This window comes from Hippichthys cyanospilos, chromosome 7 (assembly GCF_059441005.1).
Source record: "Hippichthys cyanospilos isolate Australia breed blue-spotted pipefish chromosome 7, RoL_Hcya_1.0, whole genome shotgun sequence".
NCBI classification, from domain to species: Eukaryota; Metazoa; Chordata; class Actinopteri; order Syngnathiformes; family Syngnathidae; genus Hippichthys; species Hippichthys cyanospilos.
Window position 1 is genome coordinate 5,567,949 of NC_142375.1, and position 70,972 is coordinate 5,638,920.

General features: G+C 38.6%; 6 protein-coding genes across 10 annotated transcripts in view; 1 reads left to right on the forward strand and 5 right to left on the reverse strand.

Annotated features, from left to right (window-relative positions):
- LOC148420772 (regulating synaptic membrane exocytosis protein 1-like) overlaps positions 1–92 on the reverse strand; it is a 72,829-nt gene extending 72,737 nt beyond the window's left edge. For both annotated transcript variants that reach the window (XM_088418811.1, XM_088418810.1), the window contains exon 1: positions 1–92. This exon is cut by the window's left edge and continues 486 nt beyond it. The gene's annotated coding sequence lies outside the window, so the exon portion shown is untranslated.
- A 2,587-nt stretch (positions 93–2,679) lies between these two features.
- Positions 2,680–6,727, reverse strand: krt97 (keratin 97). 2 transcript variants are annotated; one of them, XM_088419344.1, is made up of 8 exons: positions 6,260–6,726; positions 6,093–6,175; positions 5,441–5,597; positions 3,935–4,099; positions 3,694–3,819; positions 3,379–3,599; positions 3,253–3,281; positions 2,680–3,002 (listed from the first exon to the last, which is right to left on the reverse strand). In XM_088419344.1, exons 1-8 carry the CDS (start codon positions 6,647–6,649, stop codon positions 2,896–2,898), a joined length of 1,278 nt encoding a protein of 425 aa, XP_088275470.1. In that variant the 5' UTR covers positions 6,650–6,726; the 3' UTR covers positions 2,680–2,895. The 2 variants fall into 2 exon arrangements, with proteins under 2 accessions (XP_088275470.1, XP_088275471.1); XM_088419345.1 differs by lacking the exons at positions 2,680–3,002; positions 3,253–3,281 and having other exon boundaries at positions 3,375–3,599; positions 6,260–6,727.
- Positions 6,728–17,786: 11,059 nt separating this feature from the next.
- Positions 17,787–37,831, forward strand: krt222 (keratin 222). 2 transcript variants are annotated; one of them, XM_088420261.1, is made up of 11 exons: positions 17,787–17,917; positions 18,006–18,042; positions 18,135–18,352; positions 21,966–22,048; positions 22,999–23,152; positions 25,389–25,688; positions 27,895–28,020; positions 29,711–29,931; positions 31,845–32,068; positions 32,128–32,230; positions 35,175–37,831. In XM_088420261.1, exons 3-11 carry the CDS (start codon positions 18,155–18,157, stop codon positions 35,386–35,388), a joined length of 1,623 nt encoding a protein of 540 aa, XP_088276387.1. In that variant the 5' UTR covers positions 17,787–17,917; positions 18,006–18,042; positions 18,135–18,154; the 3' UTR covers positions 35,389–37,831. The 2 variants fall into 2 exon arrangements, with proteins under 2 accessions (XP_088276387.1, XP_088276388.1); XM_088420262.1 differs by having other exon boundaries at positions 17,881–17,917; positions 17,992–18,042.
- On the reverse strand, positions 36,700–50,722 carry LOC148420776 (tensin-4-like). The gene is made up of 12 exons (XM_088420260.1): positions 50,470–50,722; positions 49,274–49,550; positions 47,554–47,828; positions 47,376–47,471; positions 47,087–47,215; positions 46,440–46,535; positions 44,581–44,658; positions 42,101–42,157; positions 40,628–40,799; positions 40,474–40,542; positions 39,089–39,118; positions 36,700–38,933 (listed from the first exon to the last, which is right to left on the reverse strand). The coding sequence occupies exons 1-12, from the start codon at positions 50,720–50,722 to the stop codon at positions 38,801–38,803; spliced, it is 1,665 nt and encodes a 554-aa protein (XP_088276386.1). The 3' UTR covers positions 36,700–38,800.
- A 2,665-nt stretch (positions 50,723–53,387) lies between these two features.
- Positions 53,388–59,898, reverse strand: ccr7 (chemokine (C-C motif) receptor 7). The gene is made up of 3 exons (XM_088419802.1): positions 59,805–59,898; positions 58,618–58,667; positions 53,388–54,998 (listed from the first exon to the last, which is right to left on the reverse strand). The coding sequence occupies exons 1-3, from the start codon at positions 59,818–59,820 to the stop codon at positions 53,937–53,939; spliced, it is 1,128 nt and encodes a 375-aa protein (XP_088275928.1). The 5' UTR covers positions 59,821–59,898; the 3' UTR covers positions 53,388–53,936.
- A 3,781-nt stretch (positions 59,899–63,679) lies between these two features.
- The window catches only part of smarce1 (SWI/SNF related BAF chromatin remodeling complex subunit E1), an 8,598-nt gene continuing 1,305 nt past the window's right edge, over positions 63,680–70,972 (reverse strand). The window contains exons 4-11 of one of the 2 annotated variants that reach the window (XM_088419917.1): positions 70,807–70,911; positions 70,093–70,173; positions 69,631–69,762; positions 67,172–67,343; positions 66,034–66,206; positions 65,847–65,948; positions 65,336–65,582; positions 63,680–65,257 (exon numbers count right to left, since the gene is read on the reverse strand). In XM_088419917.1, coding sequence (XP_088276043.1) covers positions 65,046–65,257; positions 65,336–65,582; positions 65,847–65,948; positions 66,034–66,206; positions 67,172–67,343; positions 69,631–69,762; positions 70,093–70,173; positions 70,807–70,911 — 1,224 coding nt within the window. In that variant the 3' untranslated portion in view covers positions 63,680–65,045. The remainder of the gene's footprint in view (positions 65,258–65,335; positions 65,583–65,846; positions 65,949–66,033; positions 66,207–67,171; positions 67,344–69,630; positions 69,763–70,092; positions 70,174–70,806; positions 70,912–70,972) is intronic. The other variant, XM_088419918.1, reaches the window with a different exon arrangement.

Genomic DNA, 70,972 nt, shown 5'->3' on the forward strand with positions numbered 1-70,972 from the left:
GAGAAGCTTGGTCTGCCTCCGCCGTCTTTTCTCATCTGGAGCTTCTGGATGATAGTGGTAAAGGTGGAGTCCTCTCTCGCTTTCTCGCTCTCGCTCTCTCTCTCTCTCTCTCTCTCTCTCTCTCTCTCTCTCTCTGTCTCTCTCTCTGTCTCTCTCTCGTCTCATCTGAGACTGGGGCCCTCACCGTCATCTTTTGACGTGACTACTTTCCACCCAACGCCTACGAGCGCGGTCCCACCCTCACGATCAATCACAAACGCTCGCCAAAAACTCCTACAGCACCAAGGACAGCAACATTCTCAACATGAGCACGTTTCCCGGATTTCTGTTGGAGATCCGTGAATTGGCAACCCGGCGACCCAATTGTCAAAATTAATTTAGAGATAGAAACACATTCATTCATTTATTCCTGGGAAGAGGTCATATAATAAACCGAAGCTCTTTCGTTTGATGGCTGTGCCATCAAGTCCGTAAATTGACGTCACCAAAGAGGGGGCTGTGCGCGATGACGTAAACTTCCCGTGGTGCAATATTTTGTCATCATATAGGTCGTGACAAAGTAAGATCAGTTAAAGGGAGCAGTATGTTACAGCAACCCATCAGATTTGAAATACTGTATAGATTTAACCTCATCGCTAACAGTGTTGTGCCGTTTGCACTTTAGATTTGAACCAACATCACGCATTATTTGGGATGAACGCCTTATTTTTTTCACAAAACAGATTGATTTAAATTCTATTTAAATATTCGCAAAAGTGGAAGGATTTTTCATTTAATTAAGCAGTTTGATTTGGAAAAAGGTGAACTCCAAGATTTAAATTCCGAAATAATAGAATACGGCTGAAATCTACATGCCCCACATTGTTAATCATATACCACAAAGAGTTCTAAAAAATGAACTTGCCACACGATGGCACTAAATCTATCCTTTTGATTTCTCAAGAGCTGGCGCGTGTTACGCAGCCCTGTGTTTAAAATACGTCATGGTAAATTCAGAACCAAAAATTGGTCATCAAATAGGTCTAATGTATTAAGAATTAACGAGTGTCATTAAATGCTAAGAACAAAGGTGGAGAAATAGAATATTTAGCGTCTCCATTTATTAGAAGGAGGCGTGTAATTTGAAACTTTTATTTTCTGATCTTCAGTATAGCTGAAAAGTAACAAATACACTTGTCAAAATGAATATGTTACTGAATGTAAATAAAAATCTTAATGATTTGTGTTTTGTTTTGTTTCCGCAAACATTTGTAATGGGGGTCCCTCGAAAAATAATGCTGTCTATAAGAGGTCCTTGACTCCAAAAAGTTTGGGAAACCTGCACAAGATGATGAGAAGTCTTTTTCATGTTTTTAATATAAACATGTAATCCGTCCGGCCCTCGGTTTGTATTTGTCCATTTGACTTTGACACCCTCGGACTAGTCGATCAAACTATGCATGTCACATGCTGGCTAGAAGCAACACTCATCGCAAAAAAAAAAAAAAAAAAACTTAAAGAGCATACATATTGAGGGCATGTCTAAAGGCTTGGTAACCATCACAGATGATTAATGCAGAGCTTTATCTATGGTGACAGGTCACTTGGTACAGCAGAAGCCCCTAGGCTGCATTAATGTGTGCACAGCTTTGATTGAGTCCTTGGACAGGTCCTCGGCAGAGGTGAAGGTTTCTGACTTGAGACGGGCACATGTCGAAAGTGAAACCTGCACCGATGGGTCAAAGTGGAGGTCACCCATGGGTCCGAAGAGATAGCGGCTTAGTAACTGCAGAGCGGAAAGGTAACCATCTGCGTGCCCCAAGGCGCTATAGACCGTGTAGGAATGTAGGGCAGGACATTTAAACCGGGACTGACCGGAAGACATGTAGGCAGAAGGGTGAAAGTCCCCGGAAGGTGCGAAGCTGGGGGTCATAAAGCATAAGTGCTGTGGAGGTTGAAAATGCTAAGAAGCAGTGGGGCACCTGATAGAGCAAGGGTGGTGAAATAACAGAAATATGCGGTTAATTAATATCATTAGCCGATGTGAAAGCACATTGTGAATCAAATTGAATTGAGTCAATAAAAGTACAGCAGAATGATTTATGGTAGTCCGTAAAGTCTTACGTTCTCATAAAAAGAAAGAAACCTCTTTTGTATGTTAGATTCACATCCATCCATTTATTATGATATGAAGGGTTTAAATCGGGTTGGAATGTCTCCCAAGGGATTTTTTTAGGGTGAGAGCAAAGGCAAATTTTGTCACAAGGTAAGCCAAGTAGCTGCTGGGCGCCTCTGGCTTGGGCTCCTTCTCGTGGCATATGACAATATAGTTTTGATTGCATTTTGAAAATCTATTCAAAATATTAACCTACAAATTATACAGTGTAATGAAGACGACCAATTCATCCTGAAGAAAAGAAGACAAACATTAACAGTCATGGCTGCACAAACTCCCATTTACTGTAGCCTCCCATTGATCTGTTGTAAATGTTTTTGTACCGTGTCAGCTCGGAAAGCTGGGGTAACAGAGGAGGATTCACACAAACAAGGTGACATTGAAATCAGACAGAAGCGCTCAAGACAACTGCCAAATATTTTCTTGTGCTTGAGGCAACATTGTAAACTCAATTTTCTGATACGATGCTGCGCAACATCTATCAATCCAGGCAAAAATCAAAATAGAGCAAAGAGACAATGACATACGTTTTCTGAACCACAAATTCTTTATTGGCATTTGACAGTGGTATGTGTTAAATTTCAAATCTGCTGGAAATTGCAGCGCCTGTTACTATTTTTTGAATTGAAATTTGTAGATGACACACCAGCTTGTGTCATAAGTAAATCGACCAATAGGAATGACATTGCTTTTTTGAATGTATTACTTGACATCGATCTGTTTGTCGGGATCCAGACTTTCTAATTCTTGCGGACATCCACATCCACATCTTCCGTGCGGGAAACAACTTGCCCATTGACCATATCCTCAATCACGACTCTCCTTCTCTGGGTTATGACTGGTTGAGCTAAAGAGAGATTGGGCATAAAGATTAAAATAATTTGAATATATACTGTATTTGTGCATGTATAAAGATAGGTGGATAGGTAGATAGCTAGCTAGGTAGGTAGGTAGCTAGCTAGCTAGCGAGATAGATAGATAGATAGATAGATAGATAGATAGATAGATAGATAGATAGATAGATAGATAGATAGATAGATAGATAGATAGATAGATAGATAGATAGATAGATAGATAGATAGTGGTCTATCACTTACGTTTTATTTCTTTGACGACTTGTATGGTCCTGAAAGAAAGGGAAAGGGAAAATAGCAAATGTTTGGAGATGACGTTGCTCTTTCATTGTAAAAACAAAGCTAAGAAAAATGATGCGTTTCTCTTACTTGATATCTTCTCCATCCAGCAACCTTCTATATTCAGCGATCTCCATCTCCAGCCTGCACTTGATGTCAAGCAACACCTGGTATTCTCTGGACTGCCTCTCAATGTCCGACCTCACCTGGCTAAGCTCATTCTCCAGGCCGTTGACGATGGCCTGGAGCTGGCTCAGCTGCAGGGCGTAACGAGCCTCTGTTTCTGTCAACTGACTCTCCACAGCAGATTTCTGTCAAGAGAAAGAAAGAAAGTATATATTTTCAAAATACTTTGTGGTCATGTCTTGATTTTACATTAAGAATAAATGTGTTTTCTGGCATTACCAAGCTAATTTGGGACTGGAGTTCAATCTGCAGAGCTTGCAATGTTCTCTGGAGCTCGTTAATTTCTGTCCGGGAAGTCTCAAGGATCTGCGTGTTTTTGGCAACTTGCTTGTTCAACTCATCAAACTGCAGGATGTGAATGGATCGCAAAGTTACTCCAGCTTTCGGAAGACATTTTCTTGGTACATGAATATGCATTGTATTCATTCGAGCGTTGGGTGTTTTATCATGCCCTCCTGACCTTGGCCTTGTACCAGTTGTCCATATCACGCCGGTTCTTCTCAGTGATAGCCTCATACTGTTTTCTGATCTCCTCAATGGTTCTGGACATGTCCTCCTGAGGTCTGGCATCCACTTCTACATTCACAGTGCAGGAACTCACTTGGTTCCGCAATGCTGCCATTTCCTGCGGAAAAAAATTGGTGTAAAAAATCAGGAAATCAACACTCTGGTTTTACAGGTGTCTGGTTTCAATGTAAACAGCTTTTTCATTTGGAAAAAACACTGTTGTTAATTTGAATCATGTCATATTCATTTTAAAAGTTTACCTTATTATTTGGACTATGAGCCACAACTTTTTTCTCATGGTTTGAGCCCTACAGTTTATAGTCCAGTTATAATTATAGTTTTGGTTTTGGTTCATTTTTTTGCTAGCCACGAGGAGGCAATCCACTGTCTCTGTGAAAAAAATCTAGCATGAAAATATAAAAATTATGTATAAATTGAATAATTTTTATAAAGGTTTGTGATGTGTAAATTTGATCTATGTCTGATTGGATATATGTGTGTGTGAGATTGAAAATATGATTTATGTGCAATGTGTTTATATGTTCTCTAAAAAAAAAAAAATCAATCAATGAAACAAAGGGAGACAGAAGACAATGCTATCGAAATATTGAGTTTGAACTGCTATTGAACATTGCAGTATTCTGTCGGTGTTATGTTTAAAATATCCTTCCATTCATTTTCTATAAATACTGTATGTTGATGCTTAACGTGCAGACATTTTCAGTCTATTGAAGACAGGATGTTGCTTCTAGCAGGCAAAAAAATTTTAAAAAACGTTTGAAAACAAAAATAATTACCATCTTTATGTGTAAATATCTGATGCTATGACCTGGGGCTTAATAGTCCAGTGTAGCTTTTTATTTTTTATTTTTACTGCTGCGGCTTATATACCAGTGCAGTTTATAGTCCTTAAAATACAGTAGTTATTAACTGGAAGCACCAAAAAGACAGTAAATATCAGCTAGATGCCCCAAGGGTTTCATTTAAATTTTTACTGTGTTTAAAAAAGATTCTATTTGCATCACATTTGCTAATTCCGTCCATGTGTAAATATGCAAATTTTTGCTTCAGGTGTTTCTAATGTTGCTAGAAGACAGTGAAATGTCATTACATGTTAAACAAATAGATCACTACTTTGCTACTGACAATCGACATGCGTGACAGCATACTATATCCAAGTCTGCTTGTGTACAATTATGAACACACTAGTCAGTCCTCAGGACTTGTTAGTTTAGGATAAGTGTCTTCGAAAGGTTCTAATGCAAATAATGTGTTATTAGCTGACTCACTCTCATGTGAGCTCTCAGCAGTTATATGACCATTAAAAACAGGATCACTTCAAACTAGCTGTAGAAAAAAACCTCTAGAGTCAACTTCGCAGCAATACAGTGTGTTCTAGCCAAATGGGTCTATAACGCAGTAAGGAAACGTTTGGTCTTTCAGTGAGTCAACGTTTTACCTCGGCATGGTTCTTCTTCAGGTAGACCAGCTCTTCCTTCAGACCCTCCACTTGCATCTCCAGGTCTGTGCGAGTCACTGTCAGGTCATCCACCACTTTGCGCAATCCGGCGATGTCCGCCTCCACCGACATGCGAACAGCCAGCTCATTCTCATACCTGTTAGTCATTAAACCCAGAGATGTTCATGTTGGGGCATCAGCTGAATTGGTATTACTACCAACAAAAGACAAGATGAATTGCCACCGAAACCAGTTTTCCCAGTTTTACCAAACCTTTAACGTATGTGTGACTTAACTACTTCCCTAAATAAATACAAACTCCAACCGCTTCATTTAGCACAACTCAAATACTGTATTTAATCATATTTTCTGGTCATTTTTTTTAAACAAGTTGTATTGACAGTTTTGACTTTATAAGGTTAGCATGGTGTATCAAGCTATAAGAAATAGTAACACATCAATCTCTTAGTCTGTGCACAGTAGTTACAGTATACTGCGTTCAGACTTCGCACTTAACATTGGTGAACTCCGTTTCAAAATTTCAGATATAACCATTTGGTGAAGGAAGTCCAATGCGAATGTGATTTGTGCATGTGTAAGGTAGTGGTTCATGAACTATCATTATTTGGATTACAATGATGCATCCACTCACTTGATCCTGAAGTCCTCTCCTGCCAGTCTTGCATTGTCAATCTGCAGCATCAACCTGGCATTGATCTGAGCAGCATCACTGATCTAAAATGGTATTAAAAAAAAAAAAAAAACATGGTCAGTAAGTAAGTCCACTGTAATGCGGATTTGCCTTGTAGAACCACTCACCTTCTTGCGCAGATCAGCGATGATTGCCTCATACTTGCTGTAATCTCTCAATATCGGCGTCTGCTTGTCATACCACTCACGGATTTGACGCTCCAATTTGGCATTGGCACTCTCCAGGGAGCGCACCTTGTCCAGGTAGTTGGCCAGACGGTCATTGAGGTTCTGCATGGTGAATTTCTCGCTGCCGGTAATGGCAAAGCTGCTGCTGCCATTCATGACCCCCGAGCCCAGATTCCAGGCCAAGTCCATGCCTGAAGTGAGCCCGGTGCCCTGGGACATCCGCACGGTTTTACTGGAACCAGAGTACAGGCTGGCTGCCCGCCGAGGGGCCGACACGGGCATCGAGGACAAGGACAATGATGATAGTCCCTGGCGGATCGAAGTTGTCATTCTGACTGTTAGATTTGGGCTGCACACGTCCCTGAAAATTGTCAAACCCGAAGCAAGGCAAGGAGGAGACGGTTTTGAGCCGGGCCGGAGGATGGATTTTATATGCGCTAAAGGGGGCGGGCCATCAGGTGGCTTGAACCGGAAGACCAATAGGATACTTCTTTGCTCCTGAACCTACTGGGTGTGTCTCGGCACATATCACTCAAGACAAGTTTAGGCGTGTGAAACACCCACTTACTTTTGATTAAACCTGTCTCAATCCCAGTCTGGGATACCGCTGTGAAATAAAATCTTAACCTTGATATATTTTCTTGAGGACGGGGCTCAAATTGTTGATGAAATCCTTTTCGTTTTTATCGATAATTAGTCATTCCTTCTTTTTCTAGAATATAAAATATCAACGGATGTGTCTGGGGTGAAAATTCCCCGCAATGACATGCTGACTATACTGTAGAGCAGAATTGATCAAAATAGAATAAAGTTCAATTTCTTAATCTCGCTGCATATTAAAAAACATTTTCTAAGATTAACCATGAACTGTTTTTATCAGTATGAAGGAAGTTAACTAAGGTGGATAGCACATTTTGAACAATACCAGCCAAAAGAATAAACTGCCGGCTATTGTTTTTCATGTAATTAAAATTAATTCAACATTCCACGCATAGCCCAGCAAGTCATGGCTCAATGGTTCACATGGGAGAGGCTCATTTATACTTAATAGTGGCTATTTTAAAAGGTGAAAGTGACCGTTGATTATTTTTGTTGAGGGTATTTATTGCATCATGACATTTCCGAAAAATTGTGTTGAAAATGAAATATTGAAAACCTCTCATAACATATTGAACTCAGAATTTATTTATAACTACTGAATCTATTTGATGTCTTTTTTATTTCGGCATTGACATAGAAAATAAAATACTATAAATGAAACAGAAGTGAAGCAGCAGAACCCTTTAACACATACTCCCTTCAAGATATTAATCTAAATTTATGACTAATGAACAAATTACTGTACATGTCAAATAAATAAATAAATAAATAAATCGTACAACCACGACCTAGGGAGTATGTGTCATTTTTCGCATGCTATAGCAGCTATATGGGGCATTACGGTAAATGCAGGAATAAACACTCCTCCTGCTGCCGTCCATAAGTATAAATGACATGGCGACCTCCGGAAGAGTGCCACCCCCCACGTAATATCATCTAATGATAACTATACCTGCGGTTATATTTAAAACATACTGTCGATCATTAAGAACACATTCATTTGCAAGTTTTGAAAATTATAATCATTTAGCCTAAATCTTACACAGTATCACTTTAATGAACAGAATACTGTACCGCACCTTTAAAAAAAGTTTTGTGGGATCCCATCCCTTAAAACAACATCCCTGACATATTTACAAATTCATTATGAAATTTCCATAGCAACAATAGTTTCTGGTTCAGCGACAAAACATGTTAGGGCTGTGCACTTGTGTCCTAACTGTCTGCAGATAACAGGATGTCCATTATCTGATGGGTGACGACGCCCATGATTGTTCCTTAGCTGGATAAACTGGTGGAATAAGTTATTCTGTCTCGCCCTTTCTTTGGGGCCAGTCAGTTAAGTTCTCTTTGAATTTGAGTTAACTGCACTTCACACTCATTATAAAATGTCAAAATCACACACCCAGCTTCAGTGGCCTTTGCCACATTAGTGGCAATGCATGATAGTTAAATATTTGCTTCCTTTTGCTGGGAGTTTTTGCCCACATGTGTTTTTTCTGAGTCAAACATGTGTACCCAACACCTGTGCGTATGTCCAATTAAGTTCCTACCAACTACTTCCAATAGAAAAAAATTGTTATACTACTTTATCTTTCATCATGTGTGTTTGCTTTTTTGTTTGATTTTTTTTTTTTTAATTTGCTATTGTGTTTTTTGTAGTGTGTTTTTTTTGGGCGATTTTCAATTTGCTATTGTGTGTTTTACAATGCTGTAATGTTTTAATAGTTGTTATGATTCATTTTCTTTAGTTTGTTTTATTTGTCATTTTTTATTTTGCTCCTGTGGGAATGTATTTGTATTTTATGATTATTTTTGTTTGATTTAAATGTTTTTTTTCTTTGTTTTTGTGAGTTTTGCTTTTATATTTCATTTTTGTAATGTGTTTTTTTTTGTTTGCATTTGAAAAATGTTTTTCTTGTGAGTTTTGCTGTTAAGTGTCCTTTTTTGTGTTGTTTTTGATTGCGATGACCTTTTTTGTAAGTGTACTTTGTGTGTTTTGTAATTTTCGCTTCAGGACCAGACATCTGTCATAATTTTAAGTTCTTGCAGTTTTTAACTACTTTATGACACATATATTCCCCATTGCAGAAACACATTTTGTCATGAAAATGTATGTGAACCTTTGGCAAAGTTCTGTTACGAAATGACACGTGTTTTGTCATTGAACGTACCTTCTTTGTATTGGTGATTTTTCTAAGGTAATTCAATGTCACCAAAGTAATGGTGAAGAGTAAACATCACAAGCCCTTCTGCGAATGCTGATACTTGTTTAACTAACTTGGTCCTGACTTGTTTGGCTGAAAACCTGTTTGCATGTTCTACATTCAACACTCAATGGCAGCGAGACAGTGGCACTCCTAGTTTAATTGTTTTGTGAGCTTATAAAGCTCTTATGCACTTAGAAAAATATCAAAGAGAACAAGGACAACAGTTTTTGTCCAGCCACTAAACTGTTTGGAAGGAGATGATATACTGATAATGAAAAATACGCACAAGTACAATCTCTCCTTGATGAAAATGGATGACCGTTTTATTTCTTAAAGCATTATCCTTACAATTATTAGTATTATTAATATTATCATTGGAGGCGGCTCGGAAGACAGTGGTTAGCACGTCTGCCTTGCAGTTCAGAATCCTGAGTTCAAATCCAGTCTTCCTTCAAACTCAGTCTTCTTATGGGGAGTTTGCATGTTCTCCCCAAGCCCACTCTAAATTGTCCTTAAGTGTGATTGGGTGCGTGAACGGTTGTTCGTTACTCTGTGCCCTGCGATTGGCTGGCAACCAGTTCAGGGTGTCTACTACCTGTAGACAGCTAGGATAGGCTCCAGCAAGTATGCGACCCTTGTTATTATTATTATTATTATTATTATTATTATTATTGTGGAGCTATATTCACACTCTTTTAATACTCTTAGTATTTAGCATAGTTTTCCCGCTTTTAGCATTAGTATCATAAAAATGTAACTATCCTGACAAAGAGAACCCCAAAAATCTGTGAAAAGTACATGCCACTACTATTTTTAATTATGATCTAACTGTGGCTAATCCCTTTGTTTTTTCTTGTTGTTGTTGTTTTTTTTTTTTACCAAAGATTAGTTCATTTTCAGTAACCACACCCGATCTGATTACCTCCAGACAAGTTCAATCAAGGAATCACTGAGGTGGAATCTCTATGGCAAAATGAAGTCTGCCAAAAGATCTCGGAAAATTACAACACAATTTCATGATCAAAAGATATCGAAGGAAGTACAGGTGAGGAATAAAGTGAATGATGTTTGTTCATCTGGATAGTTTTACAAATTGCCAGGCGGGCAAACAGATTCTATCCACAGGCCATTCGGATTCTGAACAAGTCCTTCATGCACTAATCTGCTTGATCTGTAGTGTGGGAGCCATTTAACAGCATTGGAATAATTTATTGTTATGATCCTGTGAACAACATTAATTCAAATTTCTGTTGTTGTATGGTCAAAAGATGGACAGTTATTTGTTTGTTGGTTGTTTTCACTGCCTAATGTAAATGTATGTTATTGCCCCTTTAAGGGAAGGCGAGAGGTGCATGACACTGGCCCTTTAAGAGCCATGGGGATTGCATCACAGAGGGCAGTTGAGACTGATAACAGACTAAAGCCAAAACGGTTTCTTTAATGAAATGTTTGTCTTTTATTGAAGTATTTTTGTTTGAAGAGATTAGGAACTACTTTGGTAATTCATTTATTGATTTATTTAGGCAAAGATAAGCCTGTGGAATTTTGTTTAATTTTATTTTTGAGCCAGAATTCGAGTAAGCCAACCACTAGAAATCTCAACTCGCACTAGTCACTTTACTGCATGCACACATGCACCTTAAAAATCCTGCACAGTGCAGGAAAGCTGTTAAATACATAACATTTTGCACTCGAGGATATTTTGCGCTATCATCCTCATATCTATACAGTTTCTTCCACTCCATCTACTCCATAATATGCTCAGAATGTAAGTCTATTCATTTATTAGAGGTTCATTATTACTGCCCTTTTTACAGTATTACTGTTTTTTTTTATTTTTGTTTTATTGCCGACTTCACTATTTGCTCGATTGTGGAATGTGGTCTGCTCTGGGAAGTGAGCAGAATAAGAATCTCATTGTGTAGTCTTACTTTGCATATAAAAATAAAACTCTTGAATCTTGAAAGCCATTTCCAAACAATTAGGATCCAGCAAACTACAATGAGTCATTATGCACAAAATAAAATTAAAAAAAAAAAACATAAAAGAGTTTGTGACCCCATACTGAGGTGCACATGGTGTTTTTCTTGAACATTTACATTTGCTTCCTGATTTTAAACATTACAAATTAGGAAATTATGTGGGAAAAAAAACTATGACAATTTGAGTGAAAATACTACTTCATTGCAATTCTTCTCACTTTGGTATACTTATTTAACAACTCATTGCATTGACATTTACTTGATTTGTCAGTTCTGAGTTGAATGACAACAGTTGTAATACTTATTGAAGTTAATTACATATTATTGTTTAATTACTGTGTAATTACTGTCTTTGTGGTACAAGCGCTTCATTAGTCAGGCAGTAACTCACTACTGGGTTCATGCGTATGTGTTGTTATGAGAATTGGACCACTCCCTATAGCTTTTTCAGGAACTGCATTTCCTTATCTCCTCCACTGACTGATAATACGTAAAGAATGAAGTCGAGTAACAAAAACTTTTTTTCCCCCATCTCTCCCATTGGTATGATCTGCACTCCAGTCTAAGGTGTGGTTTGTTTTTGGGAAACTGTGAAAGTTTTTGTTTGCTTATTTTAAGAACTTCCTGGTTGTGTGTGTGTATATGTATGTATACTAGTGCTGGGCAATAATATTGACTTATCGATATATTGCGATACAAAGTGATGCATAGGCGTATTGCAATTCCACCTTCTTTTTCTTTTTTAAATCTATCTCTCGAGTCATGATTTTTGCCATATTAGAATCATGTTTTACATGTAAATCTTTCCAAGCTCTTCAGAAACACTGCATTAAATGTTACAATACATTACCTTTCGAGTGGGGTGATTTTCCAAATCAAAAGTGGTGGCAGACGAGGAGGACAAACAGCAGAAAAAGAAAACCTTTCTATTATTATTGTTATTATTATTCTATTCTATTTCCTTCATTGCAGGAATTGTAGTCATATCTCAGGCTTCCTTCTCCTGTTCAGGTTGTCCGTAATAAGCCCCTGTATGTGATCCCAAGAAGCGCGATAATATCCGTCTTCTACTACTGCTCAATGAGCAGCCATATTAACGAGCATGTTGTATTTAAATCAAATGGGAATTTTGAGATTTCAAGTTTTGCTTTGTTTTCTTTTGTTTTTTTTCTTTTATAAGATAAGTAATTTTCATTATATGAAGAAAAAAAACTGTACAGAAGTGACCGTATCTCAAGGTTTCACTGTATTTGATGAATTATAACAATAGATTTCTTCTTGGTTTTTGTCGTCTTTTTCTTCACCAATGCAGAGATGTCACAAATCTTTTTGTTTAGGGTTGAAGAGCAAAAATGGCAAGAAAAGCAGAGCATGAAGCGGTGCCCAATAAGAGGCACGTGCTATCTCTGTAATTCTGCCACATCAGTGCTCTCTGAAAGAGTATTCACAACTGCTGGGGACATATTGACAAAGATAAGGCCTTGCTTGAAAAAATAAAAATAAAAATATGGACATGATTTTTTTTTTTTAAAAAGAATAATTAATGTGTGCTCAGAGATGCCAATATGTGAGTTCCGAAAAGAATAAATAGAATGTGTCTATTTTAATAATTTCCTTCTCTTTTTTTTCAATCATTGTTAATAAATAACATAGATGTTTTTTTTACAAACATTTTCCCAGTATATCAAAATACGTATCGCAACGTGCCTTTGCTGGATTGCAATATATTTGTTATATACCGTAACATATACATTATATCACGAGATTAGAAAGACACAAGAGACAAAAGACACAAGATCCCATGCTGTGTACTGCAGAAGATCTATTTTCTTTTGTTTGTTCTAGAAATGGGGTACACAAGCGAATGCACTCACCTGATTGCTCTGCATGACAGTAGTACACTGCCAAACGTGGTGAGAACTTCAAAACTGTACCATATCATATAAGAACACAAATGTATATTTTTCTTTTGAAGTTGTTACCGAAAGCGCGCAGCGATGGCTAACTTGACTCATATCCTGTTGCCCCTGGAGTTGCAAGTCAACACAATTTTATTTGGAAATCATGTTCAATCATGTTTAATTCAGGGCGCAATAAAAGGACTTAATTACTCTGACGATATATTGTTCGGCGCCTGTTGCCAAGCATTTATCACAGCATCTTGCAAAAATTAGCTGCAAGCTAACAGTGTTGGAGTCCTTCATATTATCTGGCGAGAGAAGGCTGATTACTTTTCCGAGGCAAGTTAATAGATGCGAATTACTCACTTTGATGCTGACAGCTGCTGTTTGTACTGATCACTTTTGAAAAAACAATCTGACTCAAAAGTGTCCTAATTACTTTTCAAGAGTTTTATTGTCATATACATAGTAATACTACACAATGAAATTCTTATTCCGTTCACTTCCCCAAGCAGACCGCATTCCATAATTGAGCACATAATAAATTAGGCAATAAAAAAAAAACAGTAATAGAGCAATAAGGGCAAAAATAATGAATTTTGAGTAATTACTTTTAAATAAACATGTTGGGGCTTTGCTTGCTGATTATCCGAGCATTTGCTATGTCGGCCAAAAACTCAGGGATTTTTTTTTTAAGCGGAGAACTCCCCTAAACGGAGAACTCCCCCTAAGTTTCTACTCTCTTTTATATTCAGCAATATAGCGACACCCCCATCTCTCTTCCCATGACTTGGTGGGAGTTAGCCAAGGGACACATTTTTCTATTGAAAATTATTGTACATATGTTGCTAACAAAGTCAAAATCTTACAATGTCAAAAGCTAATGTAGACATCTGTACTTGTGCTCACTTCAACCTCTAAAAGTATCACAATCATTTGCCTTTCTGACTGGAAAACATTAGCATTTACAGTTATAGCTGCACAGTGGAGTCTACCTTCTGTCACCAAAGTGTCAGGTGCTCCGAGGGCATGCCTGCTAAATCCGCTAGAACTAGTGATATGATGTGCAAGAATAAGCCAAGTCTACTGAATGTTTTTTTCAATATATAAGGTGGAACCCGAATCTTTATAAAATATACAGCTGTAAAACCTGCAGAATATGTGTTACTATGAGTCTTGTGAGACCCACACATACAGAGCAAAGTGGCAAATGGATGCAAGGATGAATGATAAAATCAGAAATGTTAAAAAGAACACATCAATACAGCATACAGCAAAAATTTAGAGGTGGGGCCTTTTTCCCTTCCAGGCAGCATCCATTTCAACAACTCCTTCTGCTGGTTCAGCAATGCAACTCACAAACCATTTGTTAACTTTTACCTCATTCTCATTTCTGTAATTTCCCTAAGCAAAGATTCATCTACATCGCATCTTTGTAGAGGTTGACACTTGACACCTGCAAACAGGCTTGGTGGCATTCCATGTTTACAGAATTTATTTTCCAGAGACTTTCATAACAAAACTGCCAGCAGTCACACAGTAGGAGCTTTCTCAGAGAGAGTGAGAGAGAGAGAAAGAGGGGGGGGGGGGGGGGGGGGGGAGACAGAGAGAGAGAGAGAGAGAGAGAGAGAAAGGGAGAGAACAAATAATGGCTTAATCACCTTCATCATCATTACTGTGTTCTGGCCAACAGGAGGATACCATCTGTTGAGTGTGACAGTCAGGTTTCCAAAATTTTCAGTTAAAACCTCTTGATTTTATGATCATGATGCAAGGTGATTGTATTATTGTTATAGTTGTAATTACTGTACTTTTCCATCCATCCATTTCCATTTTCATCCATTATCCTCGATGTCCTTGATGTCCAAGGGGAGCAGGCAGGGCACACCCTGAGCTGGTTGCCAGCCAATAACAGGGTACCCAGGGAACCAGTTAGGCACCCAATCACACCTACGGGCAATATAGTATGTTCAATACACCTGCCATGCATGTTTTTTAAATGTGGCAGGAAATGTGTCCGGCGAGAACCCACACAGGCACAGGAAGAACATGCAAACTCCACACAGGTAGGCCTGAACGAGCTGGAATTGAACTCAGACTCTAACCACGCTAACCACTCTTCCACTGTGCCGCCCAATTACTTGCATATGAAATATATTAATTTTTAAAACTAATATTAGCCCAATGATTGCATTTGTTATAAAATGAAGTATTGTTGTATGTACCTGAAATCCCTATCCTGTGGGGGGGCGGGGGGGGGGGGGGGGGGGTATCCCATGGAAAAGGCTTCCTTTTTGTTATATTATGTGTGATTGCAATAAAATGAGAATGTTCTTTTTTTTTTTTTAAGTTTCAGGCACTTTAATGGACTATATACATGCTTTTTTAAAATAATGAGCAGTTGTTGAAAGTTGATTGATATTGATTTTTCTCTTTTGACAATGTTTAAAATGATACAGGTTTGGGTATACTTATACATTTTTTCATTCATATTAATCTTATTTATAGCGTGTCAAGTGAGGGGTGGGGGGGGGGGGGGGGCATTTTCTCTTTCCTGGGTGGGCTTGGCAAAATATAATTGAGAAGCACTGGTTTAAGCCTAAAAACAGTACAAATCATTTAATCTGTATTGTATTGTAAACATTTGTTAATCCCTTTATTTATTAGCTTCACAGCATAGTGAATGCATTGTTTCTGCTTTAGGCAGAAACAGTTCATTCATAAATTGGGCTAGGTTAGGGGCAGACATTTCAAAAATAAATGGTTTCGGTGGGGCTGATGTTAGAAGCTAGCCCACATCATCTTTATTGTGTTTAACGTACTGTTTAACATAAGTTTTTGTATGCTTCATCTTGATACACGCTGACCACAGTTCCGACAGGGATCTCGCTGGAAAAGTTTCAAAATGCTGGCGAATCTACTGTTGAAAGTGGCAGCATATCTTCTACGTTTGACATACTCAACCACGAGTCTCCTAACCTCTTGAGGTCAGAGTAACGTCCCTGAGCGAGAGAACGATAATTTTGCCTGCTTTGTTTTCTCCCGTAATACTTTGAAAAGATATATATATGCACAAAATGTGCATGTCGTGCTTCTCCCGTAAGTTCGTCATACACAATGATACAGTACTCCCTCACGCCTTTGCGCTTCATCTTTCGCTGCTGCACGTGTGTTCTGGCCACTAGCTTCAGGGAAATAGAAATTTGTCTGGCAGTCCACTGATCTCCGGGTGGCCACAGACCTCACTTTGAGAACTTATTCATTAAAGAATGCTTCTATGCATTTACTGCACAGTGTTACAACATCCCTGATTTACGTTATTTTCATGTTGCAATGTGAAATACTGATTTTTTTCATCCCCTCTTGACATTTTCTTTATGCAAACCATTTGACATGACATTTTCCTGGTCATGTGACCAAAACAACTGTCATGACCCTAGGGCCTTGGCTGTATTTGTGTTGTTTTGCCTCCATCTGCTGGCATTTTTAGGTAATTGCACATATTTACTATTGCCGTCTCACTGCTTCCATGCAACGCGTCACTACAATGCTGGTCTGCTATTGCCCGGCGTATCCTCACGGAGATGCTGTTCTGCTATTTATAATTAACCGTATTTATAATGCATTTTACTGCTTAATCCAAACTTGAATGGGTTAGCCATTGGTCCCAAGATTGCTGGTGATGTTAAAGAGAAAGAGAAAGCAGTGACGGCAACAGAAAATAAGTGCATTTACCTAAAAACGCCTGCAGATTGACACAAAACAACACAAATACAGCCAACCGGGGAAAATACCATAAAGGGGGGCTGAAAAAACTCAGTATACCACATCTTGATATAAAAATAATTTAAGCCAGGGATGCTATAACCTGGAGCTCCACTGTGTATATATGAACACTAGTGTCGCTGGGTTGCTGGTGCCTATCCCAGCTGGATTCAGGCAGTAGGCAGGGGACACCCTGAACTGGTTGCTAGCCAGTTTTCTGTTAAAATACACCCAGAATTCAAAAAATCTTGCTTGTGCCCTGGTACATTAAGGCAGGCCTACAAATACATACTTGGCTAGGTTTGGTACACATTTTTGCTTTTGCTTTGCTTTCTAGCAATTTCAATTCCGTGAGATGTAATGGCCATTTGGCTCCCTTTCCTCAACTATATTACAGCTCAGTAGTTTTGAGATGTTGTTTTTTTTTTCTTCAATCAGAACAATAAAATCATCTCACTGGATGAATTTGAGAAACATCTATTTGCGTTAGCAAAATTAAGATATTAACAGGGAAATAAAACCATGGCAGTTAGACCCAACATGCTCTCTCAGTGCCATTCATCAACAGCAATTCTGAGATAAAAAAAAAAAAATGTGCATTACATATTTAAGAGCAGTGTATGTGAACTTAATGAAATGTATACATAAACAACACACAAATACACAAGTTCCACTGACTGCTCAATGTCATGTCATTGGGTCTCCCTGAACATTGTGTTGCAGTGTGTTTGAAAGGATCGAAGTAATCCCGGATCAGCATGGACAAAGGGCCCCAGAGTGCTGCTTGCGATGGAAACACTTTGTGTGACCCCCACAGCTCTCCTCTTGCCTATGTACGTTTGTGACAATAGAGAGTTGCTGCTGTAGTTGACCATGGAGACTAAATAGCGGCAGATCACATGTTCTAAGGGCATGCTGATCACAGCCCATTGGCTGCGTCTCGGGGGCCAGCTGACGTTGACTCCACACGCTGTGGGATGAAGAAAGTTTTGACCAGTCCTCTGGAGAGGAATTTGCTAAGCGGCGAGGGTAGGGGAGCCTTTTTGAATTCTTGCGAGCCACTAAAACAGACTCGGAGAATTTTGTTTCCTTCTTTCGACTGCTTTTTGTTTTTATGCTGCGAAAGCTACACTAGCACACGTGAGTATCACTGGGTAAACATTTACTTAGTTCACGCCTCTGAAATTGTGTCCTAAAACAAGTGTGACTGTTAGCCCTTTACCTGCAGGTGTCCAAATTATCACGTCTGCTGGGAACGAAGCACAGTGAGTATATGTGCAGTATTTCTTCTACAATGGCAAACAATAACATGACCAATAATGTCTGACCTTTGACTCAAATTGTCTGCGCCTTCTAGTGCATACGACTATATAGAGCATGGACTCGCTGCAGAACTCTGGTCAAATCATGTGGGGGCTGAACACTCGTTTGAAGGGCTTCCTCGAGCAGGTGAACAAGCTGCAGGAGACCAACCGACAATTAGAAGCCCAGATAGCTGAAAGGGGCATGAGAAACATGTCTTGCTCTCAGGATTGGTCCAAGCAGGAAAAAGTTGTGAAAGAACTTCGTGCTCAGGTGGGACGAATGAATAATTAATCAAGAGTGTGCCATTTTGTGGGATCCTCTTGACACAGTTTGCGAGCAAAATAAGAGTCGCGGTCATAATAGGATATTATGAACCTAAAGAACATTTACGCAAGACTAACAATTCTGATACTGATGCCGCGCGACTGTTTAAAATTTGTTGCTGTCATTCAGAGACTCATCACTTGTGAGCAGGCAGGCGGGTTGTTTGAGCTAACAGGATATACCTGTAGGTGACAGGCAAACTTTTTCTAAATGACACTTTACACGAGCAGTCGACTCAAAAGGCCAAGGCCATATTACACATTTCTACTGTTGTCCGGGTAACAATCAGCCATTGAGAAGCACCGTGTGAATAACTTTTCTTCTCTGGCCATGATGTTGTCGGAATGTTATGGTAAAATTTGGAGTGCTAGCCAAATGGAAACCTTAGAGCAAAAAAATGTAAAACTATATTTAAAGTGTGAATTTCTCATTTAAAGTGGGTCCTAGTTGGTAACAAGTGTATTTTACTAGTGTGTCATCCACAATGTATACATTTCTAGCATAGAAACAAACCCAGGCAAGCCGTAGCTGATGAAAGCAATTACATTTATGGAATCATTGTCTTTGTGGTATTAACTAATAATGTCATGATTGTCTATACATCTCTGTTGATTTACTTTAAAGAGACAGTGTGTAAGATTTAGACTGTTATTCGTTACAGCCGGCTCCGGAGAAGTGCCACCCCCCATGGAATATCATTTAATGATAACTAGATCTACAATTATATTTAAAACAAACAAACACATTCATTTGTGAGTTTTTGAAATGTATAAATATTTAATTAAACCTTTTTCATGAAACACAGTCTAAATCTTACACACTGTCCCTTTAACAGTGCTCCGAAAAAAAACCCGAAAGTTTCAACATACTTACATATATACTCTGTCGGTAACGCAAAGTTTCTCTCGTGTCTTTGCAAGCACAGCATATTTAACTGCTTGCACATTTTTTGGGCCTTTCATATAAAAGCATAAGATTGGTTTGCTTTCGGTTTTATTTGGAGAACATTATGTTATCCTAAATATCTGCTTGGACATTAACCCTTTTGTGGCGTATTTTTCTTGCTCAGCTAATCATCATGATTCTGGTGGACCCGCAATAATTCATATAAAATCATATAATTTTCTGTCAAAATATTCAACCAGCAACCCTAGTGTTGATAAGGGGCTACAAAGAAATGGGTAGATGGATGGATGTTCATCCCAACGACTATTGTATGTAATCATGTACAAGTTGACCCTGTGCATAAGTCAACCCCCCCACCCCTTTGTTCACTTCAGTTTGGGTGAATTTTACAAAAACACATATATAAATCTACCCCTGACTTTAGAAATACATAACTGTCCAATTAAAACACATGGTGTGTGTTATTAAAATGGCAAAATTACGGTAGTTTTAGATGCATTTCTTCATCGTATATTGAATAACATACTATTGCGGTTTTGGTGGGGAGGGAGTGGGGCGAAAATGAAACAAGTGCACTGCAATGTGGACCCAAATGCTGAAACTATCGTTGCAAGCATAAAACGATTTGAAGTGTCAATGCTTTTTATTTATTTTTTGACATAGTTGAATGTGAATTTGTCAAAAAGCCCTCAAAGTCATCATCACTATCTGCCACACCAAACATTCCCTCTCATTTAAATCCTGAACGTCCTCTTGTTCCTGCTTGTCATTTGCGCAAACATCATTATTACTCCTCCATGGGTAGTCAACTTCGGATCTGTCAAATTTGTTTGAAATGGAGGTCTCCATAAATGCTTTACATACTGAAGACTTCTTTACCCATGGAGAGCCACTGCTCTCAAATTTTTGTCTTGAACGCAACAAGTGAAGCCATATTTTTCTTTTCATAATGGGTCAAAGTCCATTGGAAAAATGATTCACGCAACCTCATTGTTGACAACAGAGGCAATAAGGCGGCACTTGACGAAAGTGCATTTGAAAGTGCAAATTTAAACGGATGCATACTATATCGAATCAGGTGTACAGATAATCATTTTAAGCCTTGTAAATGACATATTACTTATTTCGCAATCAAACACAGATATGTGGAGAAAATTGGTCTGTTTTTGAGTTATGTGGATATAGGTCGACCCCTAGAATATGGGAGTTGGAAATAAGGCAGAAAAAAACCTCGACTTGTACACGGAGAAATACGGTAGTTATTTGAATTGCAAACATGGCTTTATATGAAAACTGGAAACAAGCCCCACAAACTTGAACGCTGTACAAGGGCTAAGTAGTTTTAGATCCACTGATCTCACTGGGGCTTACGAAGGCTTAGTAGTATTGAGCATATTGAAACCCACACATAATGTGCATTGTACTCTGAATACTATAAACTGGTTTGCATACAGTATGCCTTTTTTGCAGACTCTGATCTGTACTGATGCTAAACAAAAGTGAAAGTGTTCTCTTGCTTGACAGTTGATTTTTGTGATAAAGTTCAGCGTTGGTTGCTTAGTTGACATGCATGACTCGTCCTCGTGACCCCAGCTTTTATTGTTATCACATCACTTACCTAACAACAACACACTGCCATAAAAATAGAATCATATTCAATTGCTGATGGATGAAGGATGGTAAGAAACTGCTAGTCAAGCATGCTTTCTTGACCCCTGCCTTAGCGCTAGCTGTTAACATGAATTCATGGGCCCTTTCAAACACAAAAAAACATCAATTAACTCAACTTTATTTAAAACTTTAAAACATGCTTTTTTTTAAGTCCCATGCTGATAAAGTGATACATTGGGTGTATCAAATCCGATCAAACTGTAATTCAATGAAGTTTACAGACAAGTGAATACTATTAGACAATGATGAGTGATTGGAAGCTTACACTACCTAACCTCGGGCAATGACACGTTAGCTTGACGCTACCTAGTACTACTACATACTAACAGCAAACAAGCTGTTGAAGCAGGACACTTACCTGTGAGCGAGTGAGGGGCCTTGTCACATACTTTTTTTTTTCCTTTTTTGTTTTTTTGGCACTTGATTCTTAGTGCCGTTATGGACCCATGGCATCCATAATCTGTACCCAACAGTATATTTTGCACAATTATTTGCATAAGGAGCGTGAAAATATCACTGGATAAACCAGGGGTGGGCAAACTTTTTGACTTCTAAAATTCGACAAAAGTGCCAGACCGGGAGCAGATGGGTGGAGTGTTTTAATAATCCACCTCATAAGAGAAAAACAAATGTGGGATATCTCGAAAACATGAGCTTTAATGTCAATAGGAAACACACAAAAGCATCACAACAGTGTTGTTCAAGTCCCTCGTATTTTACTTTTAATTGAAATGACTCTTGCAACAGTTGAAAATTAAATGAACAAAATACAGTTATTGCAAACAATTGCCATTTTAAAGCACGGTTAGTTCCGCTATCCTTTAGGATAGTAACATGATCATTCTCCGCCTGAATAATTTCTTCAAATTCGGCATGGTAGATTAATGATGATTTATAATGATTAGGATGGATGGATGGAACAGTGTATTGGAATTGTTGTTGCATTTGTTTTTTTGTTTTGTTTTGTTTTTTGCTTTGCTAGGTTGGCAAACTACTAATGGAGAATGCCCTGTTGGCATTGCAGTCTGAAAGCATGAAGTCCAGAGCTGCTGCCATCCAAGCCAGGTCAGCTGTTTGTGCCTGTATCTTTCCTGAAAGTTCTCAGCCAACCTCTAGTCTTTTCTCTAGAATAGAGACAGGCAACTTTATTGCTGGATAATGTGTCAAAAATGTGCCCTTCTGAGGCCAGATTAGCATGACCGCACATCATAATGGGCAAATATTAACTGCATACAATATTATGCATTTTTTGTGTATACTGCACAGTATAAGAATAATTGATATGCATTAACTGCACAGTATAAGAATAATTGATATGCATTATATGTAGTTTTCATTCACAAGTGTATCATGGTTCTATTCATTGTTTTCTTGAATGAACACAGACAAAATGTCTACATGAAAGGGCCTTTATTTTTATTTTTTTATGATACTACTCCATGTCATTTGATAGCAAGTGACATTGGTAGTGCAATGGAAATGTCCTGTATTTACTTATTGTAGTATATTGTAATGCTGGGGAGATGAAGCTTGAAAATGTTTCATGAATCATCAGTTGTTGCTTTTTTTTAGTCCTTTAGATGGCACACTTTCGAGATACAGCTGAAAGCTAGTGATGGGAAAATGAAGCTTCAAAAACCACTTGTGATCATTTTTTGCTCTTTAGATGACACTTGCTTACTGTAATTTACAATGACTGTAACATATGTTTCATTACACTAGTCTTTCTCTTTTAACAAAGCACATCAACCAAAATATATTTTATCAATATATATCCATGAGAACCATGAGTATATTAATTTTACTCATGGTTCAGGTGAAACCACTCCGTCTTGCCATTTCTCAAACTTCTTTCTTCAGACCAAAAGTCCCATTGACAGGAGTGAAAAGAAATAAATTGAAGCTTCATATTCCCATGGCTAATGCGGTATACTGTGTTGAAGCTAGGACCAAGTATTTTCCAAGTGTTTGTAAAAGGCTGTTCTGATTAATAATCTTCTTCTCACGTGTTACAGGTGTGACATGGAAGAGCGTAACACCTTGTGCTTGGAGCAACAGGTTGCTGTGCTAAGGGAGTCAAAGAATAAGACTGAGCAGAACAACATGATTCTGCAGGCAGACATTGATCACTCCATGACAGAGCTTCAGGATATCAACCAAGAGTATCAGGTCATTATATTTCTCAACATTTATATACACAGAGCAGGGGGGTGCAAAAGTAGGTATACATGAGAATCACATTGGTGAATATTGTGACATATGATGAATTGAGGTAAAGTGTCATAATATTTGATCGTTTAGACATGATGAAGCATACTGTATTTGATTGTAATTAATAGTCTTGCCTTCATATGCAAAACCTCTATCTTGCAATTTCCTGGCCAAGAGCCAATCAGAGAAACAATTTTAATTTGTTCTACATTCACTGGTTACTTGAAACGCTTCCCAGAATGCCTTTATCAGAATGAAACCTGAAACCAGGACTAAGAAAGGAAGCAACTACAAATAAGTCTCCATTAAAGTCAGATATGTATAACTGTGATTGACAAGCAATTAATTAGACTAACACAATTTTTTCACTCATCTGGGCATATTTCTACACTTTCTGGTGGTACTGTAAAGTGCTTATTATCGTGTTGACTGCTGATTGAATGCAGTTTATTTCATATAATTGCCACAATATAACAGCTAATGGTAAATAGACTTGGTGAATAGACTTTCACTTACAGTATATAGCGCTTATCTACCCTTGGGTACTCAAAGAGCTTTACGCTAATTAGTCATTAACCTACTGGTGACACAGCATCAGGAGCAACTAGGACCTCTTGCTCAAGGACACTTCAACATGGTCACGATGGTGTTGGGGGATCGAGCCTGGTGATGGGCTACTGACACTCAAAGAAAGCAATTGTATCGAATCATTGCTCCGAGGCGTGGTTTGATCACGTTATTTATTACGCTGGATGCACTTTAATGACGGTTTAAGTGCTTCGAATCATCAGATTGGTTTGTTTAATTTCGAATCACTTGATGGCCTTGAATGTTCACTGGGATTGTCGTCCTTATATATTTATATATAATTTAATGACTACTAGGTGTCCTCCTTAGACTGTTTCATAGAGGGTCCGAGCAATGAACCAAAGTTCGTGAAAAGATTCCAACAAAGCTCCACCAAAGCCTCAGTTGGCCAACCCACAGCCTCTCAGCTGGGAGACGACCACATTTGATGTAAAATCTATTCCGAAGATTACAACGAAAGATGAAAACTGCAATTCTGACATTTTTAAATCGTCTTTTTTTTTTTTTTAGCATTCCAGTCATTCCTCCGTCAAAACAGGCATCCGTCTGCAGCATATCCCATTAGTGTGACATCTTTGACTAGAAGTAATTTAATGACCTCTGTCATGAGTTACACCATCAAATCGCAAAGTACTTTGTCGAACATAGATGGAGAAAGTGTATTACTCTCACAGTTAGCAGCTAACTAATAACTCTAGTTAATATAATCACATTGATTCTAAAATGCTTCCATTTAGGGGAAGCATGCTCATTGCATGAGACAGTTCTCAACGAGTGACTCACATTTTCCTTGCAGACAATCAAGCAAGAACGGCCAATATTGACACAGAGCCAAATGTTTTCTTTGAAGTGCCAAAAATTGTATCCTCACCTTTAAATATCACCAAAAGGTGAAAAAATATCCATGCTACAAGTTTTATACAATTTCCATGATGGCTAGCTACAGTGATTAGGTTACATATAAATGAGCTAACTGAACTAAATGGAGACGTCCATGGAGCTGCTTGTAGGATGTTAAAAAGTATCAGAAGTCAAGTATTTGTTGATACTGAAACCACAATCAATTTGGGGGATTTTTTTCTTAATCATCTGTCCCTGGCTATTGATCCAGCCTCAGCGTTGATACAGTCCTGCCTGATTGCCTGCAATGAGAGAAGAAATTGCTCATCGTGGATTTGATCATGCATTTGCATGCATGCTCAACATGAAAGTGTCTTTTAATTTATATTATCACCTACAAAGTTCAATAGACATTATTAGTGTGTCTACACAAAAACAGTTGAAAATATCCATCTCCACTTTTGTGTCTGGAAATATATTGTGTGCTTGCACGCATGTGTGTGGTTTGACATTATGACTTTAGTTGATTTATGTGTGATTATAACATTTAGGGCAAAAGCATGCAAAATTTGAATGTACAGTTGATCTTAAACACACACACACACACACATGCACCCACACGCACACACACACGCAGGCACACACGCAGGCACACACACTTATCTTCCTGTTTTGTTGCTGTATGCAGTGTAACAGCTATTGCATCTCCTCTGCTGCGTCCCACTCGCTTCCTTATGCCCCCTCCCCTCTTGTTGGCTGGTTGCAGGCAGCCCGAGCTCTGCAGTTGCAGCGAATCCCCTCATGTGATGCTCTGTTAGCAGCCACCGCTGTAGCAGGTAAACAGGAAGAGGATGGCACAGGGATGGAGCTCACTAAACTCCTTGACCAAATCAGAGCTCAGTACAACCTGGACAGACTTCCCAACCAGATTGAGAGAAACCTCGCTTCGGGTACAGGCTCACATTCACGTTACAGCTATCCCGGGCCGAGCCGGTCTGAAGCTGGAGCGACACCTACATCGACAACAACAGAATCAACAACAATACACAGTGGAGCCCTCAATGAGGTACCCATCATTTCCTGTATCCTCTCATCGTTTGTTTGTTTGTTTTTTTTGCTGTGCCATTTTGGCATTTGGCCAGTAGAATCAGGGCTAGCTCATATTAGATGATAACCAGTGTTTGGCAAGTTACTTAAAAATTGTAATGCATTATTTATTACTTATCACGACAATTTCAAAGTCGTATGTTACATTACAATGTTACTATATTTGAAATGTAAGGCATGACACTACTATTGCATTACTTTGATATTCCGCTCACCAATATGACTGGAAATATGGATTTGCCATTTAAATGTATCTTATTATTATTATCTTATCTCATTACACATCCAGTGAAAGGTTGGCTTAGGCCTAAAAACAATACAAATCATTAAATCTGTAATGCATTTTAAACCTTTAAAGACATTACCAAATACAAAATCTTTTTTTTTCAATCAATCAATCAAATTTTATTTGTATAGCCCTAAATCACCGAAGTCTCAAAGGTTTTTTGTTTTGCATTTTATCCCTTCATTAATTATCTTCACAGCATAGTGATGCATTGTTTATGCTTTAGGCCAGTGGTCCCCAACCACCGGTTCGATCGTTGTTGTTTTGGCACAGCTTCTGGCCGCTGTTGATATTACATACATAGTGAGAAGGATGATGTGGTTTGTAGAGCAGCCAGCAGCAACCCCCCCACCGCAGTATGAATCTAAGGCGTTGACCAGTCCACGGTGATAAAAAGGTTGAGGACCGCTGCTTTAGGAACGGTGCATTCCACAAGTTCAATGTTAATATTTAAATTCAAGTTCAGTCGGCGAGCTTAGGGACAAACGTTTCAAAAATAGATTGATTCGGTGGGGCTAATGTTAGCAAGCTAGCCTACATCATCGTTATTGCGTTTAACATACTGTTTAACATGAGTTTTTGTATGTGTCACTTTATACACATTGACCACAACTAGTTAGAGACTATAGCAATAATACAGTGAAGATTTATGTTAGCTTACCTTGTCATTATTGCTAGTTGCAACAGGGATCTCGATGGAAAAGTTTTCAAAATGCTGACGAATCCACTGTGGAAAGTGGCAGCATATCTTCTACGTCCAACATGCTCCACCACAAGTCTCCTAACCTCTTGAGGTCAAAGTGTCATCCCTGAGCAAGAGAAAATAATTTTGCTTGCTTTGCACTCTCATTCCTCCATGTTTTTTTCATTTTGTTAACACGTTACTATTGCACCGCTCGAAATGGTTTGTCAAACTACTGGTGGTATTTTACAAAGTTGTCATGCACAAACTGCACCCAACTATAATATTCTTTTTGTCTTTATCTCTGAGGAACTGAAAGTAATGGGTGTGTTGGTCTTGTGGTGTTTTTGGCGAATTTTGAGGGAAAAAAATACCACTTTAAGGTTAATAATGCATTGTGTTATTCTCATTTGTACCAAGTAAAATATGACTACTTTTTTGTGTGATGCATGCACTACCGCATTACAGCAAAAAGTAATGCATTACAGTAATTACATTACTTTTGTAATTACAGTAATTACATTACTTTTGTAATGCATTACTCCCAACACTGATGACAACACTGAAAAAATTTGAGTTTGAGGACTTACAATGTCTTCGTCTGCTATGAAACAGCCTATTTATGTCTTTACCTTAAGCTCGCTTTGTCACAATTTACAATTCCTCACTAGAACTTTGTAAATCAACCAATCATTGTGAATGCTGTTTCCTTTTGATCTGTGCAGTATCATTGTGTGTTTCAAATGGAGTAAATATTAACTTTATTTAAATGACACAGAACGCTGAAAGTCTCACTGAAGATGGATTAAAAAAAAAAAAAAGATTTTTGAATGTGTCAATATTGTTATAGCTGAGACACCGCATGACTGCTTCAATAGATCTAGTCGGGTGTGGATGGGTGTGAAACACCCGACAGCTGCCAGTGTGTCAACACACCTGGCACAACTGTGTGTGAATACAAACTCAAAGGTCGCCACTGCTGCCTGTTCCTACAACATACAATTCAACAATCAAGAGCATGCAACCTTTCTTAGTTTCCTTTTGGCTCTGTGCCATTTGGGTTTGTGCAAGCTATCTGGAATTCTTCCCCATTGTGCTTTTTTTTTCAGTCTTTTTATGCGAATTTGTTCAAAGAATCCACTCCAGACACGATTAATCCAACATTGTATGTAACTTCTTTGCTTTTATCTTACCCAGGAGGAAGTAGTATGGACTCAGGTTATCAACAGCAGCAATGTGCTAAGGGACGCTCGGGCAGAGTTAGCTGAGGCCCGGAAGCAGTGGCACTCCCTTCAGGTGGAGATTGACACCCTGCGCTCCTTGGTAAGGAAAACATAAACATCCATACGACCAGTGCCAGCATTAGCACATGGCATGATAACTTTGCAGGTGTGATCACACATGTAACAATCACACATGTACTCATCATCGTTCTCATTTCATCCGGTTGGTATGCCAAAAGCTCTGTAGGCATGTAGTACATATATATATATATATATATATATATATATATATATATATATATATATATATATATATATATATATATATATATATATATATATATATATATATATATATATATATATATATATATATATATATATTCTTGAAGACATGGCTTATCCTTAGAAAAATATTCAGTTCAAATACAGTAAGGGAAAGAGTGTCAAATGGTTAAAAATATTTTTTAAGGAAAAATGAACATAAGATTGAAAAACAGTATGTCAAAAAAGGACTGATCCATTGCGAGGGTTTAATTTACCCTACTTTCTTTGCACAAAACATTTTAAAATAAAAATGGGCTCAAATTTATTCTAAACATCCCCAAAAATGGGGTTTAACTGTTGCCGTTGGATGGAGTTGTTCCAAGTAGTGGATATGTACATTTTTGGCGCAAATGTGGTTATTTTTTTACATCTATGGCTCACTTTGAGTCTTCTAATACACTCTCAGAACGAAAAGTTAAACATCATAAACAAAAATAAGGTCAAACTTGCTGTAATTTGAATATTTCGGATTATTTGTTTCTTCTAAAATGTTATGTGACAGAATAACCGAGTAAAACAACTCAAAAGGTTTTTTTTGGTTTGTTTTTTATTGTTTCGTTACATGGTTTATTTATTTGACCTATCTTTTTGAGTTATTCATTTCACCTTTAAAGTTGTATAACATTCATTTCACTGAAAACGTTTTGTGACTTGAGAATTCCAAGAATTAAAAAGCAATCAATAAATAAAAAAGTTGGCTTGTTTTGTGAGTTTTTCATTCGACCTGACTTTTTGTCACGTGGGGGCTGGAACAGACAAGAAAGCTAACAAGCTAAACGCATACAAGGCAGCACTATATAACATGCTGAAGATAAGAATTAATATTAGCTAGCATGTTATCCACAGTCACAAGCTGGATCAACAAACTAATTTAGGGAATATTATTATAAAAATTACAGCATTCTTACAAAGAAAGTAAAATTTACACACTCGTGGGTCAGATTTCTCAGAGAAACAGAACAACGTGTGAGTCATCGACTGACTGCTCTTCATTTGAAACTAGAGCATCCTACCTTACTACAAAATGTAATATCCAAAGCGGCCAGAGGCGGCGCCATAAACCAAAGATTGAGCCAAACAAAGCACAAACGAATGAACTGTTAAAGAATAAACTAAATCAGTTTCAAAACATCATTATTTTGGGTGCGGCCCATGCGACCCTGTAACAGTACATCCATGGACCGGTAACGGGTCGCGGACCTGTGGTTGAGGAACACTGGTTTAACAAACCGCTGAACCAGACTTCAAAACAGCAAAAGGCAGTTCGCACAAAACAGCCCAGACTCTTCTTCTGAGACAGTTAACCAAGTGTTGTACCATGCAGCCCATGTACAGTAGCTATGAAGGACAACATTCCAGTTATTTACCGTATTCTTCAGACAAATCAGGTCACTAGCAACAACTAAAATAAGACCTTTTTTGAACACCGCAAATAATGGCTTTGCCTGTTGTTGGTTCTCCAGGAGAAAGGCTTGGAGAACTCCTTACACAACACCCAGCAGCTGTATTCCAGTCAGCTGCAGGAACTTTCCCAGGTAATTGCTGGGTTGGAGGGTGAGCTGGAGCAAGTGAGGAATGGACTGGCAACGCAGCGTCAGCGCCACAGTCAGATGCTCAACACAAAGATACGACTGGAGCGAGAGATCTCCACTTATAGGCGACTGCTGGAACGGGAGGAGGGCAGGTGAGGGATGAGAGGTATAGAGGGTGGTTGAAACATTGTAAGAACTCCCTGTACCTGTATGTGACCTGAGTTTACCATCAAGGGTAATCAAGCACAGTCACGTCTTACGCACTGTAAAACCAACACGATTTATTTGATTCAGACAGGCAACACATCCTGTCTGAGCTTATATTCACTGCTTGCAATGACCTGTTTTATTGGGGGATTTTTTTTTCTTCGTATGTATTCTTGGGAAGCTTAGGAACAATAGTTGTATGTCAAACAGACTTGAGAGAAGGCCTGTGCAATATTCCAAGGTGTTTTCTGGTTTCGTAATGTCCCTGCCTGACATGCCACAGCAGGCATAATTAATAAAGAACGATAGTTATCACGTCATTTGTACTAGTGAATTTTCAAACGGGGAGATGATTCTGTTGCTTTGCTGGATACATTCTGTTCAGTAAGTGCTTCAATTGAGGGCAAGTGGGTGGTCTGGGAATCACAGCTTTGACTGAATACATAAATCCTGGCATACAGCACTGAGTTGATTTGTGGAAGGTGACATCATACAAGAACGCACACCTTTGTTTTCTAACACGTTACAAAGGCTTGTTTGAACTTGCTTTGATCATTGCAGTAGTCTTTTGAAATTAATACCTGGATTAAGTTCCTTTTTTCAAGTCTTCACTAACGATGTCACCGGTCGCAGTCACATTCCCCAGTTAGCAGGCGTGTCACTCGTTTTCATGACCAGGTCACGTCGTAATTATGTTTTTTTTTTTTTATTCATACCTGAACATAACTATTTATGTGCACTTTAAAAAACAACTCGAGATGCATAAAACGTGTACTTATAGTAAAAATCAGGCAAATACCAATAGACGTTATATCTACAATCGATAGCTAAATATACATTTATATATATATATATATATATATATATATATATATATATATATATATATATAGAGAGAGAGAGAGAGAGAGAGAGAGAGAGAGAGAGAGAGGTAGCTCGATACATGTGTAGCCTAATTAAAAAAAAAACAACAATTTGACTCAAAAGGTCAAACATCTATAGCTAAATATACATATACATACATACATACATACATACATATATATATATATATAGTAAAAATCTATATTGCTATAGATTTTTACTACTTTATGGGAACTATTTCATACATGGAACTTAAAAGGGCTGTAAGTCAACTTTTTGGAGCTTCCAATGTTTATTTCTCACCCTAAACACCCCCAAAGTGTTATTTTCCCTCATAGATGCATGTCTAAGCATGTTTCCTTGCTTGTTCTGCACTTTTGCATTGGCCTTGCCCGACAAGCAAGCCATCACGGCACTGCGGGGAGCAAATCTCATCTTCAAAATCAAAGTATCCTAAAGTTAATGCGTGTTATTCGGTTATCTTTTATTTTGAAGTTGGCCTTCATGTTGCCACCGTGTTATGTTGGGTTAGTGTTGGGTTATGAAAAAATATTGTTGGAGGGTCTTTAATTCTTTCTCTATAAAATGAGTAATAAAAGGAATCTGAAATCATGAATTCATGGAAATATTGTCATTGTTTTGTTAAATAGGAGTTTGGGGAGAAAAATGTTTTTCATATCTATCACATGAAGAAAAGTTGAAATTGTTGTCCATATTTTCTGACAAAAATGAAAAGAACAAAAACAAAAACAGTGCACACTTTACTTCCTTTAGTAGGCCACAGGACATGATGTATCTTGTTGGATGTGGTTTGATGCCTCTAATTCAGAAGATTGCCCCAATTTTGGTTCATCACAGAGCTGAAAAGGATCGTTTAAATACCAGAATTTATTCTGACTAAATGTCTATGTTGAAACACTGCATTAGGAGTTCTCAAGGCACATATGAGGGTTCACACAGCCCCATTGCTATACCTGTTTCTTAATTTCTGCAGGTACATGGGCCACAGTGAGCAGGAAATAGGTTTGCAGTTCTGGAGAACATCTTTGCTGGAAGCAAATGGAAAAAGTGTAGAGGACTGCTTCAGTGACCCCACTATCACCCCGGATGAACCAAAATCAGAGCCTCTGCCTGAAACAACTTCACTAAAGCGAAAGGACAAAAATCCAAAGGAAAGTTCCATACTCCATCGTCCAAAGAGTCTTGTGATCCTCACAGGTAACACATTCACAGTTATCACAGTTGAGACGTGATTCGTCATCCAAATCTTCTTACAGAACCAGAACAAGATAAACATTTGCCAATCTCCACAGTGAAGACTCAGGAGATTCTTCAGGGGAACGTAGTGCAGGAAAGTGCAGAGGGCCATGGCACTGTTGAGTAAGTAGCCTGATTCTTTTTTCTGCTACGTCATACTAAGAAATCACTTTCTACACAAGACTCTTCGATAGGGAAAGGAAGAATTTTCAATTAAAACAACAGGTTTCTGCTTTCCCCACACTCATAACGCCTCAAAATTGCAAGCTGCCAAGCCTGATTCACTGCACTTTTATTAAGTCATCAGATCAACAATCACCAATGTCCTCCCCACCCTGTCTCATACACCCTGAGGAATTTTGGAGTCGTACAAACGTCTGCTGCTTCAGATTCCCATGGCTGAATCATCTTTAAGCTGCTTGGGAACTTTTACGCCCTTTAATGACTTTTGTTTGATGTTAAAAGCTCCACCTGCTGCGGTGTCTTCAAGGTGTGGCATCTGTTGTTGTCAGACCAGACATGCACAGAAACTCACAGGACCTTCCACATGTACTTCATCATGACATCATCTCACGTCATAATGATTAGGATATCTTCAGTGTTGGGGGTAACGCATTGCAAAAGTAATGCATTACTTGTTGTTGTAACGCGGTAGTGGAAAATATTACACACAAAAATAGAATTGTTTTACTCGGTACAATCCATTTTTAGTCTGAATGTAGTGTTTATCCCCCAAATTCGCCGAAAAAACCTCAAGATCAAAGGAGAAAAGTCAGGGGCAAAATGTTTACTTGCTGTTGTTAGTATCTACTGCAGCAGAGATCAGTGCAAACAGCAGACAACAGGTTGAATATGGACAATATGTACACCGGATGGACATACCCCCATTACTTCCAGTTCGTCAGAGATAAAAACAAGAACAATACAATAGTTAGGTGCACTCGTTGCGCGACAGCTAAAGAAGTGTGCACTGCCAAATAGCACCAGTAATTTGACAAACCATTTAGCGCGGTGCCATAGTAATGTGAAGTTAGCGTAAAGAAAACATGAAGATTGAGAGGGATAAAACAAAATTAGCGCTCTTTCGCTCAGGAGGTTTGGAGACTCATGGCGGAGTAGTTCCTAGGTAGAATATATGCTGCCACTTTCCACAATGGGTTCACCAGCATTTCAAAACCTTGTCAGCAAGATCCTTGTTGCAATTAGCAATCATGACAAGGTACAATAATGCTAATTTTCACTGTCCAATATCTATTAATAATAGTCTGTAAATAGTTCTGGTCAATGTGTATCAAGACAACGCATTCAAATGTTATACAGTACATTAAACACAATAACGATGATGTAGGCTAGCTGCTAATGTTTTTTCTGCTGAAACCATTTGAATATTAACATTGAAATTGTGGAATGCATTACCTATCTTTACCTAAAGCATAAACAATGCATCACTATGCTGTGAAGCTAAGTAATAGAGGGAATAAAATACAAAACAAAAGACTTTGTATATTGTCTTGAAAGGTTAACAATAAGATACAGATTAAATGTACTGTTTTAGGCACAAGCCAACCTTTCACCGGCTGTGTAATGACCGTAATAAGGTACATTTTGAAAGGCAAATCCATATTTCCAGTTGTGTTGGCGAGAATAATATAAAAGTAATGCAATAGTAGTATAATGCATTGCACTTCAAATACAGTAATATTGTAATGTAACTAATTACTTTGAAATGTAACAGGTAATAAATAATTCATTACAGTTTTGAAGTAACTTGCCCAACACTGGTTATCTAAACACTGCCTTAAGCACTGTTTTGCGTGACATGTCATTTGAGATGTCATTTACAAACAATGTTATGAGCATTATGTTTCACATGCTCACATTAGATGAAGTGGATTCTTGCTAATGTTTAGGAGGATCTGGTATATACTTTGCTCCCATTCATGCCCAATTCTTGCCCAATTCCTTCAATGCTTTCTGTTAAATTTGTTGTAGTAAATTGGGATTATATTTTTCACACTTCTAACAATCCATCCATCAAACTTTTTATTTTGTCCAAGTAGCATTGTTCGCCTAACAAAATGTGCTATAAAATATGCCTGGGGCCGCAAAATTATTTGTTTGGATAGTTCTACTCGATGTTATACAAATATTTTGGGAGATTATTTTACGTATAAACTCTTTCAATGGCAAACCAACATCCAAAGAGCAACTAATAATCTTATCAACTCAAATTTAGGGAAAACGCTTAGGTAAAATAATGATCTCATCTTAAATTATTTTACTTCTGTTGTGCTAGTGTAGAAGTAGTATTCGTCGAGAAAACAAATCACTTTGTCATTGCTTAATCATCCAACAATTATTTTCAAAATAAAGACCAATAAATTATAGTCTGATATCCTGCTGTCCAAAACTATACAGTACAATTCAGTTACAGTGAGATTTGAACACATAATGCAATTATAGTCTAAGGCTCTAAGCTGCCAACTACTACAGCATGAACCCCCTTGTAAATTCACCTTCCCTGCTGTTTAAAAGGAAAAACAATACAGGTTGCATTCAAGTGTTGCCAACAATCACATTTTGTAGAGACGACCTCGTTCATGCAGTCACTGGACAAATCCATGCAACACTATAAAAGAAACCCGGTGTTTTCTCGCACATACACAATTCACGGATAGTCGGGCCAAACCAATGTAAGTATTGTAAGCAAGAACATTTCCACGTGTGCACCTGTTTGAGGCAATTTAGTGCAGGGATTAAGTGAGTTTAAAGGTTCTTTTGAACAGAAGAGCTTGATCATTGCTACCATCTTGTGGCGACCACAGGCAATTAATTATAACCCTTTTTGCGGGAGGAGGGATTTCGATAACGTCCGGTTTTTGTTTTATCGTCCAGTAAAAGAAGGGAACACTATATTCTCAAATGAACATTGTGTTTAAACGAACAAAGTTTTTTTTAGGTAGCGTACAGTACAGTACAGTACGTGCACTATGTTCTGGAAGAAAATAATAGGTCATCAAGTCAATGCATTACATTCACCATTAAGCAATGTTGGCTCGTTATCTAGGACCGAAAATATCGACAAGGTGATTAAGCAGTGGGAGAGTTCGTTCTTCAGGGGCAATCCAAAACTCCGGAAGAAGTCTGTGTCCCTGCGCTTCGACCTGCACATGGCTGCATCAGACGAAGGTTGTGCCCAGACGAAACACGACAGTCTCCCAGATGTGGAAGTGCGGCTCATCATGAAAAGATCTCGCAGCAGTGCGACTATCACACCTTAAATTGCAGCATCAACCAATCACTGAATTTTCCAGTTCCTACCTAGTACTGTCTGCCATTCATCCTGTATATGTAAATTGAGTTGATACTAAAGTTGTAAAAATACCATCTTGTATGAAAAAAAATTCCCTTTCACGCGTGTTAGCACGTGTGTTAGCCTTTTTTTCGCCACTTCATGGAATTAGCGATGCGGAAATGAAGCCTCATGAACTTGGGGTGAATTTGCTCCTCTAGAGGGCAGTCTTGGTCTAAAGATAATGATTGCATCTTTTTCCATGCGGCCATTATTTTCCCATCATCCAGTGGTATATCTCTAAATATAACCGCCACTTCATCAACAATTAATTTAGAATTTGAAGTCAATTAAAATATGTCCCGACAGCATTAAGATGCGAATGACGACTGATGGTCTAATTTACATCAAGTAGGTACTCCAAATATGAGACCTTCTGTATTCAGTTTGATTATTTTATGAAAAGAAGTAAAGTTGTGTTGAAAATTGAGGCAGTGTTAAACGACTGTGATTGAGAATCTTTTCAAGCGCCCATTTTAATGTCATTGTCTATATTTGTCTGCTGTCATTCTCTGATTTGGAGATTATGTTAAATAGCTGCTTTCCACATATAGCAGTCGATTGAACCTAATCCTTTTATTAAATCTCTGTGGTCATTTTAAACAAGGGAAACTCATGACACTGTGCAATTTGTTGGCGGAGTTTGCACAGTTAAACCATAAAGCACTTTAAAAGACAATGTTGCAATATTGCTCATTCAAAACATGAACCCTGACAGTACCCGCTTTAACCAGACAGTGGCAGCATTTGTACATAATGATACAGTTCAGAGGTGAATTGCTGAATAGATTGCTGAGGATTATGTGGTAGAAATCAGGCAAAATGAATGACGAAACTACCTAAAACATGACCGGAGCTGCCGACGTCTGCATTGTCCTGTATAAAAGTATAGTTGTTTTATTTTTTCCCAGCTGTTCAAATGCAACATGTTGATAACTTAATGCATTGATTTGTGTGTAAATGTTCATGATTTACCGCATTCAATATCCTTCAAATTGTTTCTCGTTTAAACTATTGCAATTCGCAGTTGATGTAGTCCTACTTGCTTTCACTTGAAATATGCACACTTTTTTAGTTTTGAAATTGCCTTTCTCCGCAATTGAAGGATGAAATAGTTTGTTTTCAGCAAAAATAAATAAAGTGACTATGCAGAAGATGGTTGTTAAACCACAAGTTGCTGTTTAAATTCTGCCGCAGCGTTAAACATTCACATTGGTGCACACTGACACTCGCTCAAAATGTTGTTTATTCATTATTCATGAAAAAAAGTATATAGACAAGGATAAAAAGTTGTACAATGCAGTGCAATAAATAGCATGATCTAGTCTAGTGCATCCCGACAGTGCTTTTGTTTAGAGATCACATTAAGAAATGTTTCTGATTCAATTTTTCTAAACATTCTGAATCCTATGTATACTTAGTGTATCTCACAGCATAAAACATCACGCTGTACACAAAAGGTGCTATTTTCATCATCATCAAGATTGCGCATTTGCCTTCATAAAAGCTGACTAAAACATCATTTTGTTTGTTACAAACAACATTTCCTCTAATCTGCACTCTTATATGCAGGCTAACTTCATAGGCAAATATGTCTAAATGTGCCTATTGTCCACTTGATGACGCTATGCTTTTAGTGATTTGGACATTTTGAGCTCATTTGTGCCCAAGCATTCCTACATTATTCCCAGACTTTCCCCACAAATATTCAGTTTCATTTTTCAATTGACGTGGGACTAGAATTGTATTAAAATGTACAAAATAGTGACATTTATTTTTGCCTTGCCAGAAGATGAACATCCTTATGCCTCTATGCCTCCGACCCTAGAATTTTCTCTTGTCTCTTGTATAATATCTTTAACCTTGCATATTCCAGTCAAGTGATCTGAATTTATAGGTTTGTATTGGATATTTTCCAACTACATGGTATGAGGGTTTTTAAAGTACTGTACAGCAGGTTGTTTTATTGTCTGCCCCATGGCTTCCTATACTGTTGCAAAGTGAGAGCTTCTTTCAACCAACGCAGCAAATTATATAGCTGATACGAAGCGTGAGGATTGTGAGAAACAAAGACATGGTAGGAGACACCGGATTTAAGTGCTAAACAATCCCGGAATATCTCGATGTCATAACGTGTCTGATTATTTTAGCGTGTGTGTACAAGCCTTGCATGCTGCAGGCAAGTCCAAAGACTAGAAATAACAAAACGCAATAAGTGTTTTGATTGCTCAAACAGGAGTACAGACAGCTTAAAGATCAGGGTGCATAAGACTGAAATGTATTTCCCGAGATGTCTGGAACCCCCTTAAGAGCATAACTGTCAGTACATGGTGATTTCAAAAGTTTAATCAATAAATGCAATTCTGAATGTGTCCTCTGCAGCTTGTGTTGGATTTGACGGCTGTTTCACTCTGTGGTCGCGCACTCCATTAGTGAAAGTTTGAGGCACATGTCCACACCAAAATGTCGGGGTGTCTTTACACGGTAACATAGAAAATAACTTAATTTGACCCCCAAATTAAGGGTGTGTGTTATACACAGGTGCGTCTTATATTTGGGGAATTACGATACAAATAGGTCGATGGGATTTAACATCTTGACTCTAAAAAATGTCAAATTACCTATATGGGCTAGCTTTTAATCAGTGTTTAAATTGACAACTTCCTCGAAATTACATGTGTATATTACAAATATATTAACAATGAAGATATGATTTTTAACAGACCCAGTGAAAACCTTTGCACCCTGACATTTAAGTAGGTTATCGAGATTTGACATAGCAGTGACACTGAATGGGAGCATGGAACTGTCAATGTAAACTTTTGTCATTTGTTATTCAAACTCATTGGTAAAGTTGTTAAAATGCATTTGGTAAAGTTTTTCGACAGTATTAGTAAAAATACCTAAATACCAATAACGTTGCATTTTTCCCAAAATGAGTATTCGTGCATGGACACAATTGACCAAAATACGTTCGAGCAAGTTTAGGAAACTGTTTGAATGAAGGCCATGACATTCAAATCAGTTTCAATTTTGTTTGCATGACATGGCCCTCTCAAAAATGTTTACTCAACATTGGCAATTCCATGCTGTCCCAAGCTTCATAACTGTTATGTGAATTTTATTCTTCTGTGCTTGTTAAATGGGCAAAGACAATGACAGGAAATTACATCCCACTAGTAGTCGATATGACATTCTAACTGTTTTAAAGCTGTTACTTTAAAGTAAAATTATTTATTCTGACTGGTTTGACTCTTAAGTATTTACAGTACTATCTAAAAATATACAGTATAATCTCCGCAAAGTATCTAATGTTTGATATTATTTTAACATTAGTGCTCCTATGATTTGCCTATGACCGATTGAATAACATTGACAGCTGCACTGCAGGGCTGCAGAGGGTCATATTCAGCAAAGACGTGGCAGACGTTCTCCATGCCAGCTTCCACACCTTTTGCCACAAAGCCAAACATCCTGCAAAGAAAAGAAAAGATTTTTTATGGGGGGGTTGTAAGATTTATATAAAATGTAGTAAATCGTAAAAATAAATTCAACAAAATATAAAAAGACTGCATCAAAAATGAACCAGTATATTATTTAATCACATTATATATGAAACAACTTTTTACCTTGCACCAAAATGTGAACCTTTTCTCCACCTGTAACAGTAAAAAAAAAAAAAAAGTTCCATCAAAATAGTTTTTTTTCTGTAAATAATCAATTTATGCCATATAAAATGTTTGCCTCACAGATGTTACGTTCTGAGTTTGTCTGTCCTATGTACGGTTAGCATGATCCTCCCGATTGCCTGACTTTTTTCCAGGTACCCTGGCTTCCCTAACCCTTATGCGGTATTTAGTTCAATCCTGTGATGCTGAAATTTCACCCAGATGGTGATAACGTTTCAAAGTTCAACATGGCACGACCACTTAGTTGTCACAATACTAGGAGTGTGCCCCTCTGCTTGGGGTTGTGTTCTGGCTGGAAGTTGAAAAGGTTTTTGACCACAGTCAAAGGAAATCATAATCCTAATCATCCGGATTGACATTATGTCAGATCTCCATTAAAACATTGAAGCCCCTTTTTGCTTAATGTAATATAAGTCAGCTGACTTGCTTGTTTGTCTGCTATTTTGTTGCATCTTTAGAGTACAAAAATGCAACCACTCATTCAATGTGACAATAGTCATTTTGCAGCACCACCGAGCAGTGAAAAAAGATGTTCTGTTGAGCGAATAAAGTGGGTTGGTTCAATTCACTACTTGTCATTCACAGCAAACTTTACCGGAGATTTCTTTGTAGTTGCTAGCTTTCTTAGTCCAGGTTTCATGAACCAAAATGCACACTGTACACAATCTCACAGACCAAAAGTTGAAAGCAATGTTTCGAATTAAGTGTTTAAGAGATGTTTTTTGTTTGCTTTTTAAATATGTTTGACATAAAGAAATTGCTTGCTGATAAGACCATTCTGGGACTGTAACGGAACTTGACAAATGGCTGTCGTCTGACAGATTGACGATTACAATTTTTGCGTGGAAAAAAAGGCGGACTGGCGATGATGGCGGGGGCGCATGTCGGAACAGCATAAAAATGTAATGCCCACCTCTGTCCCAATGATGGATGTCATATCAAAATAAAATTGTTTGTGCCTATGTTTGGAGGAGCAAGTTTTGTCGTGTAGGAATACTTACTGACTAACATGATATGAGCAAAATATATAAAACCACAAGTATTTGTCACTTCCTATGCCCTTTGAACATGTAAGATGCACTGAACTGTGATTCCATTGATCCTCTTTTCTTTCTTCCTAATGTTTTTGTTTTTTTTCACTCTTGTATGTTCAGAAAACCATTCAATCAACTTGAAACTGTTTTCTGCTAGGTGACAGTTTGTTATCCTTCACAGTTTTCTGAATTGTACAGCAATATTTAACATCACATGTGAAAATCACGTGCATGCCTTTGCCTGCCTTGTATGGGTTTGCATTGACTTTATTCTCATTAAAGTGAACTCACCTTCGGTCATCTGGATCATTCCCACCATAGCTAAGCAGGTGAGCGGGGTAATGACGTCTGAAAAACTGCCTAAAAGAAAAAAATATATAATCACATAAAACTTCTCATGGTAAGTCTCATTGTGACACACGTGACAGGATGTGTGCTGTCTTACTTCCTGTTGATGTCTGTCAGTGTGATGCCCTTCAAAGACACTTTTAGGTTGACTATGCTGGGTTCAAAGGAGCCCGACGGAAGTTGGAGTGTGAAGGTGACCGCCCTCTCAACTGCGCAGGGTCCTGTCAGCATCTCAGTGGGGACGGCGTTCAGGTAGATGAAATTGCAGGCTGCAATAAACACACATTATCTTGAGTCCACCTTACCAATAACTCGATAAAAAAAATAACAAAAAAAAAGAGCCTAGTTGTATAGTTGTCAGTGTATTTGTGTGTGCATGTGTGTGTGTGTTGATATGTGACAGTTTTGAGAGGTCTTGTTCTCTAAACCCCACAAGCCAACTAATGCACAGAAAAAATGAAACATTTGGCAAATTTAAAAACCGAAGTAATCTATTACGGAGGTCCCCAACCGCCAGTGTGCAGCCGGTACCAGTTCGTGGATCAACTGGTGCCCAGCCGCATGGGCCACATTTCGAAACGGATTTAGTTTATCCTTTAACAGTTCATTTATTTGTGCTTTGTTTGGCTTGATCTTTGTTTTGTTTTTTGGCGCCGCCTTTGTCCGCTGTTGATATTCTATTTTGTAGTGAGGAAGCATGGTGAGGCTTGAGTTGAAAGCAGTCACTGTCACTGTCAGTGACACACATGCTGTTCTATCGCTGTGAAATCTGGCCGATGCGTGTCTGTAAGTTTTACTTTCTTTATAAGAATGTTGCCATTTATGGTAATATGCCTAAAATTGTTTGTTTGTTGATCCAACAACAAGTGCCTGTGGATAGCATGCTAGCTAATGTTAGTTCTTATCTTCTGCATGTTATATAGTGCTGCCTTGTATGCATTTAGCTTGTTAGCATTTTTTTGTGCCAGGTAATTCCCTTTGTTATATGTTAGCATATGCAAAGATTTAGCAAGCGTTGATCGGTCCGTGGTGATAAAAAATTGGGACCCCGATCCGTTACACTTAATAGTTGAGCTTTTACCAGTGTAGAATATATTGAGTGCATCTGATGAAATCGACAAATGCAAACAATTCATTAGATCTAATATTTGAGCTTTGACAAATATGAAATATACCGAGGGCAATCTGAAATGTTCAACTTTGTGTAAGCTATTCGAGGCAAACGAAGGCCAGTTGCCATGACAACCGTGAAAGATAAATAGTGAGGTTCTGCAATGAGTTTTGGTGGGTACACAGATTAGCATCAGCTAGTTTCTAAGAGTAATACAGTAATGGTTGTTAAAGATATTGTCAAAGTAGTGGGTGGCAGGGTAGCAACACCGATCTCTCTGAGATCACGGATTGACTTTTACAATGTGGAAAAAACATAAACATAAAATAATAATAATATGATTACTTTAAAACTACTCAGATTGCAAGAAATAAGAAGGTTGTTTCACTTAGTCTCTTCATTGCACTTTTTCTTTCCGTTAGCTGGTAATATCACAATGAAAACTATAAAATGTCTCACCTGTTCCTTTCTTTTCCTCTAAGGGTGATTTGTCTTTAGTTCTCTCTTCTTCTCCACCTGTTGATAGACAAGTCAAGTTGGGCAGATGTTATGTTGCTTGTAATCTGCAGGAAATTCATTTCAAACTAAAACCAGGGTGACCAGATTGTGAAAATTAAAAACAAGGAGAATTTTGCTGAAATTCACACAGTTGTTCAGACAAACTAAGTAACTTAACTACATTCATCAGTCATTACTTGCCTATCGTGACTAACAAAAGCTCAAGAAATACTATGCACCTTACATTTAGTCATTTGTATTCTCCTGTTACACACTACGTCTGTGCACTTTACCTTGGGAATATCACACATCCATGCTAAGAAATTGACATCAAAGCTGACTAACTTGGACTCTTTTATACATATATTAATATTTCTTAAAAAAAAAAACGTTAGTCAGTCTAGTGAAGGGTGGTTGTGTTATGACAGTAAGACATGCTAAATGCTTGTTTTCTTGATTGACAGTACTCACTATTATCCAACGTTTTTTCTCTGTCCCCGTGTTGTTCCTATGTAGTAAAATCTGTATCCCCTGCAAGTTGAGTTGACATGTGACTGTTCCAATTTGGTTTTGAGAAATACATTTTAAAATGTTTCCAAGTACCCCCTGCAATGTACTCACAGACTAGTCATTGCTGTTTACTTCATTTGATGAGTATTTCTGCAGATGCTTGAGATGTCCTACTGGGTTAGGGGTTACTGAACACACCTCAAGTCATCTGTCAAATGTGAGTCTTTAGCTCTTCAATGCAGCTGTTTATACTTGAATGGAAGAGCTTTCTGGTACTGATAGCTACTGCTGCAATGTCATTGAAAAGTGTTTCCGTAGAAATTACTAGTATTATTCTGATTTCTTTTCCCTTATTCTTCTTTTCCTTTTCCATTCTTTTCCTAAACCTTGTTCATAAAATTGAAAATCAACTGCCACAACAAACCCCCACATTGGAAACAGACTCAACTCACACTAGGATTAACAACACTAGACATGAGAGCAGGAAGTAGTTGTACTTCCACTTTGCCTCAAACATGAAATGGTTTATTGTATGAATCACTACAACAACTAAGTGACTGCCAAACATGTGGCTCAAAAAATGTCTCGCTGACTAAAACTGCATAAAACCAACAAACAAACAAAAACAAGTCAAGATTCTACCTACATAAAAGTGAGTCAAAACGATGTGACGGGCAAAATCTGCCAGGACGGGACACAATGCTCAAAACTGGGAAAAAATAGGGATTGGGTCACTTCTGGCTGCAATGTGAACCTCGCCCTAGTCGCCCTCGCCAAAGCTAAACAGGGCTCCAAAATTAGTGCAGATCCTTAGCTAATGCTTACTGACATCTCCAAAAATTTTTGATGTACAGTAATTGTTGACGTGGGGAGAGATCAGTTAGTGGCAGTGGTGTAACGTAAGGGCATTCAAATCACTGAACTGCCTTTAAAACTTTGTATACATTTGTAAAATATTCATCCATTATCTTTCATTATCTCAGCAAGAAAGCCCAGACTTCCCTCTTCCCGGCCACTTCTTATAGCTCCTCTGGGAGGATCCAAATTCCCAGACCAGTCGAGAGACATAGTGCCTCCAACGTGGCCTGGGCCATCCCGCGGACTTCCTCCCAGTTGGATATGCTTAGAAAACCTCACCAGGGAGGCACCCTAACCAGATGCCCGAACCACCTCAACTGGCTCCTCTCAACACAGAGGAGCAGAGCAGCGTTTCAACACGAGTCCTTCCCAGATGACCGAGCTTCTCACCTTATCTCTTAGGGAGAGCCCTGGCACCCTGTGAACGAAACACAATTCGCCCGCTTGTCTCCAGAATCTCGATCTTTCGGTCACTACCCACAGCTCGTTTTTATAAAATATTGTATACATTTCAACAATTTTCTTTTAACATTGTGTGAGCTGCCTGTGCAGCCTATAGTCGTTTGTGGGTCATATTACTATTACTTGTTTTTTGTCCAATCAGATTTTAGCTTCTTTGTGTAGCTACACCAGCGTAAAATCCAACAAGACTTTTTTTTTTTTTTTTTTTTTTAAGAATTTGAACCAATCGGATTTGAATTTATAATATCCGGGGCCATCCCGAAGAGATCGGAAGATGTCATATCAGACTGTACATATATTACTGGCAATACATTTTTTCAAGAGATGTTATTTGGCATATTGGTGATGCACTGCTGCCTCATCATGTCGCAAAACAAAGAATGTTTTTTCATCATCATCATCCATCATCATGATGAGAGTTTGCTTCACTGAAAATACCGGTCTGCTTGAGAACAAATAGCCACATTCCTTACCACGACACCCTGGCTCTGCCTCAAAAAATGCATGTTGCCTTCTTTATTCACACGCATGCTTGCACACACACACATACACGCACACACACACAAATACACACACACAAGAACGCAGAAACAAACAAACGCAGACCTTACCATGGGTGCGGAGCAGCAATTTACAGGGTAAAGCAAAAGTGGAAATTGTGTGCTGGTACACCAGAGCTGAGAGGCTTCCTGTGAAAAAGAAAACATTATGTTGCCAAAAATAATAATACAGTAGCAACAAATCAATCAGATAAAATTATAGAAAGGATTATAACAGCTCAAATATTCAAGAAAAATATTGTGTTGTAATAAGCAATGACCCTGTCTCGCCAACCGGAAGATTGGGTTGTTGTTTTTATCCAACCCTTAAGTAACTTTTTTTCAAACTCACCTTAAAGCAAATTCTTAGAATTTATGAGTGAAAAAAAACGTTCCCTGTTTTTTTCAAGTAAATATTACGCCTCTTAACTAAATCAAGTGATTGTTGTGACTTCAGATACAGTTAGCAAATGCGTAAATTATAGATGTAGCCTACACAATTTTGAGTCTTTTGTTGCGCTATATACCTTTTTTACTTTGCTCATCAGCAAAGCCTAATTCTATTTTCAAGAAATTAAACATGACACATGACAACACGTTGTAAGAATGCAGTAAAAGGAATGCACTTATGTTTTGCCTTCCAACTTTCACATCCTGATGTTTGGAATCAGAACTCGAATGAACATCGATAATTGCTACGGATGTATGCTTAACTGGACCGCCAAATGAAAATCGTAAACCACCCTCATACCAGAGAGAGAGACTGGCCTGTCAAAGGGAGTGTTAACCTAATATTATGTAACGCATTAAAGGGAAAAAAAGTCAGCTCTGTATACTACCATAGAAAACCTGTGGACGAGGATTTCAATTGCTTTTTGAAATTAAATTGCTAAAATAATTTTCACTTTTAAAAACAATTCAAACAACTAAAAAGAAACAAACAACAGAAAAATGTACTTTATATTTTGAAACGGTAGAAAAGTTAGATTTCATAAAAATAAGTTTAAACAGAATATAAGGTTGGATACCTTCTTATTTTTGACATGGGACGATGACCTGATATGGGCAAAAGGCCTTAAAAGAGTCTTAAAAGGGAACCATATTTTATGAAATAAAAGTTCTATTTATTAATGTTTGCTGACACGAAATATGATCCGACCTGTGCTTCAAGTCTGTTTGATTTGGTTATAAATGGTCACGCCCACTCGAATGAATGACCAGATTACAACCCTTTTGTTCCAAGCCCCACTATGTATTTAAAGAGATAGATGGATGGATGGAGGGAGGGAGGGAGGGAGGGAGGGAGGGAGGGATGGATGGATGGATGGATGGATGGATGGATGGATGGATGGATGGATAGATAGATAGATAGATAGATAGATAGATAGATAGATAGATAGATAGATAGATAGATAGATAGATAGATAGATAGATAGATAGATAGATAGATAGATAGATAGATAGATAGATAGATAGACGTTTTTGGAACCTGGGAGGAAGCCAGAGTGCCCCGAGGGAACCCACACGGGCACGGGGGGAACATGCAAACTCCACACAGGGATGCTGGAGCGAGCTGGAATTGAACTCGGGACTCTGAACTGTCAGGCAGACGTGCTAACCACTCTTCCATCGTGCCGCCAAGTCTGGACATACCTTCTCATTCAATGTGGTTTCTTTATTTTCATGACTTTTTAGACTTAGATTCTTTTTATACTGTCTTTTTTATCCACACACAAACTCACAGTACTATTCAAGAGTTCAGAAACACCTCCAAATTGTAATGGTTTCAAACACATACTTCGATTTTTTTTTAATGATACATCTATACGTAAGAGTCTATATACATATATTAGTAGAGAGAATAAGAGAGTGAGAAAGAGAAAGATTTTTTACCCAAACAAGGTTATTTACCCAAGTGTTGTTGACCTTACCAAAGTACGGTTCTTGAGAGGAACCTTTAAGTCGAACACCCTTTGCTGTTGATTCGATAAGGAAGTGTTTAACAAATTTAGAACTGCTCTCTCCTCCTGTTTAAGACACACACACAAGCACAGACGATGATACACACATGTGCACACATGTGCACACAGACATAAAGATATCAGGAACAAAGAAGACTGATCTCGTGCTCAGGTTAAATAACTATCACAGTATTGTTGTGACTGTATCAGCAGGCCTGATATGATTTGCTGTTGCATGTTGTTAGCATTTACAGTATTTATCACCAAGAATCATAAAGATGTTTTTTAGCAAACATATTTACTGGGTTTTGACATCCATTCCTACAAAGAGGTTGTGCCTATTCCCATCAATTGGGTTAGGCACTTGCTTCTCAATAATATTTTGCCATGCCCCCCTAGGAAGGAGAGAAAACCTTTCACGCCCCCCCCCCCTCCCCCTCCCCCCAACTCGGTGTGCTCCTATGGGGCCCCGCCCCACTATGAGAAGCACTGGGTTACTGAGTCATTAAAGTGTAGTCCTTTTAAAAAATTGTACATCATTGTTTTGTTGACCAAAATGTCGCTGTAGCATTTTTTCCCAATTCAAAAATAAGCACAAGGCCGCAAATCTAACTTACCTATATCAGCAGCCGTAGAACCGGTTAGCGTTGGGTCGACCTTCATCGCAAGACCAAAACTGCCTCTGTATGTAGTACTGTCTCTCACCACAAATGTCCCTGGTTCCTTGTCCTTGACAAAGGCCTCGGCTGATAAGAATAAAACATGTTATATCGCTATTGCCTGAGGTGGCTTCATGTTTTTTTTTTACAAAATTGTTTGCTTTTGGCAAAAAACTACAGAAATCACAACCCTGTGATTTTTTTTTTTTTTTTTTTTTGCAAAATGTGTCGCATCCTAGACTCTCACCTTCTGCTCTGCTTATATGTGGACGGAACCAAAATTTGGAGGAGTCCATAACAAATTTCATTGATGACTGGCTCCCGCTTGAATGGACTTCAGAACCTGAAAGTCAGGAAATTATTTAAATGGTTCATTTTACGAAAGAAAAGCCAATGTATACACGAGAGCAACATTTGAAACTCACTCTGATGAGTAAAGGGCCTCAGTGCTGCTTCATCGCCTGAAGTAGGGGATTTCTTGTTGTCCTGGTGTGGTATGCCATTGATCAGCAACATGGGAATATCAGTAAAAGAACCAGAGAGCGGCTGCTCAGGACTGCCCATTGGGCAGTTGGATGGCATCGCTTGTCCTCCCTTATCTAACCCATCTTGGGTTATCTGCTGCCTCGTCCTGCAACCATCACTGAGAGAATGGATGGACCCGAGACCATCTGCATCTTCACTGGCCAAAGACAGGGTGCTATGAGGACGAGACAATAAAAGTTAGTCGGTACACATCATGATGCAATTTTGTCCTATAAGGGGGTGAAAGGGCAATTTGACTATTCTGTTTTGGTGCAGGTCAAATACACACACACACACACCCACACATATACTGTATATATAAAACCTTGACGCCTCCAAACTTTCAACATTGAACTGACCCTTTCTGACATAAAAATATCATAGTAAAGACATCCGTTCTGGTTGCAAAACATACACATACAATAACTCTTGTAACTTAATTACAATTACTTCTATTGCCTGAATGACAACTCATTCATCTATTCAACTATTCCAGCAGTTCTCAACTCTGCTGCGATACTAGAGGGAAAATTTGTTTCAGAACCATCTGTGGTAAATGACCTACATCCTCTTTCTACCCCATTAGATTTCAAAAACAGACATAGACTTGGCTTCTTGCATTTTCATGTCAGAAGCCTTGTACCTAAAATAGAAGAACTAAAATTTTGGTTCTTGAGAATCACTCCTGTCATAGTAGTTATCTCGGAATCCTGGCTTAAACTAACCATTTCTGACACTGCTATTCATTTTGCTGGTTACAGTGTTTTTCCAACTGACAGACAAGGCAGGGCTGATGGCGTTCTCATGTACATCTCAGAGCATATATGAAGTTTTTGGCTGTTGAAATTTGAATCGCCAAAACACCTTTTACGAATGGCGATTTTGCGACTGGCTGGCAACCAGTTGAGGGTGCCCCTGCATAGTGCTCGTCAGCTGGGATACACACTAGCAAGCCTGCAACCCTCGTGTAGATAAGCGGCTATGGATGACGAATGAATTGTTGTATTTTCTTTTCTGGAAAGAAAGCAAACTTTTTAAATACATAAATAAAAATAAAGATATGATCTACTGCATTGCTTCTCATCTAGTGGAGATATGGACATTACAGGGCACAGGTTTTTGTCCCGCCCCCAATGCATATCACGTTTGATTTTATTTTTATTTTTTTGCCCATTGTATACATTTCCTTTGCAATGAGAGTGAGAGCAGTGCACAACTGTGCATGCGCATCTTAGAGGGAACATTGCTGACAGGTGTTATAAATATTGTGTGCTATAAAAGTCTGGGCAGCAGTCCTACTGTACAATAGTAGGAGTTACTATACAAAAATTGTAAGAGAAAAATTTGTGAAAATCTACATAATTGCTAATCGAAACCACAAGTGAACCTTAATATTTTTGGAATATCTCATTCATTCAAAACATGATTTGGCACCTGTAAAGTTTTAGTTCAAATTTTAGAAACAGCTTTTAATAACATGCAGTACATTTCGACACATATTGTAAATATAACCACAGCGAATAACATACAATTTTTATTTTTATTTTTTGTACATGTGACTTTAGCGCATTATTAGATTGCGCGAATGGTTGTTCAAAATTGATTTTAAATAAGTTGTACCTGCCAAGGATGTAGCTGGTATCTGAACATGTTGATGTGGAGAGTAGCGAGGCGGCACTGTTCCTATTGGGGTAGGACAAGCGAACGGGCCCTTGGGAACAGGATATATCTTGCCTCGTTGAGGGATTTCTTCTTGGTGCGCTCCCGCATGGCAGAGGAGGTCGGGAAAAGGAGGGGGAGTCAGAAAAGACCAAGGTGCCCGGGGGACTGAAGCTGACACTGGCGGGTCTGGGGATTGGGATACTGGGAGAAACCGTGGGTGAGGAGCAGTATCCTTCTGAGGGAGAATGGGAAAAGAATTGCGCTCCATTATTTGTTATCATGATTTGGTTTCATGTTGGCTAAAAGGGCTTGGCGAGCGATCACAAGCAAAGTGCTGCTGAGAATTCTCAAGCGGGTGCCTGCCTGCACGGCACAGTCTAATCCTGTTTCAAATTGTGCAGTTCTGCTGTTGTGTCACAACATCTGAGAGAGGTTCCAACATGTTCTTATTCAATTCGGGTTAGGTTTACCTTCATGTTGATGGAAACTTTGCATTCGGAGCTTTCACTCATGGAGCCACATCATTAACTCGTGCAGTAGTCAGGGTAAATATCTGTGATGGTTGCTGGGTAGCCTTTGCATTAAGGTCACAGCAAATGCTGTGCTTTACTACTCTGACAGCGCTGGTAATTGTTCTTAGTTTTTTCTTCAGAATTGTTTGCTTCGTGCAGGGCAGCAAAAATGCACGGAAAACCTACAGTGCGCTATTATAAATTGCTACAAGAAGAATAGGCAACATGATCTACTTCTACTGTATGTTATATAATAGAAAGGCACAGAGTGATGGAAAGTCGACACCACTATTAGGCTTTTCTGGGACGTTTCTTTGTGTGAGTAGCCTGAGAGGTTGAGGGTGTGTCTCATAGTCTGGGCAGCAGTCCTAGAACACCTGAGTTGGTGCAATTACTTTGTGATTAAAAAGAAGAAAACAAAACGGGAAAACTCCTCAAGGCTGGGTAGTTTTCGGAGAGATTGCATTTTGAACATTTGGTTTACAGAATGATTTGATCACTCTCTCTTTTTTCTAAACCTGGCTTAAACCTCAATGTCACGTTTATTAGAATATTTACTGTACAGGTGATATTTAACTATTACTTACTTTATTGCTTTATAGCCATGCTGTTAACATTTATCAAGATGCCTTTTTACTGTACCTGCAGCTGGTCTGATGCATGCATGGTTTTGGTTGGCCTGAATTGGTTCAAAGGTTGGATCCAGTTCAAGCATGAGCTGGTTGAGATTATCCAGGGAAATGTCCAGAGCCACGTCGCCAAGGCCACCGCTAGGCTCATTTGGCCGTGAGCACGGAGTCATTGTCTCTTGTTCCGGGTCCAGATGAATAGTTTGACCCACTCTCAGAACGTGATTGGGGAGGATGTGGGACATGCCTTCAGCGATAGGTATCATGTTAGGAGTGCTCACAATCTTTTGGAACAACTAAAGACATGGACATAATAGAGAGGGAGAGATCAGTTATACAAGTATTGTATCATTTGCAAACAATTTTGTAACGAGAATTATAGCGATTTTCTAATGAACCTTTTTGAGACGACAAATGCAGATGTGATTATGACAAACTGTTGTTGTTATGGTAAATACACAGAGGTAGGCATTCTGTCAGGAATTACGCACAGTCTGTCAGTGCATCACTGATGAACTGGCAAAATTTTGTGAACTGCTAAGCTCTGCAAATTCATGTATCATGCCTGCTCAATTTAATGTTTGTTTCAATTGAAAGTTTAACGACTTGGAAATCTAAAAACACAACATTCTGTATTTGTTGATTTATTAGACAAAACAACATATGCAGTGCAACAAAACAGAAATACTTTTTTTCCAGCTTTGCTATGCACATGGTCACTTGTTTGAAATGTCAACTTAGAGTGTTCAACTGATTTTATGCTTGACATGAGTTATTCTTTTCACAAATGCATGAAAATGATACATTTATTTTTTTAAGTAAGGCACATCTGCATTGCAATCTGTCTTTGCATTAAGCAGTTACCATTCATGATTAAAGCTGGAGCTATTAGAAATAATTAGTTATTTTCATGTCATTTAAAACGAGTCAAGTTGTTTTGAATTCTGACAGTTGAAACGCTGAAATATTATGAAAACAATTCAAGCAAATCAGAGGTTGACTCGCATCCCAGAATTTGTAAAAGAGGTTCTCCTGGCTATCCAGCATGTGTTGCCACATAAGCGCTCTACACTCAGAGAATATTGACTAAGTATGAGTAAATAGTGACCTTGTGTGAGTTCAGCATGAACAACTCCCAAGAGGAAAGGTGTGTATTACATGGAATCATCAATCCAACTCATCACACGTCTCGCTCACCCTTTTGAGATTAGGAGTGGCGCTCAGTGAGTCACCCGCCATGTATTGTAGCAGCTAGTTGCCATGACTACACAGTGTTTTCTCAAAATGTTTACCTAAATAAATCACTTCAGCTCAACTTTTAGACGGAACATATTCGGATTTCATGACAAGTCCTTAAAGAAAGTCGAACCTCACTTTTTAATCCTGAGAAGAAAACTGAGCACGGATTTAAATAAAAAATAGTTGTGTTGTTTACAGATGAGCCAAGTAATCAACTTAAAAGGTTTTTCTGTACTGACGATAGCTGGTACACAATACCTAATCTTGGTGGGTTTTTTTGTTTTTTGTTTTTTTAATAAAGTTAAATTTGGCCTTACCTTGTTTTTCCTTTTCTTGACTGAAGCCTGAAATGTGCAAAGCTGATATGTCCCGGACTTTTTTCTACCTGGATTCTATTTGCTTCATGCTTTTATTGTAAAATCCCAACCCTTTTCCTTGTGAGCCTATCAGCAACTCTCGATTGCCAACCCCTGCAGCCCTAAAGTAATGATGTAATGCTACGGCAGTAAATGTCTGCACTTGCATGATTGACAGCAATGGAGCTTAAAATGGCACAGTAACGGCTACTTCACTGCTTATTAAAGAATAAAGTTATAATGCTTGTTTTTATTGAATGTTATTTTAATTTATGATTTATCCATAGGAAATTGGGTTTACACACTTCTGTACTGTATATATTTTTGTGTGGATCACTACACACTTCAGAGTTTTTTCTGTACTTTTATTGGCACGGCAGTAATTGTCAAGGAGCAGACATCTTGCAAACAACTAAAAAATGTGCGCGATTATCAAGCAGAGAGCGAGAGGGATCCTTATCCCCAAAGAAAAGGACTCTTTGGAAATCTTGTTTACCATGGTAATTCATCAACTGGCAGTATTCATGATGCCAAATAACCTGATAGATACCTCAATCCAGAAAGCTGGCATCCCATCATCCCAGCAAGCCAGTGTCATATGGCATCAGATCCAAGTCGTCAAGTAAGAGGGAGCAGAGGACAAACCCTCTGCTGAGGAATGCTGCCCGATGGAATTGCCAAAGTAAAAAAAGAAAACAAACACAAAAAATGTTTTAACACTTAATTCGAAACTTTACTTTTAACTTTTGGTCGGTGAGATTATGTATAGTACAATATGCGTTTTGGTTTATGAAACCAGGAATAAGAAATGGAGCAACTACAAATAAATATCTGGTAAAGTCAACTGTGTTATAGCTGTGAATGACAAGCAGTCAAGTGATCTGGCCCAATGTATCCACTCAGTCGAACATGTTTCTCCACCGCATGGTGGTTCTGTAAAAAGCGCAATTTTATCAAATAAGTCCAGAAACTGTTTTTAGATCAATAAAACAATCAATTTGATGCTTTTTGGTTGCAGTTTGATTTATAAATATTAAGTTAAATATTTAATTGATTCATAATTATTTTCTTTTAAACTCTTGATTCAACTTAGAATCGATCTCAATAGGCTTTTAAAAATCAAAAGGTGTTTTTTCCTCCCCATTCTTCAGATAGTACTTTACACAAATCATCAGCGATTTGTCTCAAATATTTTTTAACCGAAGCATTGGTATTCAAATTAGTCAAGGACTCCTTTCAGCCCTAATTTAGTTCATTGATCATGCTATTGAGTAAAGCATGGAATACATAAAAATTTCATTGTCCAGTTTATTGAGTATAGTTCCTCTATTTACAGCATACTGTATAAAGCACATTTGAAATACATTTTGTTCAGCTATTTAATTTGTGATAAACATTCATAGTTGAAATACAAAGATACAAACATTACAGAGCAAAAATACTATGTAAAAAAGCATTACAGAGAAAAGATAGACAAAACAAAAAAAATGTAAAAAATGTAAACAACCTGAATTATAAACAGTAGCTGCTGGAGACATTACATGTACATTGTTTGCTGTTGTCCATTGAATGTATTATATTTTTGTCGATAATGTTGTTGTTTTTTTTTTCATAACAAAGCAAATACCAGTATGTTCCCATTCATTGGAAAAATGGCATAGGCATACCACCATTTTAATGCACGATCGATGCATACCAGTATCGGTATCGGAACAACACTAACTATAACTTTAAGATTGCAATAACTGCATGTTCAGACGAACAGACATATTTGGTTGACATCAACACTGTGGGAAAGGAACTTGTTTCTAAACTGAGGGCAGGCCGTAAATATGTCAGACTTCATTTTTGTTTCAAATGTGAGTGAAAGTGTTGTGGTGCTGTTTCAGGGTGAAAATGTGGTGGTGGTGTCGGTGTCTAAGGCAGCTGAGCTTCTCCTCCTACCACAGGTATACCTGAAGAACATTTCCTGGCTCACGCAACCCAGTTTCTTCAGTAGCCTCAGAAGGTCATTACGAAACTTAACACCGATAAATGCATACACAAAGGGGTTGAGGCAGCACCTTAGGAAGGCTACACACTGAGTGACATCAACGGCATACAGGAGATTGTTCTCATACGTGCAGACCTCCGTGCCTCCCTTTGCGACGACAAGCGTGTACCAAAACAAGACCACGTTGTAAGGGAGCTGACAGACCACGAAGACAGCTACCACGACGAGAATCACCTTGACGGCCTTATTCCGCTCAAAGTTTCGAGCCACGCAAAGTGTCTGGATAATTTTACTATAGCAGCAGCTCATGACCAAGAGGGGAAGGAAAAACGCGACAACATTCTGGCTCGTCTGAATGCTGATGCGAAGTGGGTCAGAAGTACTGGAGAAAAGTGTGCAAGTGTTGTTGATGACTGTGGTGTATTTCATGTCTGGTGTGGAGACAATCAGAGCTAGGCCCCAGACAATAGCAGCTGACACTTTGCTGAAGAGCACCGCTTGCGAGCGCAGGCGGTGAGCAGAAACAGCCTTGGCGATGGCAAAGTACCTGTCCACACTGATTAAACAGAGAAGGAACATGCTGCTGTAAGAGGTCACCTTGTAAACGGTGTGCATGATCTTGCACATAGCTACACCCAGCATCCAGTTTGCTATGGAATTGGCTGCCCAAAAGGGGAGTGACAATGCAAAGAGGAAATCGGCAAACGCTAAGTTGAGCAGGTACACGTCTGTCATGGTCTTCAGCCGATTAAAGTAGATGAATGTGAGAATCACCAAGAGGTTCCCAGCCAGTCCTGCGACGCTAATGATGGAGTAGAAGGTCGGCATGAACCACAGGCGGAACTGGTGGTTGCTCACTTTGTCGCACAGCTGAGGAATGTCGCTGTAGTCAAAGGTAAAGGAGCTCAAATCCATGTAGTCTGTCACATTCTCTTCTTGCTGACATAAAAATGGCTGCGAACAAAACAGATTAAAGAATTAATGCATTACAAAAGTACTGTATTTACTGTAATGCTTTACCTTTTGTTGTAACGCGTAAGGCATCACACACAAAAACTAGTAATATTTTACTCGGTACAGATGACTGTAACGCGTGTTACGATGCATTATAATTTGTAGCCCTAATGCTCCTAAAACCTTTAAATTTATAATACCGATTGAAGCAGTCGATAACGTAAATGCAGTTCATTTGGTTGCTGGTGTACTGTTGGTATGCAGAGAACTTTGTTTAGGTCGTTTTATTTTTACATCTTTAGCAATCTAGGCATCATTCACAAGTTCACAGGGACAATAATATTTATTTTGTGATCATGTGTAACTTTACTTAAGTTTAGTTTAAGGTCATTCCACTGGATGTGTAATGAGCATATTTAGAATGCCAAATCCATATTTCCAGGTAAGTTGGTGAGAGTAATGTAAAAATAATGCAGTAGTTGTGTAATGTATTACATTTCCAACACAGGAAGATTATAATGTAACTAATTACTTTGGAATAACAGAAATAAGTAATGCATTACAGTTTTGAAGTAGCGTGCCCAACACTGCATTTGTCCCTCAGTGGTAGAAAAGCTTGAGGCAACTAACAGTTTGGGGCTACTTAACTCTTTAGCAGTGATTCCCAAAGTTGGGTTCACAGACCTCAACTAGCATGCAGGCTCCTAGTGGTACTGCGTGGAGCAGGTTTCTTAGCAATAAATGCATGAATCAATGGATTTCGATCGTCATCTTGCATCCAAACATATGACCGTTAAATAGGATTCAAGTGTTTTTTAGCTGTAGTCCGAATATTTAAGATGCTGTGTACACACGTGTTAGCCAATGTGTGTAAAGTGTTCTGCATGTGAATAGAGAGTAGTTCTTGACTGTTTATTTCCTTTAGACTTTCCCACTAAGCAATGTTTGGCACAATTCCCAACTTGACTAATTTACTTCCATCTTACATAATTTTAGAAGAAAACAATAGTTACCAAGGTCTTATCACCTAAACACGAAGTGTAACACGAATCGTGAAATACCTCTAATACCAGTATTTATTTTAAGTAAAACATTAATGTTTTCAAACAGATAAAATATTTTCAAATAGCCAGTCTTTTGAATGTTTTTTCTTTTAACGAAAGGTCGTGAATGAATTGTTCCCTTTAAAGCAGTCGTTCTCAAAGTGGGGTCCACGGACCACCGGCGGTCTGTGACCTGACTGCATGGGGTCCGTGAAATAATTTGGGTGTTTTGAAACTGATTTAGATTATCTTTTAACAGTAACAGATGTGTGCATGTTTTTGGCGCCACCTCTGGCCGCTGTCAATAGTGCATTTTGTGGCGGTGAAGGTGTAGCTGTCGGTGTGCATGCATTGTTCCTTCTCTTTGTGAGATCTGGCCCACGAGTGTCTTTGAATTGTCTTTTCTTCGTTGGAATGTTGTCATGCTAATATGCCCAAAATTAGTCGTTTGTTGGTCCAACATGTGACTATCGATAACATGCTAGCTAATGTTAGTTTTTACCTTCCGCATGTTATATAGTTTCGCCTTGTATGTGTTCAGCTTGTAGCATTTTCGTTTGTGCTAGGTATTTCCTTTTGGTAAATGTTAGCACCCCTGCTTTAAAGGATCAAAAGTCCCATAACTACAATAAAATCCAAAATGTTTGCATGTTTTAGCTTTAGGATCAGTTTAGCTTTTAGGCAGTGCCTGTCGCCACAAGAGTATGGACAATACTTCAGTCTGGGTCTTTTTTCCGAAAGACGTGACTGAGACACTAGTGAACCAGATTCAAAGGGAATGAAGGGAGACATTTGATTGGTGGCGAATACAGTTGGGCTGTGTTCATGCCCACAATGATGCAAACCGCCCATTTTACCAAAATAAAAGCAAATCATTAAAAACGTCACTCACGAGTCACTGCGCTACTACACTAAGCCGTCAGGCGTATTGCAACACGTACTGACTGACATTATTACAACACAGTGCAGAGTGATGCTGTTTGTTATTTGATGATAGATAAGATTAGCGTTTGCACACAGTTGTTTTCTGTGCGCCAATATCATTTCACCAATTTCTGTGCTGCTGCCTTTTGGGTCGTCGCTGATATTAATCTACTGAAATTAGTATCCATTTTGTCATTTCTGTTCAGCTATTCCTATCTTGCGCTGTATTGTATTACATTACTGAAGCAACCAGCTTTTATTCACCAAAAATTTGTTCTCAACCTCTATTAAAACTAATCTTGTCTTTGATGTTAAAACTAACCTTGCACTCATCTGTTCATTTCCACACTTACATTAACAGTGCCATGTTTGTGCGACGTGATCCATGAGTTATTTAAAATATCTGGAACAACACAAGTTCCATCTGTAATGAGGTTGTGTTTAGAAAGTACGTTACAATTATAGCAGTTGGCAGCTCTGATTGATGATGCAGGTCTTTGGTAGTTTGCTGTGGGTGGATGGATGGATGGATGGATGGATGGATGGATGGATGGATGGATGGATGGATGGATGGATGGATGGTTTGAGTAATTTATTTTCTTTTTATTTGTTCTTTGAGCACAGAGATGTGCTTCACCACTTTTCCTATGGTACCATACATTAATATTTATGTTTTTGTCTTACATTGCGTTTTAATGACAATGTTTTTGTTGTATAATGGATTTACACAAGGGCAGCACATGAGCATGCTTACCTTGTCCTTATCAGAGGCACACACCATCATTTCATTGTCTAAACACTGAAAGGATGGAAGTCTAAAAAGCATCTAAAATGAGATTCAAACCCAGAACCTCTGACTATGAGGTCTCAAAGTTGTGCCACATACACAAATACTGCGTTTTTGTGTGTGTGTGAGTGTGCGTGTTCGATGTAAAAAAAAAAAATAATTAAAAAAAGGTGCTCAACCTTAATTTGCTGCCAGCACAGGTCTATTCACCAGCACTCATATGGTTGCCGCGCATATTGTTATTGCTGTCAATTTGTCTTTCTACTCCCAAGGGGGTATTGACAATTAATTGGCATTTCTGTACCGTGCAAAAGTGTGACTTTATTTATCATTCAATTTTAGAAAAGGAATCACATGCTTCACTTTCACTTACTTTGAACTTTGTATTTTCGATATTCTTTGTGCCTTGTTTGTCATTTTGTTTGTGTTTAATTCAATGGCTTTCAGCCACAGATCCCTGCCTCCCAGCTGGCCAGCACTCGGGCCCACAATCCTCACACCCAGGCCGAACCCTGACCTCAACTGAATAAATCAATTCTCATCATTATCATTTGAAATATATTTTGATAGCATGCTGTGCTGGCGCAGCTTTTGGCGAGCAGGGGATAGTATCAATCCCTCTGAATTATTCTAGAAATAAACTTGCGTAATGTTGAACTTGATGTTCACTTCTCATTGCCCGGATTCCTGATAAAAATGAGGAATAATAACGCCAAGATTGGCCAGGACTCAGTTGGATCCGTCCCGCCAAGGTGCACAGTGGTGCAAACGCAACTCTAAATAGATTGCATACAGCTCCTGAGCACCAAAACAAAGCCCTGAGTATGTTGTTTGTTTTGTTTTTGGTTTTTGTAATGTGCCTTACCTGCACAATTATTGACCATATAAGGAAAAGGGGCAGAAAATGTTGAATATCTGAAAACAGAAAGAAAACATCTTAACAATCAACAACCTTCATGACCAAAAGGAACCCTTAATTTTGGCATGCAAGTTCTCTACTCCCTCAACTGCAGACCAGGGAAAAGGCTTTCTTTTTGTCAAGTGAAGTGTATTGCAATAAAATAAGAATTCTCATCTTTTTTTTTTCCTGGCACTTTGATGTACTTTTTTTGATGCACTTTGATGTTATTTTTTCTGTTTTAGACTGAGCTGTAACACGTTACAAATAATAAACACTGTTGCAAAAAAATAAAACAAAAAAAAAACAGTTGTTGAAAGTTTATTTATATTGCTTTTTTCTTTTGTTAATGTTAAAAAGGATACAGGTTTAGGTATACTTATACAATTTTAACGATAATATTCTTATTTATAGTCAGAGCAACGAGTGTGTGTGTGTGTGTGTGTGTGTGTGTTGGGGGGGGGGGGTGAAAAGCTTGGCAAAATATAATTGAGAAGCACAGCTCTACTGTACGGATTTAAATAGTGCTCAGTTTTCACTCATTTAAAGAGTTTAAGCTCCACTTGTTATAATGAGTTATTTCCAAGTGGGCTTTTCCTGTCTCAGAATCCTTACCGTGTATATATTGTAATAAAAATATTTACTTGTACTTTTTATTAGTGATGGAGAGACTAGCAAATTGACCTAATCCAAGTTATGCATGTGTTTAGAATAGCCTGTCTTTTGGGAAAAATATGATATGATAATACACATCAGTCAGAATGGGTTTCATTATCATTTAGAATTTGTTTTCTTCTTTTTCAAATAAACATTGAAATACTTTTTAGTTCATCAATAATCTGCAGGATTTTGTCAGTGGAGCCACAGTCACTGACAGAAGCTTTCAGTCTAAGCTTTAAAATGAAACCTGATGTTACCTTTAAATAACTAGCTTTACATAAGTGGGTTTTATTTGTACGTGTTATAGTATTACAGTACAACAACAACAACAAAAGACAGTTAGTTATGCATATCCACTTTGAAATCGCAAAGTTCCTCTTCCCTATTAATGCAGTTAACATTTTCACAAGCTCTATAATGTTAGTTTGCAAAAAAAAAAAAACATACAAAATTTAAGAGTATTATTCTTTTAGTTGAATTGTTTGGCTACTCACAGCTGACAAAAGTCATGTTGGCAGGCAGCAGGTGGTAAAGCTATTAAACAAGTAAAACTTTTTGCAGTTGTCATGTGATTTCCTTTGGTTAAAAAAGGAGGGGGGGGGGGGGACTCCTGATGTTAAAATCACTGAAACCTTCTCATCAGCCTTAACAGCATGCAACAAAAACAGGAATTATTGCCCTATATAGTTTTGTATAATCACTACTATAGCTATATTATCCCTATTTATGCAAAAAAGGGCATTGTTCAAGCAGCACCCATGACAAGTAGCCAGTAAAAGTGATAAATCATGGTCCAAAACCATAACGAGGCATAAGAAGAATACTGTAATTGCTACCTTTATGAGTACTGTAATGAGGAACAAAAGAAGGATAATTTTTTTGGGGAAGTTCATGTAAATTAGTATGACGCAAATTAGTAAAGTGTGACTGGTATTATGTAGCTTAGTGTTGTGGTTTACATTGAGATTAGTTCCAATCTGCAAAACTACACAATGACCTACTATCTAATGTGATAAATCTAAAAGCGTGGTCGTGGGTAGTGTCTTACACCTTAGGCAGTGCTAACCACAAGGCACCCAACACAAAACGTGCAATGCGCCATCTGCACAAGCACAATAAACCATGTACTTTCTTAGCAGATGCATGACAAAAATACCTTTTGGAATATGGAAAAATGATGTGCCTATGTACAAAACAAGAGCTTTAATACACAGCATTTCATTTTTTTTATAACATTTCTCAATGCAGGTATAAAACAGCTACTATTCTAACCCAAAAACAAAGTGTTTGAAGTAAATGACAAAATAACTACAAAGTGTGTGTGTAGTTTTCTCTTTCTCTGTACAAAAGCCTGTTGCATAAAAATGACCATTCAAGGACGCCACAAACCTGCTGAACAGCAAACCAAAATTTTGTGGTAAAACCCATTATGTGCATTTAAAATATAATAATTCGCTAAAAGTATACAATCCTTCTAACTTTGGATATTGTTATTTTTGTCCTGCACATCAATCCAAATTCACAAAAGAGTGTTAGACAAGAGGTTAAAGACATGTTGTGTGGAATTTAGAATTGGTGTTACATGAATGCAGCACGCGCCCTACCGTGTCTCAGAGAACAAGCAAGCGAGCAAATACAAATACAATTCGCTGTTGGTTTCAGTGCACAATAGCGCAGAATTGACAAAACTTGGCCAAACATGTCAACACTAGTTTGCTATTCCGGGCTTCCGCGGACATACAAGAAGGTCCCAGTCAGAGGTGGGAAATCTATCGGCACCATGACGATGCACGGTACGAACTCCGTGGCCAAAACCCAACACTTTTTTGGATGCAAACAACTTTTACCACTCAAGTAATATATGCAATGCAGCGCCCGGAGGATTGGCAACAACACAGCGTATGCAGCGGGCTGTCCGCGATACAAGGAAGCCACAGCTGCTCTTTTTGGCTGTTCTTTTTAAGGTAAATTCTTGTCGGATCGCAATATCTATGTAAGTCTGCCATCTCGTGGTGAGAGTACAACTTAAAAGGGTATCATGGAAAGTCAGCTTTTTGGAACTTTTAACTACAGTATGTTACAATGTTAATTTCTCACCCTATTATTTCCCTTCTTTGATGCATTTATAAGCATTTCTTGCTTATTCTGCCTTCTCACACCAGCAGATAAACATGACTTGCAAGAAGCCTGATATTGATAGTAAGTCTAATATGGACCAACCTTAGCCACGTCTTTTAGTTTCGTTTTGGTTCCGGAGTTGAGAAGGAGAGATTTTGCACACAGTTGGCCAAGTAAGCAGCAACGTTTTACTGTGGGAAATGCCATAATGGCAAAAACGTGTGTTTGGGAGCACACAGCCGATTATTGACGCTGTTTTGCGTTTCATAAGTCCAACATTTATGGTTTGTCCGGTTTGTTCGGAACCCAGTTTAATTAGTCCAAGGCAGTCAGAGGTATATTCTCGCTCACTAATAAGTGACACGGCGTAAACAATCTCCTTCACGGTAAGCAGCCCACCCAGACAGCCAGTCCAATCTGCTTCAGTAAACAAATATCCTCAGAATAGGAAGGCATGAGACGCGCATGCTTAGCTTTATGAAAGCTGAAGAGAAAACTACTACACAGAGCCTGCCGTTGTTCCTCACCACTAACAAGCTGGTGATTAGATATTGCTTCTCAGCTGGCTTGTTTGTTAGCTTTATCTTGCGCTACATTCACATGCTCTTATCATATTTGTCAACTAAAGTAGTGGTTCTCAAAGTGGGGTGACTGTAGGGGATCCGTGAAATAAATTGGGTGTTTTTCAAATTATTTAGTTTACCTTTTAACAGTTACAGATTTGCATCTTGTTTGGCTTAGTCTTTGTTTTTGGCCCCGCTTCTGGTCACTGTTGATTGGTGCATTTTTCTGGTGGGGAAGGACTATGGCGTTATATTTGTGCCACAATTACGCACGCGCGGAAAAAAAAATTGAGCGGAGAAAATCAAACTGAGCGAGCGAAAACAGATTTTGAGAGCAAGAAAAAAACTATTGAGCGCGTAATGATAAGAGTTTGAGCGCGCGCCGATGCATATGCACATTTGCTGTTCACTGTCTGACTTCCTAGAGGCCATTGTAACATCTAGGAAGGACAGAACATTGGGATAATAATCACATGAATACATATTTGTGTTAATTTCATTTTATTTCATATCAAATTGTGAAAGTATTAATGACTCAAATAGATCAATTCAACCAGTTTAATATATTTTTAAAAATGTAATCATTTTCAAATTCGCCAAAGTGGGCTTTGTGTCTACGGTTGCTTGCTAACGAGGCGGTGAAGCCAGCAAAGCTAAGGCGGCCTTTTATTTTATGATGCTGTTTTAGACTAAATAATTGGCTGCAACCTTTTGAGGGGAAATTGACCTGGTTTGTTATAAGGAGGCATGCAATTTGCAAATAAGAAAAAAGGCACTTATGACTTAAATGTTTTTTTCCACAAACATTTGCAATGGGGGTCCTTGGAAAATGTGCTTTCTAAAATAAGACTCCAAAAAGTTTGAGAACCCCTGAACTAAAGGATGAATGAAAATTGTCAATCCTGTATCCAACGCATCTGATTTGTCTGCTAGCTGGGTAAATATTGCACCACGTTTCAGTGTGCTTCAAGTCATGGCACATCTTGGAGCTGCTTTTCAAAACTAAAAAACATTTGTAGGTACATAAATGTGCGACGTGAAGCATGCACATTTATCCATCTCAGGGTTTGGCCATTTTGGGCATTGCTGTCTACTGGAAATGACATAATGGGGTCAGGTTAACCAACAGCGCCACCAATGTGATAGCCCTGATCGGTCAAGTGTTTCATATGGTACGATTGTTAGTCATCAGATGACTTGGTTATTAATATGCTCTTAATTCTCCATAGATGTTTGTACATAAAAGTAGTTCAAACACACAATTAACTTCTTTGTTTCTCACAAAGAAGTATGTCATTACTGCCCTTTTTTATTTTTAATTATGAAGCGTCTTTGTATGTTTTATTCTTTTGAGTTCTAAGACTTGTCTGTTATATTTCTGGTATTAATACTGTACCATGCCAATGTGTTTTGTCAACCATGGTCAACGACTGTGCCAAGTGACAGGTTTAGCCATCCCAACGACAAATTTCATTTAAGTGCTGTACAGTTGGTAGCTTATTCAATAGGATAAAATTCAGGGACAACATAAATCTGACTGACATGTAGACCCTATTTCTTCCCCGATAATTTTAAAAGCACTTATGGTGGATTCATGATGTAGTTGTTTTTTTTTTCTTTCTTTTCATTAGAAGTAGTTCTTCTTGAGACACCAGTTTCAATTGCATTACCAAAACAAACACTTTTTTTTTAAATTAAGAAAAACTTTATTGGCAGAAACGTGTACAAGAAAATTTAAGACAGTTTTTCTGGACTGTTCACACTGATGCATGAGAAAGTTGAGTATTATTCATGGTAATACATAAAATATAATAATACATGGGACGCACAATGGGTTTAGGTTCTGAACATGTTCCGGTCTTGACTTGATTAACAGGTAGCCAACTGCAATGATGATTGTGTTCATTCTCTATCATTTATGGAGGGACTAAGATAACAGCAATATAAAAAAAAAGAGTAAGTGATTAACTAGCATTACTATACTACTAGGTAGTTAGCATTACTATACTAGGTAGTGTTGTAGTCAAGGCCACACCAACCGGGACTGAGGCCTGATCGAGACCAGATGGCACTGAGACGGAACCAAGACCTTTCAGAAATGAGTTCACTCCCATCATTCTTCTCGATATTTGGCAGCTATGAGCTGGTCCACGTTATCAACTATCAACCTTTGGTGCACTGAGGGCCATTTCTCTGAGTTTGAAACATTTATTTAAATGTGCCACGTTGCTACGTGTAAGAGATCCAATGCATCGTTCCAGTCAAGATCCTATACGTTTGAGTCGCAAAAAATGAGTGTTAAAAAGAACATGCTAAGTCAAATCTTCTATCACGCGCACCTGCCTGTTAGACAGCACGAGAGAGCAGCCAACTTTTGACACATGGAATAAATCCATTTCTGCGTTTTAAGATGGTGATCGCGGCTGCGTAAGTTTGATTTATGATTTTTTACAAAATAATTCTGAGGCACTGCTTCCAGTCGCCTTCATTCACTCTACGTGCACAGAAGGCGTGGCAATACAAGTAAACAAATTCTGTGTTTTGTAATTGATCACAATAGTACTGGCCTGGTATCGACCAACCTTGGTTAAAAAAAAAAAAAAAAAATCCAGTCCCACATCTGAGACCAAGACAATGTAAGAATGCCTTTGATTCAGAGATGAAACCCACAGAAAGTGGTCTAGAGGACTGGTCACAAAATCAAGCTCAATGTTGAGGACTACAACAATACTACGGTTAGTAATAGACACATGCAAAAATACCAACTGCACTACAACACCTAACACTTAATTCACATGATGGTTGTATTTTTAACATGATCAGATTTCCAATGGTATTGGAGTTACAGATGTTATTTGCTGAATTGGCGTAAGGGCATTTCTTGTGGATGAAATATGGTTAGAGCCTCCAGTGGTCCACCACTTTTTAACTTGTAAAGGTTGTTACTCGTGTTATGCCTGCTTTGTGGGGGCGGGGGCTTGGATGAGATAAGGTGGTAAATGAGCGTCCAGTGGATAAAAAGGCTGTCTCATAGTTCAGACAAAAAAGCGTGACTCAGTGGCTTGACCTTGCCCTGCCAGAACCCTCAGACGGCTCACTGGTCAGTGCGTCTTCTGTCTGAGCAGAAGTGGTTTCTGAACCTGTGTTACTGTCACTGGTTCCCTCCTCCATGGCTCCCTCCAGGACACTTTCTTTATCCTCCGAAGCCCCCTCTTCGCTGCCTGGCTGTTCCTGAAGATCATCTGCAGCCTTCTGCTTTCCTGCAACTTATTTTTAAAACAAAATGGAAGAAAGTGTTTTTTTCTTCCTCTGAGCCAGACATCTTGTTCGCTCATACGGCTCACCTGATGATGGATCTTTGCCGATCAACTCACTGTTCTCACCTCCCTTGTTGGTACCGTCACTGAGAGGATTTGGTTGTGATTTTCCATGTTTATCTTCTTCCGCTGACACACACGCAGGAGGCTCTTTGTTTCCTCTGTCCCCCGCATCTTTCTCCCGTTCAGCCAGCCGTTTGCGGGCTGCCTCTTCAGCTGCAGAGATCTCTGCAGAAATTTTCTCCATGTCCACTTCCACTTTCAAACAGCAAAGCTGCCAAAAAATGAGAACAATTATTAGTATCAATAAACACATTAAGTTCAACAAAAACCTCGTTTATTTATCAGAGGATAGTAGACAATGTGACAACTGGCACCACCTGTTGTCAACCTTTTGACAATGCAGTCAACAAATGCCATTTCTCATTTCAAACAAACTTGTAGACTACCACGACATATGGATGGGGTTAACACAAGTGAGTATCGAGGGCGGCAGAGGAGCATTTCAACAACGCTTGATGTAAAAAAGAGGCCATACTCTTTTGAGCTCATTTGTGAACGAATCTGTAGCTTCAATGAATTTTCTTTTCTTATCCTGGTGGCGGTCTTCAATTTGAAGCAACTCGGCTTCCAACTTTCTCTGCGATAGGAGCCAAACAGAGACAACAGTTAGCAAACACTACCCATGTTGTATAGAAGTATGAAAATCCAAAATGTTATTCTACCTGGTGCACCATCAAAGACTGGACCTGTCGCTTAAGGACCTGCATACGGGCAGTTGTGACAACAGACCGCACATCGGGCACTACGCTCTCACTGAGAATCTCACTGATCAGACGGTGGTTGCGCTGGAAACGGGCTGCTGCAGAGTGCTTTATTGAAAATCCATCATCATAATCTAGGAAAACAGGGGGTAACAACAGCCTTCAAAACGACTTTTTCAAAGAAAATCCAAAACAGATTTAGTCAACTGTAATGACAAAGACGGCTGTTGCAGGAACAGTAGAGTAGAAGCAATGACAATAGCTTGGCTTACATGGAGAATTATTTTAGTCATTTCAACAGTTTAAATGTGATCTGTTCACATCTGTCGTTTACATGCAGCCCCACATTTATCAGAACAGCCCTGTGACAGCCGTGAGACATGAGCAGATCAATGTAAACATGACGTCATTTTTCATTACGTTCGATCATTCAGTTTCATTGTAATTGAAATATAAGGCTTCATGTAAACCTGTTGTGCAACATGTTGTGCAAGCACGCAATTCTTCACCGGTAGAAAATTCTGCCCATAAAGTGGATCCGAGTCTCATAGCTGTGGCATTTTCGTCAGTATGACGATGAGCTTTCACGTAAAATTCTCAATGTGATGGCTTAAGAAAAAGACGGGGGGGGATATACTGAACTGTCTGATTTCTATGATCAAGTCTGAAGTCTCTTTTCAGACAGAGCATGATGTGCAATCTGAATGTGACCCTGAGGAAAACATTTAATGGCCTGGCTTGTTTTCTAAGTGCTGTTATTATAATTTTCCTCAATGTTGTTATCTTCCAACTGCAAGTCATCCACTCTCCGGGCAAGCGTCATTTCCTTGACAAGGGTGTAGCTCGCATTTTAACATTTTCTTCTTTGTGTGGGTTTATGTGTGTTTAAAACCGGAAGAAAGAAACTACAGGATGTGCAGGGCGCGCAAGTCACTTATTCGGTTTCTCAAGCACAGAGATGTAATTGTCAAAACCAAATTTAAAAAAGGGCGAGGGTGTTAAAATAGTGTACCTGCAGAAAACACAAGAGAACACTTTGCGTGGCTCTGGTAAAGTAATCGCAGCGGCGCGGTAAACAATTTAATACGAGTGGCCTTACCATCTGGATCTTCAGCTGGCTGAATACTCATGTATGGCTCTCCCTTGTCCAGTCTCGACTGCCGCTGACGGCTCTCTTCTTCTAGTGCTGCCTCAGCGCGGCTTTTTGCATTGACGTAGGCCAGGTAAGCTGGCGAGTTGTGATAGGCCTTCATGCTTTCATTATATTCAATCTAAGTTAGAGATAGCAAGAATTACAAGGAGGCAAGCAAGCACACACCAGCTAAATCAAGATGAAGGAAACGGCTTATGCAGGACTGTTACACAGGAAGCAATGATGAGGAGGGTCCACAACTGCTCCAGACACATCAGTCTAAACGCTACTGTAGTAATGCCAGGTTTTTGTGATATAAGGACCAAGATAAATCATTAAGTTTATTCCACCCGTTACCTGCACAACACACCTTTAAAGAAAAAAGCAATTCAGGGAGGGTAAGGGTAGGAATAATATTTTCATAAGCTGTGAACGCCCCAAGTTGGTGATGAGGGTGGCCATGTTCAGAAATAACTCGGTTTTAACTTTTCACTTTTTTTTTTTCTGTGACAATTAACCATAAAAAAACAAGGAATACACAGGATCCAATCGTACAGACAGAAAAAGTCTCAAACAGGGGTCTCTCCATCTGGTTCTCCAGGGCCACTATCTAGCCTGTTTTCAATGTAACCCTTCTTTAAAAAAAAAAAAAAAAATCAAATGATCAGCACCATTAGCAGACTTCTGCCATTAGAATCAGGTGTTCTGGAGGAAGGTAACAACAAAAACAGGCTTCATAGAGGCTCCAGACCCATGGAGGCTACCAAAATGCAGGCAGACAATAATACACACACACACACACACACACACACACACACACACACACACACAACCACACGAAACCAATCAGGGAGCTATTATTTAAATTTCTATTTTATTGTAATTCCTCAAATATAAGACGCACTTTCTTAGTCAAAAGAGGAAGGCAAACAGTAGGGGTGCACTCAATAAAGGGTAACTTAAAGATTAGGTTGTTTTTTTGTTCTTTTTAGTTCGATACCATTCGAATGAGATTGATCAGTCAGCAGAATTTTGACGCACATACGTGCATTTTTATATCGTCCGTATTCTTACTTCCGTAACGGGACGAGCACTACGGCGGACGTCGGTTGGAAGCCCGTGCCTGTTGAAGCTAACAGCAGCTTGTGTTAGCTGAGGTTCTTTTGCCATTATTTTCAATAATCGAAGCGAGTAAACTAAACCAATGTCAGAGTCCATCCTTGTTCACACACAGGAATATTTTACAGAGAGCATCGTGTACATGTTAAAATTTCTCCAGCTGATTCAATTAAGAGTGGCAAGGTTTGCAGTCGGGCTCTCTGGTTTGAGGCATTGCATTTGACCCTTTGATTAATTGTGGTCTTTTGTTATATACACATATCCAAACGTTGGAATATGGATGGTGCACAACTTTGGGTATTTATGGCAAAATGAATTCAAGTTTCATTGCGAGAAAAAGGAAAAACAACTGGTTGGAGTGCATTCAATGTTACACAGGCCGCTCACAACGTGGGAAATCTGAAACACACTTATCCCGCAACAAATAAATACAGTAACTTAAGGATATGAACACAAGACAATATTGAGAATTTAGGAAGATGATTTATACTGTTTTGCTATAGTTTTTACAAAGTGCTCAGTAAAACGCAGTCTCCTCTGTTTGGCTCATGTATGAAGGAATCAGTACTGTAGAACTGATCTTAAAAAGTTGTGTCTTAAATAAATTAGGCATTTTTGTGGAATTCCAGCACTTATGCAGATGTGGTTTCTGCCTTGTCATTACAACAACACAAATGCTACAATACATTGTTTAGTATTAAACTAAGCCAATGCGAGTTCATTTGGCAAAATCGTTTTACCAGGGGATTGTTTATTTTAGGACAATAAAAAAATAATTACAACAACAAGAACTATTTTTTCAAAGTGAATACAAATCACTAAGTGCTTAGGACAGCTCTAGTATGGTCACATCAAACCAATTGTGAACTTTTTGATCATTATTTTAAAAAGGTATGTTATACGCAAACAACAATACTCATCATCAAATGAATACCTGGCTTCTACTAAGAAGCAAAAACAAAAATAAATCCATCAGGAAAAGGCTACTTTAGTTAACTTTATTTTCAGAAACACTAACACCGTAAATGGTGACAGGTGTGTGCTAACTATTTCTACCAGAATAATCGAGCCTAGCCACGTGACAACCCCAGTGAAAAAAGTGGTTTCCACACTTTTGCAATTACAACCGTATTTATGCATGTCGGATCTGAGAACTGTGGAAACGTTTGAGTTATTTATTGCGGTCTCATTGTTTAACGACACACAGAAAACATTGTATTTGAAGACGTGTGTAGAATTTCTATCGGCTGTATCTTGTGGCCATCAGTCATAAAAGACCCATAAACATTCCTTGCAAAACAACCAACCTTCTCTGCTTCGTAGTCATTCAAATAATCCTGTTTCTCCTCATCAGTGAGGTCCCTCCACATGCCACCGATTATCTTCCCAATTTCCCATAGCTTCAGATCGGGATTGGAGGCTTTTACTTGATCCCAAACCTGGTGATGAGAACCAGACATGGGGGTGGGATTGGGTTGGGTTGGAGGGGCTATAAGTGGTTATCTCTTTGCAGAGAGGTCACAAACCAGAGGAGGCCGTGTGCTTTAAGCTCCATCTCCAAGTTGATAAATCCCACTATGTAAAAGCATTGTCCTAACTGTGTCCTGGCTTAATATTACAAGAGCTACCTTGTAAAGCAAACACTGACATTTCAAACAGAGATTTTAATTAACATACTCAAGAGTGGCTAATGTATCCCTTTGTTCCACTTGTGCACATGATGAATCAATAATGCAAAACAGAGATTTTACACAGTCTACGGTACTTACCTTACGGCTGTATCTCATATACGGCATCAGCGGCTTATCAGGTGGCTTGGGGGGTTTTGGTATGTTTATTCCTGATGAATTCTGACAAGAGAAAACAGGAAAAAAACAGCTTGTAATTAGCTGGCTGAGGAACCACAATACAATATCTTTAAACAGGCTGATAAAAATCGGATTGTTTGCTATGCAAACATGTATTGTCAAATTTAAAAAAAAAAAAAATAATTTTTCCCAAAAGATGAGCTTTGCTTCCTGTGCAACACAACAACATTATCAGTTAGCCAAGCACAGCTTTCATGCAGCGACTGAGTTACTGTTCAGCAGCCCAAAGTCATACCAAGCAGCGAGCGCATAATTCCATGGCAACAGGAATGGCACAGGGTACTTAAGATGGCTGTCAGAAATGCAGCAATTCAAGGAAGGTGGTGTTTGAATACACAGATGGACGACGGTATGACAATCTGCATTGTTATGCAGTTTGGAATGCTGTGTTTCATACTATGTTGTTGGGATGGTATACTGATAATACTATTTGAAGAGTCAATACAAAGATACCGTCCATTCAATATACTCAAAAAATGAATAGGTCTTGTGAACGGCTGCATTTTTTTATGCTCACAGGGACTTCAGACAAATGATGTTTTGAGCCAATTTATATGAGTTCATTTTACAGGAAACAAATCTATCTTTTTGCTTTCGCTAAGAAAATATTCATACCGTTACCCGACTGTTGCTGCTTTGGCTCCCACCCAGTCTGTAGTTGTTGTAGGCCAGATGGCTGTAGGGGTTGTACCCCACAAATCCTGCGGTGTTGGGCATTTGCTGATGGAAACAAATGGGACAAACACAAATGAGTAATGGATCAAACATAGGAAGGAAACTA

Coding starts and splice junctions, on each gene's coding strand:
- krt97 (XM_088419344.1), bottom strand. CDS start 6,649: ATGACAACTTCGATCCGCCAGGGACTATCATCATTGTCCTTGTCCTCG. Junction 5,598..6,092: donor GGAGAGGACTTCAGGATCAA/GTGAGTGGATGC, acceptor AATGACTAACAG/GTATGAGAATGAGCTGGCTG. Junction 4,100..5,440: donor TGAAGAAGAACCATGCCGAG/GTAAAACGTTGA, acceptor TTTTTTCCGCAG/GAAATGGCAGCATTGCGGAA.
- krt222 (XM_088420261.1), top strand. CDS start 18,155: ATGGACTCGCTGCAGAACTCTGGTCAAATCATGTGGGGGCTGAACACT. Junction 28,021..29,710: donor TTGACACCCTGCGCTCCTTG/GTAAGGAAAACA, acceptor TTGGTTCTCCAG/GAGAAAGGCTTGGAGAACTC. Junction 32,069..32,127: donor GAGTCTTGTGATCCTCACAG/GTAACACATTCA, acceptor ATCTTCTTACAG/AACCAGAACAAGATAAACAT.
- LOC148420776 (XM_088420260.1), bottom strand. CDS start 50,722: ATGATACCTATCGCTGAAGGCATGTCCCACATCCTCCCCAATCACGTT. Junction 47,829..49,273: donor ACCAGCTACATCCTTGGCAG/GTACAACTTATT, acceptor TCGTCCTCATAG/CACCCTGTCTTTGGCCAGTG. Junction 40,543..40,627: donor CTGACAGACATCAACAGGAA/GTAAGACAGCAC, acceptor TTTTTCTTTTAG/GCAGTTTTTCAGACGTCATT.
- ccr7 (XM_088419802.1), bottom strand. Junction 54,999..58,617: donor TATGGTCAATAATTGTGCAG/GTAAGGCACATT, acceptor TTTTGTTCGCAG/CCATTTTTATGTCAGCAAGA.